Below are 72089 nucleotides of genomic sequence, written 5' to 3' on the forward strand. Positions count from 1 at the left end.
CCCCAGCCATTGTCAGCCACCGTTCCCGCCGGACGTATCCGCACCAGGACAAGTGACCGTACAATGAGCCAGGGCACTCTTGGAGGTTTTCCGACCCAGCACCCCAACCTAACCTTTTTTTTTTTTTTTTTTTTTTTTTTTTTTTTTTTACATGTGGAAAATGCTTCATGCAGAGACACACCCCCGGGGGAGGGTGTGAATACTGCCGGACTCCTACCGGCTAAAAACCACATGGCATTCCCTCGCCGCGCCTTTGTGTTGGGGACCCGGGTTCCCTTGCGTAGTCCACCGGGATCCCAACGGCGTTGGCCCGCACCGGCTCGCGGGCCCCGACTCAGTTTGGGGCGGGTACGAGATGTTGAATACCCACCCCCGTCTAGGGGAAGCGCGGGGGGATGCGCGCGCGACTTCCCAGGGCCATGTTGGTATGGGGTGGGACTGCCCCCGCAGTCGTCACCCCGGCCCTGTGGCGATGTAATTATCGCCGGAGAGGAGGGCGGGACTACCTGCCCGTTTCCATCTCCTCTCCCTCCACACTCACCCGGCCTGCTGGGTTCGGCAATTTCACCGGTTGCTTCTTACGCTTCTTAGGAGGAGTGCAGGCCTTGGACCCCACCCAATGGTCCGACGGCCGGCCCTGCGCTGAACACACAGCGCACTTTGGGTCGGCCGCGCACATCGCCGCCTTATGGCCTTCGTTTCCGCAGCGGTAACATAGACCGCTGCGGTCCTGCTCATGACTGCAGGATGCCCGCACATGTCCTTCCTCCAAGCAGCGGAAGCACCGAAGCGGCCTCTGCCGCAGGAGCTCTGCTTTCGCCGAAACCCAGCCTATACGAACTCGGCCGGCGACCGTCATCTTCTTAACTGCTTGCAATGGAGCTTTAACCCAGCAAGTGCCCACCCCAGATCTAGTACGTCGAACCTCTCCGACTCGCACTTGGTCCACCTGACAGCCACCCTCCCGGGCAACCGCAGCGACCACTTCCTCCGACGTAACACTGTCGTCCAGGCCCGATATCCGCATCTCCGCGGACTTTACGGGCCTGGAGATTTTGGCCATATTCTCCGGGATGAACTCCCGGAGCTTCGACGCCAGAACGTCGGCCTTCTCCGCGCCATCAGCACCTGGAACCTCTAGAACCTTACCGCCGGTGATCGCGGTGCGAAACCGCATATCTTCGATCCCCAATGCGCGGAGATCGATCCTTCTCTTGGCCTCCGCAAGGACATTCGCATACGCGACACCCTCCCTTTCCGCCTCCGGGTCCAACGTAATAATAACCGCCGCGGAGCGAGGCGGTTTCAGTTTAGAAGGCGAGGGTGCGCTCGTCTTCTTTGCCTTCTTCGAGGGGGCCGAACCGGCTTTCGTCACCGGAGGGTTGACAGCCACAGGCTGCCCTTCGGGAACACTGACGGTCTTGCCCCGTTTTCCTTTTACGACCGTCGCCCAGGAGGACGCGGTCGCCTGCACAGGCGGCTGAGCGGATGTTGTTGCTACCGACTCGGGCTGTCCAGAGGGCGCCGGTGTGACGGGCGTCTTCTTCGCCTTCTTTTTCTTGGCCCGACCCGTTTCTGACTGGGGAAGAGAACCCCGGTCGCCGACTCTAGGGGTGTCGGGCACATCTGACGCCATTGTTCCAGCCTCTGGCAAGGTTTGCGTGGAGACCGCAGACGCAGACGACACCTTCTCTGGAGGGGAGAGCAGAGATCATCTCTCTCACCTCCTTCATAAGCGTCCCTACCATTTGGCGGACGATTCCGCCGACGTCCCTCATTATTTGAGCGCGGAACGCGCTCGCCTCACTCCCTACGACAGGGACAACATCCGCCGAGATACCGGCATTGGCCGCTGGCTTGGCAGCTGGCTTGGCAGCACGAGCCTCGGCCAACTGCCGACGCAGGTACTCGACTTCCTGCTCAAGTCTCAGGTTCTTTGAGACCAGTGGAGAGACCGACGTCGGAAATAGATCCCCCTCCAAGGTGTCCACAACCTGTGTGATCCCGGCCAAACCCTCTTTCAGGGTCCTTATGGTGGTCCCTTTGAGATTTCCCGCCTTCTTGACGACATCGGTGAGAACATCCGCTTGCCGGTGGACGAGACACTTCGCCCTGCGGATTACCTCCTCGGCCACTTTATTCTTATTCTCGGCGGCGGCAGTGGCAGTGGCGCCAGATGCCGTCGGCCTATCCGACTCCGTCGGTATATCCGACGCTTCATCCCCAGAGGAGAAGAAGTCACTCTCATGATAATCCAAGGCCGTCGCTGGAGGCAATCCAGATTTGCCAGGGATCGCTCCGGTTCATCGTTCAAAGAATCGATAGCCGAACTGCCGCCGACATTCCTCCTTCTTTCTGCGAGAACTGGCTCTCGACCCCACTCTAGGGCTGCCGGACCTTTTGCGGACGGATTGGACATCGCCCTCATCCTCGACCGTGGAGTCTGTGTCGGACTCGCAATGTGTCTTTTACGCCAGGAGCGGAGACCAGACGTAGACGGCAACGGTTCCATCTCCATGCCTTCATCAATTGGGGTTGCACACGAGCTCGACCGCGAAGACCCGCAGTCGATCTCGCCCGCAACCGCCCTCAACAGCTGTGGCGAGTACGACGACGACCTAAGAGACCAACATCTTCGCCCAGTACAACGGAACACTCTTTCAGGAGTTCTAGCTTCCGACTTCTTTTTTACTTTCTACGCCCTTCTCAGGCACCAACTTCTCTCCGCCCTTCGCGGGCACCGACTTCTCACCGTCCTTCTCGGACACGACATCAATTTTGGGTTTTGTTTTTGATATATCCATACTTGTTCCCACGAGTATGGGGGAAAGGTTTCACACGCAGGGGAGCCCCTGCTTCTGCGTGCGGCCTACATACAACGGGGTGCGGCAGATACCCCGAGGTTGGTGCCCTTGCGGCCGATGATACTCCACCGACCCGCCCGCAGCACAGAACACGCTAACCGAACTTATGATGTCCGGTAGCGTGCACCGCACAACGAACTATGCATCGCCAGGCACCGAAGCTTACACAAGAGGATTTTTATAGAGGTTTACTCCTCGCGGCCCAGGCGGTTAAGCCAAGGCCCCCGTCCCCTCACTCGGGTGCGAAACATGACCACACCTCCGCGAGGGATTACGGTTTTTCGGCGGTGGCACTGAAACCAGCCCGGCTGCGCAACGAAGCACTCACCGGGCCCGCCGACCACTCCCACTACGAGAAGTCGCGGAACAAAACCCGCCCCCAACGAAAACACGACAAACCCCATAACTTGGGCTCGCCGCTCACCACCTCGTGTCGGAATATTAGCCGTCGGTAAGTGAGATCTCTAAATAGCGAGAAGTCACTTACCGCCGTTGCCCAGGATGCACCAGGCCCCAGCCATTGTCAGCCACCGTTCCCGCCGGACGTATCCGCACCAGGACAAGTGACCGTACAATGAGCCAGGGCACTCTTGGAGGTTTTCCGACCCAGCACCCCACCCCAACCTAACCTAACCTAACCTAACCTAACCTAACCTAACCTAACCTAACCTAACCTAACCTAACCTAACCTAACCTAACCTAACCTTTTTTTTTTTTTTTTTTAACGAGGGGAAAATCTTCAGAAAGAGACCCACCGCCAGCGGGATGACGATGGGTACTGTGGGATTCTTACCCACTAAAAACCCCCCGGTATTCCTCTCCGCGCCTTAGCACCGGTGGCCTGGGTGCGCTTCCGAAATCATCCACACCACCAGCGGCGCTGCCCCATCGGGCCTCTCGAGTGGAGCGCCGGGAATACGCAGCGCTCCGACTCTCGGATCTCCTGTCTCTTCTGGGCGCCGGATGATTCCCGCCATCCGCCGCCTGAGATCCACGTCAGAGCCGACGAACTTTATGTGTCCATCGACTCACCGCCCCCGCGGCCATCTCGTGCCGAAGCTCGAGCCTTCCGCGGTTGGCTGCACTTGGCCGTGCCACCCACCCTATGGTCCGCCTTTCTGCCGGCCGCGGCGCATACGCCGCATCTTGGAGATGGCGCCTCACAATTTGCGGACTTGTGGCCCGCCTGCCCACAGCGGAAGCATAGGACGCCTCCGCCGGTATCGACTCTCGCGGTGCACCGCTGTGCTACGTGCCCTAAGAGCAGGCAGCGGTAGCACCGCAAGGGGCGCGGATCCAGAGGTTGAACCCGCGCCATCACCCAGCCAATTTTAATCCGGCCCGCCTTGGCCAGTGTTCTGGCTGCACCTACTGGGCAGCGCACCCAGATAGTGCCGGCACCCGAAGGACTGCGACGGATCTCCCCCGTACTGACAGAGGCCTCGCCACAACCCCCTTCCCGCGCAACCGCGGCGACCACATCCGCTGGAACGACCGAGTCGTCAAGATCTCCGATGCGCAGTTCCGCCGTCTTCATCGGCCTCGAGATCTTGACTATTCCCTCCGGCAGAATTTCTGTCAGCCTGGTCGCCAACAGATCTGCCTTATCGCCTGAGTCGGCGCCTGGCACTTCCAAGATGCGCGCCTGTGTGACGCCCAGCCTATACCTGATCCCGGAGATGCCCATTTCTTGAGGCGACAGTTTTGTGGTTGCCTCCCTGAACACGTCCTTGTAGGTAAATCCTCTCTCCTCAGCCTCAGGCAGCAGGGTCAGGACTACTGCATGTGACTTAGGTTGACGGAATCGCCTCCGCCTTCCCTTCTTTTTCTTGCCGGCCAGTTGTTTGGCGGGCGCCGCCTCTTTAGGTGCCGTCTGTCTGGCGGGATCTGCCTGCGGCTTTGTTGCCTTGGGCCGCTTGCCCCGTCGAACCACCGTCGACCACCCCTCCGACATATTGCTTGTCGACGGTAAGGGAGCAGCGTCTGCACCCGTCTCAGTGGCTTTGGCCGGCTGTCTAGGCGGGCCTTTCCTCTTCGGATCCTCCTCGACATCCCGATTTGTGGGTGGCTGTGAGGCACTCTTGCGATTTTTCCGCTTACGCGGCGGCTTGGGTCCTCCGACCTGGCCCAGCCGTTCCTCGATGATGGCAAACCGGGCACTGAATATGTCACCGATTTGCCGAACAATCCTTGCCTCCATTCCCTCTTCTTCTGAAGGGACCGCACCCGGCTGTAAAGGGGCCGGGGCGGCAGGCGCTCTCTCCGCGGCCGCAGACGCTGAGGGTGGCTGTGTAGCCTTCTTGGCCTCCTCCAGCTCTTGCCTCAGACGACGAAGCTCGCGACGGTCCGCAACGTACTGCTCCGCAAGCTCTGCATTTTCCTTGCGCACTAGCTCTAGTTCGCGCTGGAGCTCACTGTAGGCCGAGGTGTTGGCCGACTGGTCGCCGCCCGATGACGAAAGTGCCATCCGCAACGCCTTCATCTCTTTGCGATCCTTGATCGCCTCCTCGAGCATGCCGTCCATTCTGACGCGCTGGTTCGCCATCTCCGTGGCCAGCCGAGCATTCTCCTTCCGGAGTTCGACGTACTCGGCTGAGGTGCCCCTCTCGAGCATCTTCTCAGTCACGATGCGGATCCCGGTCAGGGAGGACTTAATCTCTTTAATTATGGTTCCTTTTATGTTACCGCATTTCCGCACCGTTTCCGATATGTGGCTCACGTAGCCGTCCATCTCTGCCTCCAAGGGGTCGGTGAACTGACCCCCGGGCTGAGGGGGTTTCTTGAACTCCGAATGCACCGACATCCTGGAGGAGCCCGCCACTGCAGGGGCAACCTCACGTTCCAAATTCCGATTTTTGGCGGCAGCCAAGTCGGCTTTCGCCTTCGCCAATCCGGTGCCACGACCTTTTCCACTGGACGCCGAGAGAAGAGTCTTCTCCAGCTCGGACGTATTCGGGGGCACCGTGTTTCCGCCCTCGTATAACGAAACGCAGAATTGACTGCGCCGATTTGCACTCTTAGCTGATTTTTTAGCCGCGCTCGCCTTTTTGGCGGCCGACTGCGTGTCACATCCAGATCCTGTAGCCGACCCATCGTCGGTTTCGGATATTCGTCTCTTGCGCCTAGAACGGGGGCGCTCGAGTAGCCCACTCTCATCTCCACTGAAAAGACTTGCCATCGAGGTCGACCGCGATAACATGCTGTCGATCTCGCCGGCAAGACTGGCCAGTTCCTCATCCGTCGCCGGATCCACCTCCAGACTCCGACTGGCCCTGACTGGCACGACTGTAGTCGCCAGTCCCGCCTCCATTACTACCTCCTCCATTACAACATCTCCTACTCCACTCTGGCCTTCCGTTGCCCCCCCAGATACACGGGGCTGACCACCCCCGGCTGAACCGGTGCGGTGGTGGCGGATTCTCCGTCTCCCGACGGTACCGCCCTGGGGAATTCAGTTTTGCGACTGGCCATTCTCATGTTTTCCTTTTTTAACGGGGAAGGTCCCGTGAAAGGCGAAAGGAAATTGAAAATGAAAAATGATAGAAAAAACAAAACGACAGAAAGAAAACAGAAGATAGAAAAGACGACAGTAAAGACTCAAAACAAAAATAAAACAAACAAAACAAAAACGAAGAATAACAAAAGGAAGACGAAACAAAACGAAGAGCGAGTCAGGCAAGTCCGCAACACAAATAGTGCGTCACGAACTCGTCCCACCCGCGGCGTCGGAAGATTAGCCGTCAGTAAGTGAGATCTCTAAATAGCGAGAAGTCACTTACCGCCGTTGCCCAGGATGCACCAGGCCCCAGCCATTGTCAGCCACCGTTCCCGCCGGACGTATCCGCACCAGGACAAGTGACCGTACAATGAGCCAGGGCACTCTTGGAGGTTTTCCGACCCAGCACCCCAACCTAACCTAACCTAACCTAACCTAACCTAACCTAACCTAACCTAACCTAACCTAACCTAACCTAACCTAACCTAACCTAACCTAACCTAACCTAACCTAACCTAACCTAACCTAACCTAACCTAACCTAACCTAACCTAACCTAACCTAACCTAACCTAACCTAACCTAACCTAACCTGGCCTGGCCTGGCCTGGCCTGGCCTGGCCTAACCTAACCTGGCCTGGCCTGGCCTAACCTAACCTGGCCTGGCCTGGCCTGGCCTGGCCTGGCCTGGCCTGGCCTGGCCTGGCCTGGCCTGGCCTGGCCTGGCCTGGCCTGGCCTGGCCCTGGCCTGGCCTGGCCTGGCCTGGCCTGGCCTGGCCTGGCCTGGCCTGGCCTGGCCTGGCCTGGCCTGGCCTGGCCTGGCCTGGCCTGGCCTGGCCTGGCCTGGCCTGGCCTGGCCTGGCCTGGCCTGGCCTGGCCTGGCCTGGCCTGGCCTGGCCTGGCCTGGCCTGGCCTGGCCTGGCCTGGCCTGGCCTGGCCTGGCCTGGCCTGGCCTGGCCTGGCCTGGCCTGGCCTGGCCTGGCCTGGCCTGGCCCTGGCCTGGCCTAACCTAACCTAACCTAACCTAACCTAACCTAACCTAACCTAACCTAACCTGGCCTGGCCAACCTGGCCTAACCTAACCTAACCTAACCTAACCTAACCTAACCTAACCTAACCTAACCTAACCTAACCTAACCTAACCTAACCTAACCTAACCTAACCTAACCTAACCTAACCTAACCTAACCTAACCTAACCTAACCTAACCTAACCTAACCTAACCTAACCTAACCTAACCTATCCTAACCTAACCTAACCTAACCTAACCTAACCTAACCTAACCTAACCTAACCTAACCTAACCTAACCTAACCTAACCTAACCTAACCTAACCTAACCTAACCTAACCTAACCTAACCTAACCTAACCTAACCTAACCTAACCTAACCTAACCTAACCTAACCTAACCTAACCTAACCTAACCTAACCTAACCGCAGGTTATGTGTGGTCTTGGAAAGATATATTACGATGTGGAGTGAACATAATGATATCGCGTTGCAGATTGCTGATGGCGCCATCTGTTATGTAGCAGCGCAAAATTATCTGTGAGACCAGTGCGTTGTAGTACGCTCCATCTGTTATGGAGCACGCAAATTATCTACCAAAGAGTTGTAGAAGGCTCTATTGCAGTTATTATCTATAACTGCAATAGAGCCTTGTGAATCAATTTTTTTTTTTTTTTTTTTTTTTTTTTTTTTTTTTTTTTTTTTTTTATTTACATTGTCGCACTGGCGGTTGGCGTTTGGCACCATCTGTTACCAAACGCCACGCTAGTTATCCATAACTGAATTGCAGATGGCGCCATCTGTTATGGAGCACCGCAAGTAATGTATGAGAGAATTGTAGAGTTGTAGAAGGCTCTATTGCAGTTATTATCTATAACTGCAATAGAGCCTTGTGAATAAATTTTTTTTTTTTTTTTTTTTTTTTTTTTTTTTTTTTATTTACATTGTCGCACTGGCGGTTGGCGTTTGGCACCATCTGTTACGGAGCACGCTAGTTATCCATAACTGAATTGCAGATGGCGCCATCTGTTATGGAGCACCGCAAGTAATGTATGAGAGAATTGCAAGAAGACCTATGATGATGATGAGAATTGCAGATAGCGCGATGGTAATGTATATATTGCGTTGTCTTGTAATCGTCATTAATTAATTATAGACATTATTTGTCCACTGCTGGACAAATAATGTCTATTAGATGAAAAGATATGGCGTAGTTTTCCGAATGCTTTCCAGCCGAGTTGGATTCGTCGCGTTGGTTTACTTCGAATTGGAAATTGGGTTACCCTTTCGGACAACTTGTCTCAGGTACTCGTCATGTCGCGTGCAGAGAACCGACGGAGGAGTGCTATACTTGTGGAGCGGACCAGAACACGGCGGAGCAAAAGTTTGAAAAGTGCCCAGCGTATGCCTATGAGCGTTGTCTCGTCCGCGGTAGTTAGGAACCGATCTGTCGAAACCGATCTGTCGCTGCCCGCCGTGATTCGGCGGATGGTGAGCAGTGAGAAATCATGGAAAGTGGTGCTCGCCTTCTGCGACATGGCATCGGAAAGGGAGTGGGAAAGTGCAGGAGAGGCGCGCCCAGTTCCGCCTCTCCTCCTTGCCCACTGGGGCCGGGGAGATGCCTGTGGGAAGGTATTGCCCCAATGGCCCTGGGAGATGTATATGACCCATGTATATATGTGGTAGTCTTAGAATCACAATCTTTTAATTCACGTATAAAAGGCTTTGGTGGTTTGATGTATTCTTGTGTATTATATTAGCTCATGGAAGCAGCTGCTAAATTACCTATTCTAAAACTTAGTCTAATTATGTTGGAAGTATATCTTACGACTGATTTGTGAATCATCACATCAGCTTTTAACTAGTGTGTCCAGTGCTAAACATAAGCCTCCCCCTTAGGGTGATTTTGCCAGTAGTTGCCACGCTTGGCAGGCGTATCGGCAACTGCAGTTAGGCTTTAAAGATGTTTTAAAAGGGACGCTGCTGCCTGTCCCTCGCCCCCCCTTAGTAAATTATTTTTTTATTTTATTTTATTTTTTTTTTTTTTTTTTAAGAGGAAGAGGTGGCTTATTGGCTTAGTGGCCGGGACCACATGGCTTTGTGGATATTCAGATCAAACGACCGCCTTGTGACAAAACTAGAAATGTAAAGTATTATTATGTACGTATGATTACGTACGATTTGTCAAGTAGATACGGATAAATAATAGTTTTAAGGATAAAAAAAAAAAAAAAAAAAAAAAAAAAAAAAAAAAAAATTATAAAAAAAAAAAAATAAAAAAAAAAAAAAAAAAAAAAAAAAAAAAAAAAAAAAAAAAAAAAAAAAATAATGCACGAATTTCTTCATATAATTAATTTATTTATACAACTATAATATCATCGTAATATTTAATCAACCATTGTATTTACAAGTAGGATCCGGTAGAGAGTATAAAGATAGTCTCTACAAATAGAGAATAGGTATTTACAATATACATACATTTATTTATTTATTTGATCGACCGCCTGCCCAAAAGGCGAGTGTTCGAGTCGTAAAATCTTAACAGTAAACAATAATTCTTAACATCATGATTGCTATAAATCTTTCAACTTCCACCAACGTCCACGGAGCGCTCGTCGCACTTCCGAGTCATCACAGACCGATCGACAGTCGTAGACACTGCGCAGGTTTGCTTGGAGAGAATGAAACGTTCATTTGTTTTTGTATGTATTTATATGTACAATATTTCACTTATACAATTATACCATTTGAAGTCCTAATAATTTGTAAAACATAATAATTTAGTAAATTATTAAACAACCTCTTTTTTCGTGAGCAACGAAATGTATAACAACAATCGTATCACCGGTGTTTGAACGTCGTCGTCGTCGCTTACCAGTAACGATATCGACACATCATCACGTCCAATAACTTTGCGTAATGTACATAAAGAATAACGGACGCTGCAATGAATAGAGTTGTGCGACACGTGCAGTGTTACATCGGGCGCACTATGTACGTGTACGTGTACGTGTACGTGTACGTGTACGTGGCTAGCGGCGGGGCGGCGGGCCGCGCGCCAGCACCGCGGCGGCGCCGAGGAGCAGCAGCGCGCTCGGGCTGGCCGCCGCCGCCTGCTGCGACGCGTTCGTGTTGCGGCTGAGCGTCGCTGCCATCTTGTCACCTGCAACAAATATTAATAATTTAAGTCCTATAATATTCGTTGTATAGTTATACAGGAGGAGGTATGGGGGGGGGGGATGGTAAGCAATCTTTATCATTTAGTCATTTACCATCCTTCAAACCAAGTACTCGAAGGTGTTCGGGTTACCGAGTACTTATTCTGTTGGTAGTTAAGGAGAATAATAATAATAATATAATGCTGAAATGTAAATAAACATATGAGTAGTGTACGAGTACCGTAAAGAATCGACATATGTATTCGAATTCTGTATACAGAGTACTCGAGTATTTACAATGTATTCGAGTCAATACCCGGCACATTCCACTAGAATTATTCACGATGGTTTCCAAGGGAACTGCGTCAGTTAAAATCCATTACAATGCAATGGGTCAGTTAAAATCCATTACTAACAATCCCTTTCCCCTCAAGGGTAGGTGATAGGTAGCGAGTGGGTAGAGTGATACTGACTGCCCTCCGAGACGAAGACGTAGATGTGTGCGGGCTCGGTGTTGGCCGCGCAGCAGGTGTAGTTGCCGGAGTGCTGCGGGCCGGCGGCGCGGATGGCGAGCGTGGACTGCGTCTTGGGGCCGGGCTCGGTCACCACGGTGACGCCGCGCGCCGCGTCGTAGTTGATCATGCGCGCGTTGTGGTACCAGAACACGTACTGCGGCGGCACCGGGCTCTGCGCTCGACGCGGAACAACGCAACTCAAATATATAAAGATAAGAATTGACGGCGACATCGCGCAGGCAATACAAGCGCACACACATACATACAACATAACAAAAGAAGTATCTTCACTATAAAATGCCATTCATTCAATTAATATTACTAAAGGAAAATTTTAAGTGAAAGCAAACAATTTCTAGTTGTTAAAATTGAATAAACTATTAAGAATGTTTTCTGATGCGTAACTAGATGGCATTAGTAGATTTTTAGTCGTCACACTTTACAAATTGTACTCTAAAATAAATTTATCAAGTGTGAAACTTTATTAATAAATAAACAAAATGTCTTGTTATTGTACTCTCCCAAAGATGATAAACAAACATTTGTAAAGAAGAGATCACAAAACAATACGATTGTTTTATCCTTAAAAAAAAAAAAAAAAAAAAAAAAAAAAAAAAAAAAAAAAAAAAAAAAAAAAAAAAAGCAATTTGTAATGCTACCATTTACTAACCCATGACTCACTGCTAACCCACAGACTCACTGCCTAGAATAAGATTCGAAGATCCGGTAAAACATTTACGAGTGTGATGCTACTATCAGCATACCTTTTCAATGATGCAGACGAGGTTGATGGTGGAGCCGGCGTCGACGTGGTGCTCGTCGGCGCCGAGGATGAACGCCTCCGGGACCGCGATGTGCAGGTGCACCAGCCGCGACAGCGTGCCCGACCCCGTCGACACCTGCAAATGCCGCGCGCCACGCGACCATGCAATCATGTCTAGTATACGTATATAGCTTTAACGAGATCGTAAATATGTTCGCTAATTTCATACTGATCTTAAAATATTCCATTTGTAATCAAGAGAGTTTATTCCTCGATAGTTCCATATTAATTTATGTCATTATGATATATATCTTGTTAAATGTGTGTCACGTACCTGACACTCATAAGTGCCGTTGTCGCGCTTTTGCACGTATTTTATTTGCAGGATCCAGTCGTCGGAGCCTTCGCTGTGCAGCACCTGGCGACAGTTTTTGTAATTTGATTAGCAACAAGTATAGGACAACAGTTGGCAACATAAGTCAACTGTATATAGTAAGTGGTAGTTTACTTGAAAGCGCTCGTCGTTGGTGTACATGAGGACACCGGAGCTGATGATATGCCAGTCCCGACGACGCACCCACGACACCTGGAATAAGATATAAGTATATGTATTTATATAACTTACAATGCAATTGAAAATTTATAATTGTATAGTGAGTAATGTGAGTGAGAACGTAATACTGACTCCTCTTTCGCCGAGGTTGCGTACAGGGCAATGCAGGAAGGCGACGGCGCCTAGTTGCACCAGCACGTCCTCCTGGGTGTTGTTGATGGTGGGCTCGCGCAGGATGTGCAGCGCGTCCAGCGAGCCGTACCAGAGGTCGCGCCACGCCGGCACCTCCGCCATCTCGGCCATCTGCGCCACGTCCACCTCGTCCAGCACCATGTCGGCGGTGCCCGGCGGCCCGCCCGTGCCGCCCGTGCCGCCCGCCACTTCACTCGGCTCCACCGCCACTACTGACGATCTTCTGATGCGACGCAGGTGCTCTGTGCGCGCACAATTACAGCGGTCATTGGTCAATAAAGCGTAACTAGTAGTACTGATTACCGAGTAGCTGATTAATGCAGCAATGATTAGCCAGTGGAAAGCGACAAACGTCGCGTCGCCTATAAACAACATAGAATAAAGTAACATATATAACTAATATATGTATATATACTAAATTGAATATCATAGTATAGTTACAATGCGATTTCCATGTAAACACCGTACTCAAACGTGTAGAGTACACAGTTTATGTTTTACCAGACAGAGACTTTATACAAAAGTCGTCTGCTTTGTTACTGTTCCATTCGTATTTCCGCTATGAAGGGCAGGATTTGGCAATGAAGTTATAGGGTTGGCAATGAGGTTACAGAGACATAATACTTTAGTTTTCAGAAATGACAACGCATAAGAATATTATGTGTGCCCCAGTATACTTTATTATGTCCATAGTATTGTTCGTGTCTATAGACAACGGTTAAAATTACCATCAGGTGCGCCGTCAGCTTGTTTACTATTCTAATTTATATAAAAATATATATCTACATAAAAAAAAAAAAAAAAAAAAAAAAAAAAAAAAAAAAATAAATAAATAAATAAAGCGTACCATGGTAAGCGGCGACGTTTCCACCGCCGGCGGCGGCGGCGAGCGCGGCGACCAGCGCCAGCGTGAGGGCGGGCACCATCGCGCGTACAGCACTGCAGCCGGGCCTCACGTCGCCACTGCACCGCTGCACCACACGGGCGCCATTCGCATTACATTTGCAACCTGGAAACAAATTATACAATTAATTAACTATTTATATTAATATTGCCACTTGTATGGAGTATGTGTGCTCACGTTCAATGTATGATACAATTAACTTAAGCATCATTAGGTAAATATGCACGAAGGTCTCATTCAAAACGGATACAATTTTTTTTTTTTATAAGGTCTCTCTTGCATGAAGCTTTTTATATCATTACAATATTTTGTATTGAAAGTGATAAGCGTCGCCTACACGCATGTTCATGCGGCATCACTAATTGTTGTAAATTGACATCCATTTATTAAATTATATAATAATTTTGTAATGACTGGGTACATTGGTCTGTCACATTCAGGTTGGTATCGATATGTTTAACAAGTCATGCTCATTATAATGTCCATACGGGTGGCGCCCCGCGGTGGGCCGGAGCGTTGCCCTCCCTATAATATAGTTGAACACAACGATGGCTGCCCATCCGTCATATTCGTGAACGAGTGCTTCTAGCAGCGATTAGTCTGTTTTAGAATTCTTGTTTGTCTTTTATCATTATGAAGTTTATGATATAATCATTTCATTCATTCCATCCATCCATCCATTCCATTTCATATAGTCATTTTTTTTATAAACTCAACTTTTGTTTGAAAGAAAAGCAAGAACTCAATTTCTTGTCTGTTCTTCTCAACTGAAGTTGTATTCTGAACTGGAAGATAAAAATTGACCATTCAAAAATGTTTATAATTAAGTTTACTTTTGAGATATACTGAAGAATAAGGTAAAAAAAAAAAAAAAAAAAAAAAAAAAAAAAAAAATGACATCCATTTATTAAATTATATAATAATTTTGTAATGACTGGGTACATTGGTCTGTCACATTCAGGTTGGTATCGATATGTTTAACAAGTCATGCTCATTATAATGTCCATACGGGTGGCGCCCCGCGGTGGGCCGGAGCGTTGCCCTCCCTATAATATAGTTGAACACAACGATGGCTGCCCATCCGTCATATTCGTGAACGAGTGCTTCTAGCAGCGATTAGTCTGTTTTAGAATTCTTGTTTGTCTTTTATCATTATGAAGTTTATGATATAATCATTTCATTCATTCCATCCATCCATCCATTCCATTTCATATAGTCATTTTTTTTATAAACTCAACTTTTGTTTGAAAGAAAAGCAAGAACTCAATTTCTTGTCTGTTCTTCTCAACTGAAGTTGTATTCTGAACTGGAAGATAAAAATTGACCATTCAAAAATGTTTATAATTAAGTTTACTTTTGAGATATACTGAAGAATAAGGTAAAAAAAAAAAAAAAAAAAAATGACATCCATTTATTAAATTATATAATAATTTTGTAATGACTGGGTACATTGGTCTGTCACATTCAGGTTGGTATCGATATGTTTAACAAGTCATGCTCATTATAATGTCCATACGGGTGGCGCCCCGCGGTGGGCCGGAGCGTTGCCCTCCCTATAATATACACTCCTCGCAAAAATTAAGGGAACATAAAAATTTTTGAAATTTTTGGGTGATTTTCAACAGGCTGTATTTCAGTGAAAAATAATCGTACAGGAAATTTAAAAAAAAGGGTTTTGAAGCTTGAAAACTCTAGTTTTCAGATTTTTTGGTGAAAAAATTTTTTGAGCTCCGGTTTCCATGCAATTCTTAAACAAAGCTGAAAATATTTTTTTTCAAAATTTTCTAGGTTTCGTTTTTCACTCTATGGGCATGGAAAAATTTTTTCGAGCTACTCCATTATATAGGTCTCTTAGCGTGTTTATTCAGCTTCAAAAATCGCTTTGGATGGCTCAATTACGACCATTTGTCTCCGAGATATCGAACTTTGAATGCAAAAGCATCCTTTTCCATTCAACTGCTAATATCTCTGGAACTACTGGTCGCACAGCAAGCGGGCGCCGAGTTTCTTTATCTGCATAAAATTTCCAATTAAGCACAGTCAAGAGTTAGTGAAGAAAAAATTTTTTTCCACCTCTAACATTGAATTGAAAAAAGTGGAAAAAAGTGACTTTTTCTCCTTTTTTGGTTACTTGGCTGTATCTTCGCTAATATGGGCGGGAAAGCTAAGGTTTGAGGAAAATTTTACAGTCTATTGTTCCTTAAAGAACCCCCTAAATCCCTGGAGCGATCGGTTCAACGGTTTTCCCGGACCAATTGATTGAAATTTTGGAAAAAATAAGGGAACAAGGTTTTTGTCCCTTAAACTCACCCTAATCCATTAAAAAATCAATAATTTCATTTGTTTTTCACTTTTTACTCATTTTTTTGTTTTTTAAAAATTCATTATCAAAAAAAAATCGAAAAAAATCAAGAAAATTTTTAAGAAAAATTTTTTTTTGAAAAGTCGAAAAAAGTTTACAAAAAAATTTTTTTTTCGTTTTTAAGAAAATCAATGTTTTTGACAAAAACTTTGATTGATGATCGATTTACCGCCGGCATTAGCGTTACCCAAAGCATACCACGTGGAGAAACACACACACACACACACTTTAGAAAATGAGTTTGGAGTCATTAAATACTGCGGAGCTGACGAACCACGGGGTCTCATTTCTTCTAAAAATTACTTACACAACACTAACACACACACTCTTCAGAAAATGAGTTTGGAGTCACGAAATACTGCGGAGCTGACGAACCACAGGGTCTCATTTTTTCTGAAGAATCCCATATCATAAACACGTGCGTAAGCACAAAAGAAGCGTAAATCCGACCGTGCAACCTCCACGTGGTATGCTTTGGGTAACGCTAATGCCGGCGGTAAATCGATCATCAATCAAAGTTTTTGTCAAAAACTTTGATTTCCTTAAAAACGAAAAAAAAATTTTTTGTAAACTTTTTTCGACTTTTGAAAAAAAAAATTTTCTTAAAAATTTTCTTGATTTTTTTCGATTTTTTTTTGATAATGAATTTTTAAAAAACAAAAAATTGAGTAAAAAGTGAAAAACAAATGAAATTATTTATTTTTGAATGGATTAGGTTGAGTTTAAGGGACAAAAACCTTGTTCCCTTATTTTTTCCAAAATTTCAATCAATTGGTCCGGGAAAAACCGTTGAACCAATCGCTCCAGGGATTTAGGGGGTTCTTTAAGGAACAATAGACTGTAAAATTCTCCTCAAACCTTAGCTTTCCCGCCCATATTAGCGAAGATACAGCCAAGTAACCAAAAAAGGAGAAAAAGTCACTTTTTTCCACTTTTTTCAATTCAATGTTAGAGGTGGAAAAAAATTTTTTCTTCACTAACTCTTGACTGTGCTTAATTGGAAATTTTATGCAGATAAAGAAACTCGGCGCCCGCTTGCTGTGCGACCAGTAGTTCCAGAGATATTAGCAGTTGAATGGAAAAGGATGCTTTTGCATTCAAAGTTCGATATCTCGGAGACAAATGGTCGTAATTGAGCCATCCAAAGCGATTTTTGAAGCTGAATAAACACGCTAAGAGACCTATACAATGGAGTAGCTCGAAAAAATTTTTCCATGCCCATAGAGTGAAAAACGAAACCTAGAAAATTTAGAAAAAAATTATTTTCAGCTTTGTTTAAGAATTGCATGGAAACCGGAGCTCAAAAAATTTTTTCACCAAAAAATCTGAAAACTAGAGTTTTCAAGCTTCAAAACTCTTTTTTTAAATTTCCTGTACGATCATTTTTCACTGAAATGCAGCCTGTTGAAAATCACCCAAAAATTTCAAAAATTTTTATGTTCCCTTAATTTTTGCGAGGAGTGTAGTTGAACACAACGATGGCTGCCCATCCGTCATATTCGTGAACGAGTGCTTCTAGCAGCGATTAGTCTGTTTTAGAATTCTTGTTTGTCTTTTATCATTATGAAGTTTATGATATAATCATTTCATTCATTCCATCCATCCATCCATTCCATTTCATATAGTCATTTTTTTTATAAACTCAACTTTTGTTTGAAAGAAAAGCAAGAACTCAATTTCTTGTCTGTTCTTCTCAACTGAAGTTGTATTCTGAACTGGAAGATAAAAATTGACCATTCAAAAATGTTTATAATTAAGTTTACTTTTGAGATATACTGAAGAAGGTAAAAAAAAAAAAAAAAAAAAAAAAAAAAAAAAAAAAAAAAAAAAAAAAAAAAAAAAAAAAATGTTAGGAGTAAACTGTTAAGCCATTTAACATTAAACACACACAGTTTTAGCATGAAGATACATTGCACGAGGGGTGGCGGGGCGGTGGGGCGGCGGGGCGCGGGGACACGACATTAGCGTTTAGGAGATCTATGTATTTTTATGTGCGGTGACATGAAAGGGTTATCGTGAATAAGCAGCGAAGGACAGGGGCGGCGGGCGGCGGGCGGCGACGGGCGCGGCGGCCGGTGGACGGGACGCGACGCCGTAAACTTAATGCCTGTGATTGATTGCCTATACGCTGGCTGCGGTCGAGATTGATGTGTTTTTTACGAGGTGCCGTATACTTGTGCCGGTACCTGCCTCCTCGCGGCCGTTGACACCATATCGCTCCTCAGTCACCATAAAATATCTACTGTATAGTGTACTTTACAGTCATCAATATAGGGTGGAGACGATAGAGTGATATCTCTCGTTCATTCCTAATACAAGATAGTGTAAAATATTTAAATTTTATTGAAAATCGACTTTAGATATGTCACCTACCGACCACCACGCTGGGCTTGGGTCTTTCCCCACTGAGAACAATATTAGCGTACTATTGCATTGATGACCATGCGTGTGATGAACATGATTTTATTTCGTAGATTCCTTCTTTTGCACTAGTTCATTTAATAAGTTCACATAAAATAGAAACAATTATAGTAGTATAGCATATATATTGCATTTTTGCGTCGAGTACGAATTACATGGATATAGTATGCTATCCTCAAAAGATAGACATATGCCATCGGGACTTTTTTGTAGACTTATACAAGAGAAACAATCCCATCATACATTGTTTTGTTACATCGAACGGATTAGGCAGCCTTCTTAACGAAAGCTTCTAGACGGCTTCATTTTTTTTTTTTCGATATCTCCCACAATATACGTCATATTTCAAACAATTTACACAACTACGTTCTTTAAGAATGACTCTCTTGATAAGTGAAAATCGCATGAAAGTCCATTCAGTTGTTTTTGAAATCAGCGCGAATATATATAGACATAGAAAGTCTTGAAAAGAGTGAACGAGAAAATAACATTAATTAAAATAATAGAGAATAGAAGAGGCAAAATGCTGGGCCACCTTATATATAGTAGAAGGAAAAATAGAGGGCAAAAGAGGAAGAGGAAGACCGAGGAATAACTACATGGGACAGATAAAAGAAACACTAGGTGTCATGTCGTATAAGGAGGTCAAGGATATAGCCTGGGATAGAGCTGGCTGGAAGAAGATGCATGATTTAGTTGCACCGACAAGAGGAAACTTATAAATGATAAAAAAAAAAAAAAAAAAAAAAAAAAAAAAAAAAAAAAAAAAAAAAAAAAAAAAAAAAAAAAAAAAATTCGTTAATTATTAACAGTAGTTTTCCACACTATATTATTGGCAAATCTATGTCCTTGGAGTCAGCACGGACAATAGACGACTTTAAAAAAAAAAAAAAAAAAAAAAAAAAAAAAAAAAAAAAAAAAAAAAAATTTTTTTTCTCTCTTTTAAGGAACTAAAGCGGTATAAAACAAGAAAAAAAAAAAAAAAAAAAAAAAAAAAAAAAAAAAAAAAATTGGCGGCCCTCTCGATGGAAAGTAATAGCCGTCATCTAAAGACCTGAGCAGTACCATGGACGTCACTTAACAATGTGTCGCCTGTTGTAGTCCCAAACAGAGCTATTTGTGTAAGACAGTTACATACAGGCCAGGCTTGTCAGATTTACAAACTGAGCTTATTTTCAAATAATTTTAAAAGGAATAAGATATCTATTCAATACAGTCGTATGTTCTTTTTCTACTAACGTATAATATCTTTATTTGTTTAAAGGAACAACAACAACATATTGCATTATATCTTTATTTGTTTAAAGGAACAACAACAACATATTGCATTATAACACATATAACAAACATTGAATATAAAGCAATATTAATGCACATGCCTTTAAAAGGTATTCACAGCATTGGCTTTAACATAATTATACAGTATGAAATGAAGTAAATAATTTTAAGGAATTATATAATACTGGACCACAAATATTTTAAAAGTTTATATCTTAACCAATTGTACACCGTTTCAGATTACAATTTATTATTGGAGCCAACAGGATGTAGTTCCTGGTTGTTGGTAAATTAGCGTGTGGGATCCACATTAATATTGCCACGATAGAAATATTGAGTTTTTACGCAGAACAGTATCTTTAGCTAAGACGTCAGTTTATTTTTGGAACAAAATATTAAAATATATTTCGCAATGTTCGCAGGTATTGTGTTGTGTTGTGTACGTCTCAGGAAATCGACTGTGAGGCATTTGTATGTTTTATATATGCAGGAGGTTCTTTTGAAGGTGAAGTAGCAATGAATGTTACAAGAAAAGATAAACACGCCGTCATACACCCTGACAACGTCTTGAAGATTTCAATAACATCTTTTAACGAGTCATCACGTAAGAAAGAGAAAAAAAGGGTTCACTTTAATTGACTAAATTTGTAATATTCTCTTTTCTAGAAAAATATTTGATATAGGTAATAAAGAATAAGTACTGTACAAATCGCAAATCCGGCCCCACATGGAGTATTGCTGTCACTTATGGACTGGAGCATCTAAATACCAGCTTGAACCTTTCGACTCGTTGCAACGACGAGCTATGAGAATTGTCGATGATCCCAGGCTCACAAGCGGTATCGAACCCTTAAGTCTTAGGAGAGATTTTGCTTCACTCTGCGTGTTCTACCGCCTGTACAATGGATTGTGCTCAGAGGAATTGTTCAATATGATGCCCACAGCCACTTTTTACCATCCATCCTCATGTCCTACAACCTCAATGGTCGCGTACTGCGCGGTTTCAGAGATGTTTCCTCCCACGAACACTCAGGTTGTGGAATGAGCTCCCTGCCGATGTTTTCCCATATTCGTTCGTGTGGTCCCAGCATAGAATAGGCCACTTCTTCTTTTCCCCTGGGTGTCATAACAGGCACTAAGGAGAGCGAGGGATGGGCAGTAGCGTCTCTCTTAAAACATCTCCAAACCTAACTGCAGTTGTCAATCCGCCTGCCAAGCGTGGCAACTACTGGCAATACCCCCCAAGGGGAAGGCTTATGTTCAGCAGTGGATAGTTAAAAGCTGATATGATGAATCTAAGTTCAAAATATATCGCATACTCGTATATGTTTAGTAAGCACTGTTGACACACGTAATTTTTACTCACAATTTGCACTGTAAAATATCTAAGTAATAAGTAGCTTAACAGTCTTTTGGGTTTATCAAGTTTTCTCGAATTTTTAGATAATATTATTATAGGATTACTTTGGACAATATAATGTGTTTTATACACATACATACGAGGATTTTAAAGCAAAAAATAAGACATTTTAAATTTTTTTCTAGGCAAACTTCTACATAAGGCTACAAAGCTGTCTCTGTGGTCACATCAACTTGTTTTTTTTTTTACAATATAAGGTAAAGGCATTAATAACCGTTCCGTACATTTGTGTACCTAGCACTGTTTTCCAGAGTGGCTTCTAAGAAAAGATGCATATGTACTCTCATCTTTCAGTTCCACTTACATGATAGCGTGTGAACGTCCTATCAGATCCATCTTCCCTATCTCCTTAAATACGCCTATGGCTTCATATATGAATTTTTTTAATTCTTTATCAAAATTATTTAAAAAAAAAGGAAGTTTAAAATTCGCTCGTATTTTTGTTCGACACTCCATAACTCCGTCAGTTCTAAACCTATTTAGATTATTTTCAGATTTTTTTATCTAAAAAAATATACTTACAGATCGATCCCATAGAAATTTTGTCAAAATTGGTTCAGTTTTAGATTAAAAGAGAGGTATAGTACATTACTGTAGCGGCCGGCAAGAGAGTCATTGATGGACGAACGTGTGAATGTGGGCCGAGGGGAACCCGAGGCACACATATGTGAGTCCATCAATGCCTAGTTGCGGCCAAGGCTTGTATAGTACTTTTCTCAAATAATGCGCGGAAATTATTCAAATTCACGTTATGTTTCATTAAAATTGTGCATTTTAGCATTGAATAGATGACCCAAAGCGTTGTAAGCTTCACTTTCTTGGCGAGTTCGCCAAAATAAGCCAGAAAAACATTTTCGGATAAGGATTTCTATTTTCTTTCATTCTTCCATTGAACAAAATTTTCATAGATTTTCAAATATTTTTCTTTAGATTTTGGCGGCAACAAGTTTTGGCGGTTCAAGTTTACTACGGCTCTTGCTGCCTCTTGAATTTCAGGTGGCGTTAAAATAATTTCATTACACTCATTGTCTTCACTTGAATTCATTTTGTCAAATACAAAAGTATTTAAAACCAATGACGAAGTTGACGAACAGCTAATAACAATAGTTTTTTACGCGCCAAAGTATTATTTTTTTTCACTAAACAGCTTTCTATGTGCAAGCCAGTTCGAAATTTGAATTAAGCCTTTGATAAGTTACCTCTTTGATCGCCATGTTGCAGAGTAGAAGATCGTTCCATTTTTAAATTACACGACAAATATGATTTTACATAGTAATTTATTTGGCCGCTAAACACGACAGATATGGATTTTCATACAACTATTGCCGGCCGCTGCTCGACCAGTACCGCAAGTTCGATTTATCTCGAAGAAGGTTATCAAAATAATGCTCAAATTTCCAAGCATGTTTGAGAAAATACTCATAATAAAGATTTGTCACAATTGACGGCGTTTTTTTAGTAAGTAGTAGCAGTTCGTAATCTTTAATTATTAGACTAGTTGTTTCATGATTGCTATATTAACAGAAAACTGGCTGGTTTGCTTGCATTTTGAGTTTACAAACTATGGCAATTTTCGCATCTATTCGTCTAGTATAATAACTTAATTCCGTGAAGTTTGATTGTGGATACCGATGTTATCAAACTCGCAATCCAGTGTTCCGCAGAGATACGAGTAGCAGAGGCGAGAGACGGTCCGCCGCGCCGCCCATTACCGGCGCAATGAACTATTACTATTACTTTAGAATTAGTATCATCAATCATACGTTGAAGCTGAGAGTCCTCTCCGTGTCTATGTTCTATAAGTACAAATGCAACGACACTACTATAAGTACAGTCTCAATACTTTCCAAAAAAAAAAAAAAAAATTTTGTAAACGCGATGTACGAGTAACTCAAAACATATGTAAAAATAGTCTACTGTAAACAATCTTTTTTTTTCTCATATTACGCTACAATAAGTGGAGATATTTATAGTAATTATCCCTTATGCGAGGTATTTGAAAAGACAACAGCTCAGACACCTCAGGCATACGGGTTTAAGGTCTAGTCCCGTCGGCAAGTCTTTAAAAATGTAGAAACATCTCTATTCACCTACATTTACATGTATGATAAAAACATTAAAACTATTTTGGATTGTTGAAGACATTTCAAGTAAGTCTTTTCATTTTGATACCTCTTTCGGAATTGTGTGGCCGCTTTGATCTTTACTCAACTATGACGATACCAAACCGTAAGGGGTTTTTATCAATCTATACTTATGAAATCGTTTGTTCTGACTGACCGTCAATACACAGCCAAAACTTAAGCCAAAAATTAAGCTTAAGGCTGTTTGGAACAGGTTTATTTTATAACGTAATGCTTACGGAATTAGGAGAGGATTTCTGAAAGAGGACAGCGTGGACAGCAGTCAGTAATATATATTACTAATTGTTGTATAAATATATATTAGATACGTGGTCATATCGTGATGTTAAATAGCCTGTGAATGAAGAGCAATACAAACCGACATTACAAAAAAAAAAAAAATTTTTATAATTAAACTAACAGAGAAAGTGTTAAAAATATTTAAAAAAAAATACAAATATATAAAAAAGGCCGGCTGACCAAGTTGCCAACAACATAGCCTTTAATATGGCCTCAAGAAACGAACTATCAAATACAAAAAGAATTTTTCAATTCCGCCCGGTAGTTCAGCGATTAGCGCGTTCAAATAAACAAACTCCTGCGGTTTATGATACAATATAACTATATATACTAACAGTTTATAAATGTATACTAATATATTTATAAATTCTTCCACCGCAGCTGTGCTCATCCGATTTTGTCGAACTTATAGTGTCAACCAATTCGTCATTATTGTCTAGGTATCTCCGACGTGCCCTACATTTTATATGAACATAATAATGGTTTCTTATTTTGGCAATTTTATTTATTTTATTTCTTGTATTTTTTTATTTTTAAACAGTTTTATTTAGCTCGACCTGTACGGTATTTATTTATTTGGGTCAAAATTAGAAATTGGAATTTAAGCACCTTCCCGTTGTCAGATTGATCTGAAATTTGGTACACACATTTAATTTAGATGACAATACAATATAATAAAATCAATAACATTATAAATCTAAGATGGCCGCCGATACAAAATGGCGGATTACATATTTTTCCTTAACCCCCGCAATATGGGTATCAAATGAAAGGGCTATACTAGTAAAACACGATGATTATGTTAAAATTTAAAATTCAATATGGACGCCGTTCCCATATGGCGGACTAGGTACATATTTTTCCACAACCACCACAATATGGGTATCAAATAATAGGACTACACTGCAGAATACTGTCATTATGTCAAAATTTCAAATTCAAGATGGACGCTGTTACAAAATGGCGTATTAGGTGGGGGCATGATTAGTCGTATCGAGAACAGTTGCGTCTAAGATTGTGTGACGTTAGAGGGGCAGATAAAAAAAAAATAGGTAATTAGATACCTCGTTAGTAAGCGGTAGTTATACCACCCAAGTTAAGGTAATAGGTTAAAACGTGCCGAGGACTGTATGCCATTAGGGTGGATAAAAATGTAATGTCGTAAGCGCTTCCCCCTCAAGATTGGGCGCATCTTGTTGTATATTAAGCCTTGCCCCTTTACTGGACTGCGGGGGGGGGGGGGGGGGGTCGACCGTCAAAATGCCCCTTAATTGTGGGAACAACATGGTAACAATAAACAAAAAATACCAACAAATATAAATAAGACTGGAGGCTTACCATTAGTACTTGAAATATTTGTAGGTGCAAAAGTAATGTTGCGGCCCAACATTGACGTTACAAAAGGATTGGTAAATGACGCTATAGGCCACATTACAGAAATTTTTTGGTCTCAGTTCCGTCGAACCCAAATGTACGAAACAGATATATCATCAGTTTTAATTGACTTTGGCACAGACGGCATGCACGTTATTTACCTTAAAGCCATACAGTTTCCAGCAAAATTCAATTATGGTACGGCTGAAAAAAGGATGTTGCCCTTAGTTTGGTCATGAGCATTCACCGTCCATAAAATGCAGGGCAGCACCGTCGACCATGCAGTAGTATATTTGGGCTCAAAATGGTTTGAGGAAGGACAAGCGTACGTGGCTCTAAGTCGAGTCAAGTCTCTGGAAGGGCTATGTATTGAGGAATTAGATTGTACTAAATTATCAGGTAAGAAACCATGTAATAATGATGCACCGAATGAATTAAATAGAATGAGGAATATTCGGTAAACAATTTCACTACTAAAAACTAAAAACAAGAAAATAAAAATCGGTAAAAAAAAAAACTTTTAAGTTAAACGGTTTTATTTTATGTGCACTGAAAACTACAAAATAAATAAATAGTTACTTACCTATCAACCTACGTAGGTGATCTCGGTCATTAATATCTCTGATGGTAGTGGTTGTCATAGCATGAACTATGTCAGCGGCCGAAAGGCAGTTCATGAGAGAACACTGACACCAGGGTTTGCTTGGTAGGTAAACTAAGCAGCCCACACTATAACAAGTAGGTATTTTGACCTTCTAGTTCAGAAATATTTTAGTACTAGGCAGAATAGCTTTTAGGCATATTAGACTAAAATAAAAACGTGGGGCCCCTCTGAAATCATACCTATAGCAGAGCATATCTTATACTTTGGTAGATCATGAGCTCGGCGTTCGCTGGTGAAGCCGTAACGGCTGGTTATTGATGGTCAAAACCTCCAGTAACGATTATAGTAAGTCGATTCAGCGGACCCTGGACTCCGGAGCTATGAGGTTTCGGATGCGACCAGGATAAACCGCTAGGATGATGATGATGACGATTATAATAAGTCAATGCAATCCACACTTAGTATAGTAGAAAGTAATACAGAAATAGTTAATGGGCCCCACGTTTTTATTTTAGTCTAATATGCCTAAAAGCTATTCTGCCTAGTACTAAAATATTTCTGAACTACAAGGTCAAAATACCTACTTGTTATAGTGTGGGCTGCTTAGTTTACCTACCAAGCAAACCCTGGTGTCAGTGTTCTCTCATGAACTGCCTTTCGGCCGCTGACATAGTTCATGCTATGACAACCACTACCATCAGAGATATTAATGACCGAGATCACCTACGTAGGTTGATAGGTAAGTAACTATTTATTTATTTTGTAGTTTTCAGTGCACATAAAATAAAACCGTTTAACTTAAAAGTTTTTTTACCGATTTTTATTCCACCTTTAAATATACTCGTGCTAAATATTATTTTCTCCGTCGACGGGTTATAATTTTCTAAACTTTTTCTTGTTATTGTCACTTTTATGATACCCTTTGAAAATATTTCCTTATTTATGTTTCATCATTTGCTGTAACCTTCGATAAGTAAATTTGAGAACTATTTCAATTGTTACTTCGCAAACTAATGATGCAGTTGTGCTTGCTGAAGTAGGTATTGTTGTGACAGATGGACAAAGTAAGACGATAAGGGTTCGATTTGTACCGTTTAATTACGGATTTCTGAACAAAATTTGAAGGAGAGAAGATAGATAAGAAGATACGAACAAGCAAAGTTTAATGAAAGCTTATACAAAAATTATAGTGTTTTATACACTGGTAAACCGGACTCCAACGCAAGTGTGCAATTAAAATGTTCTTAATTGGGTTTAAGTTGATGTTGGACGACCGACATTGGAATTGTAACAATTTCTAGTAGATAACAAGTGCTATTGACAAATAAATCGTTTTCCATTACTTAATTTTTAATAAGTACGTATCGTAATAATAGCACCATCACAGTATAATTATATTTCATTATAAGTTACGTACTTTATATCTGTTCACGTCTTATTTGTTTAAAATATATATTTAAAAAAAAAAATAGTGAAAGAGAAGACTCATGATGTGAGTAGAAGGTGCCACTAATTAATGACTTGTACATAAAATTTCTTTTTTAATTAAGAGATAATATAAATAGATACTGGTTGAATTTAAAAAATATATATTAAAGTAAGTATAGGTAACATAATTATTGACTTGTAATTATGAATTATTAAATCAAGTCTATGTTTTGTTATAGTGCGAAGGTTAAAATAAATGTAGAAAAATATTTATAATTAAGTAAGAATAGAATAATAATTATAAATTAAAAGTATTACTTAATTATCAACAGTATGCGTATATATACTATTGTTATCGGAAACAAGTTTGAAGTACTCTAAAGACAATTACCTGCCCACGTATTATCATATCACATTCAGGAACTAGTGCAGGCAATTTAAATAAAGTTGAAAAAGTAGTTGGCAATCCATAGATTCATATGTTTCGGGTGTACACTAGGCACGGTTCACATAGCACAAGTTTAGCGCGAGCGGAGCCGGCAGCGGCCGCGGCGGTGTCGGCGCGAGGCGGCGCGGTGCGTGCCGGACACGGGGACGCGCGGCGGACGAAACGTACCGCGCGATGGTCGCTCCACTACTGAGCCGATGTCGCGCGACCGGCCGCGGAGACGCACGAAACTGAAACTCGCCGCGTAGACCGAGGGCCAAACTCGAATACAGCACTTTCTTTCAGATTACTCACAATAGAAGGTAAGTATTCGTGATCGGAGTTAAGTCAATTTGGTTATTATCTGGTGTTTATTGGCTTCCACGTTAAGTTTATGTCAAAGGATGGGCAGCAGCATCCCTGTTAAAACATGTTCAAAATCTAACTGCGAATACGAACTCGCCTGCCAAACGTGACAACTATTGGCAAAACCCCCTAAGGGTGAGGTTTATATTCAGTAGTGTACAGATACAGGCTGATATAATGATGATAATGATGACGTTACGTTTAAACCTGTCCAATAAGAATTAACCAAATTTAACCAAATTTCTGATCTTTATATACTAGAACACTTCATGCTATGGGAAACTAAGGTAAAGAACATCAGGGAACATAATCCAGAACACCGAGACCCGAATAAACTTATTCCTGATTTGAATCGACCGTTATCGAATCTGGGACTTCATTTAAGCAAAGGAATGTGTCTACCACTTGGTCTGAAGAAGGGGGGAGGAGGGAAGGCTGTTTAATTGAGATTTTGCTAAAAATATAGTTTATCTAGCGACTTACGGTCGCTTCTGGAAATTATCGTGGTTAATTCCAGGTGAATTCATCACGATGGGCTAAATGGCCTTTTTACCCCCATCTATCAACCCTTACTGATACTTACGCCAGCGTATGTTGTTAGCACTGGCTAGGTTATCATTACATTATCATGCATTACAAAAAAATAATATGTCACCCACGGCGGTCGTCGAAAGCGAATGTCGTGGACGCTGATGATTGAGCTAAATTATTGTAGCAAATTCCCTCTATATTTCAAGATTGTAATAGTTTAAATATAATTTTTTTTTTTTATAATTGAGTTTATTCATTGTAATGAGTTTAGACAAATAAAACATCGTCTACGCAGATTTTAATTCTGAATAAAAATAAATGCTGCGTACGTGGCTATACCTGCATTTGTCCTGCTGCGAAATAAATATGTAGCTATAGTTGGGTTGGTCGGTAATGTAATTTTTGTTCAACTTCAAGAAGGAAAAGGTTCTCAATTCGCCTACATTTTGTATATTGTATTACGTGATAGTATGGTCAACTTTATATACACTGAACTATATGATTCGTTTACAGAAAAAAACGAACTGCAATTCTCTCGTGTTGTAAATTACTTGTTATAAATATCGAAACTGTTCCCGTCCCCTGGCTCACTCCGACACCCTTATCGACTGTAACGCTGAAACGAAGGCAGCTGGGATGCGTGGCCGTGGCGGTGGGGGGGTGGGGGACGAGAGCCGGTGACGTCACAGCACCGCCCGGCGTTTAAAACAGAGCAACCACAGCGCGCCGCACGCCACCACGCCACCACGCCGCACGCGAGCCGCGCCGCGACACGCGCCTCTACTTACAACTAAGTTCTTTGGCGAAGCGAGCTCTACGTTGTTAATTTAATATTTTATTTCATATGAAAACCGACGCCAAATATTATCAGACACAGTTAGTAAGGGACAAACATACAGAAAATCATTTGAATTTAAAAAAAAAGCAATCTTCGAAACTGATTGTAAATTAGCAAAGATATAGCATAGAGAAAAACATATTTTTTTAAATATACTTCAGAAAAGTGTAGGTAAAGACTATTAACTTATGTTAAAAGTATATAGGCTTCATCGTTGAAGTGCATTTGACGATAAAATCCCTTATGCTCACGATTTGTTATTTAAGAAAATTATCTTTCTTTGCAAGAGTGCATTCGACTTTTCGGTATAATTATTTGCTTGCGTCGCGCGCGAGATTTCGCTTTTAAAGTTGAGATATGATAAATAAAATACAAGGCACTTATTTGTACTATAATGTTATTCTGCAGTGTTGTGGGTACGAGGGTCAACAATACGTGAGTGATGCGACATTTCTCTGTCATCGTTAGGTATGCCTACAAGCGCAGTGAACTGACTGCTTGGCTGCCGAATACTCGATTATCATTTGAAGTACCTTCAAGCACTACTTGGTAGTGTAGCGATTTAACATAGTTTAACTTTCCTATGGCCGCAGGTTCTATTTTTGCACAATACAAGTATTTGTATTTTTTTATGGTGAAAATGGAATGGTAACCCCGCCTGCGCTAACGGTATACGCTGGCGGAGCACCAGTGAAGGGTGATAGATGAGAATGAAAACAGGCCAGTTAGTCTATCACGATGAATTCATCAGGAATTAATTACAACTTAATTATATAACTTAACTATAATTAATTTCTAGAGGGAACCGCGTGGAGGTCGATCTGATTGGGTATATTGCTAGCAATGGGATTCTCAATCTACATTACTAATTATAATTCATTTGTTTGCCATTATAAGTTGTTTAAAAAAAATTACGAGTACAAATCATCGTATTGTCTTGGTCGCATATTCGATTCCAAACCAATATAAACAGACAGCTATTGGTAATCTGACTGGGTGTTTTCTATGTACAATATGTATCTATTAAAAAAAAATACTACGAATATTTATGTATTTATATCAATTGTCTACAAGTAGTACTAGTGCACAGTGTGTTTAGTTTGAGTCTACATGACGCTGCGTAATATTTAGTATAACCGATAGAATTATTGAATACTATTGACTATTAACAAAAGTAAATTGTTTTCATGCAACTTGAAGTAGCAAATATATTGACGGCCCATCTGATAGAAAGTGGTAACTGTCATATATAGACATGAATAGTACCGTGTACATAACGAGTATAACGTGTAGCGTATGATACTCCTTATACGTTGCCATTTTTGAGGACTAAACCTCTGTATCTTATATTTTCACTGCCATATCCCACCCTTCAAACGGAAACACAGCCATACAAATACAACTGTTTCACAGCTGAAACACGATTGAGATAGAGATACCCAAGCAGGTGACTTTTGTACAAAGTATCCCCTCTGGTGTATTTTCAACAATATAAAATATCAGTGTCATGACTTTTTTTCTTACAAATGAATTGATTGTTCAAAATAAAGCCTTAATCGTCTTATAATAAAACACAGATTGTTTACAATATTGTTTTCTCTCCAACTTAATTTCAATATCATAAAAATACGACTAAAAGGAGGCGTGTGCGCGGACGCTTGCTCCTGTGAAATACTCGTATATGTGATTGCAAGTTTTAAACTATATGTGCCCTGAAGAACTGTGTGTGCGTCTTTTGGAGGAAACAATAAAGAGTATGTATTTATCTACGAGCATATACGATTTGAGGAAGAACTGCCGATTTATCTAGAGAGAAGTCTCGAAGCTGATGCCAACTTAGTCCTCTTCGACTGACAGAATTTTTTCCTTATGAAACGCTTCCACTGTGGTGTTTTACCTTACATTTATTATTTTTATAATTGGCGTAGTAAATAAACCATTTAAATCTGTTCTTTTTATTATATTAGTATAGATATGTAAGAAATATTGCCAAAAAAAAAAAACGCGTAGCGGTCGAGAAACGGCCGTATCGATTTTTTTTTTACCACAAAGGTAGCAATCAAGCATACAGCCCGTCTTATGGTAAAGGGTCACTGTAGCTGATTGATATGAATAAATGTTACATTGTGGCTACAGGCAAAATTACCTTAAATATAGACGCGGATCTAGAGAGTAAGAAGATTATTGTACCTATATCAGTGTTTTGGATAAGGTTCTATCTTTCTTAAAGCGAAGTTTGTTTGTAAGACTTAATAGATATAATCCCGTCTTTGAACGTTTAAAATTAAAAACGATTTATATCCGTAACTGTACAATAGAGAATACGCTGCTGCTATACAACCGCGAATAAAATAAAGTTCGTTTTTAGTTCTGAAACTCAAGATTTTGAGAGTTTTAACATTTGCGAAACTAGAACAAATTCTGGCTTTCAGTTTGAAAGCTGTAATCATGGCTTCAAATACTACTAACTTCGAAAAATTATTGAATTCAAAACTGTTTTCAAAGACTTGGAAATGATTTAAAAGTTAACATTTTGCAAAGCAAATTTATTGCTTTCGTTAACATACGTTTTATTTATATTCGTTTTCGATTTATAGTTTACCTCACATGTAGTAGGAGAAATACTGTTTTTTCTTATTTGGTACACTTAGCTGAACTAGGTGTCCCGTCTTCGAACACCCGAAGTGAAGGGAGGAAAATAGAAGAAAATTGCATATAACGCATTCAGCTAGTTCATTACCGGCAATTCCTATGTGGCCCTTAACCCATATGAATTTGAAAATATTTGTCGAGTTGTAAATAGCCTGGTGTATTTTAATCGCTGTTAGTTTTCGGTTACTACATTTCGAAGTACCATAAGCGCCAAGCGACTATCCGATAGAATGGCTACTGTCGAATGATTTGCTTTTGATTTAAGACTTGTGGCGATTGCCATCAGCTCGGCTGTAGCAACTGCAATTAATCGGTATAATATTACCTTCTTAAGAACAGAATCACCATTAGGTTTTAGTGACTTTAGTTCTTTTGCGGTGATCTTAATTTCGGATTCTGTAATGCAAAGAACCTCAGAGCATAGCCCTTTTCATAACTTGCTGAATGATTTGAAGCTTTTACATACGGGTAACTGTGCAGGATCACGCTTCGGTTTCATGGCAACATGCATTGGTAAATGTAAATAGGACTCTATTTACATTTGCCAATGCATGTACTATACATGTACTGTTGGTGTGCCTTAATAAATAAATAAATAAATAAATTTGTTCCGAATAGTAAGTACTACGAGTACTACATTCGCGTGTTGCTGGATGATGGAGTTCCACTATAATTTGTGTCTTCAGTGCACATCTATATACTGTAGTTTATCTTTCCATTTATTGAGTAGGCCCCGAGTCCCATTACCTATTCAAGATGCAGATGATATCGGTACACGAACAAATAAGTTCGGTTCGGATCTATTTATTTTAGTATGGAATAGAGGAAATAAATAATAACGCGCGGTACCTAGAGGCGAGCATAAATAAAATATGGAATTCGCGGGCTCGCCGAGTCTCGCTCACATGAAACGCGTGCCCGCTAGAGAAGCGCCTTTATGAAATAGTGTCCTAGTTTTTTGCTATAATTACAACTGTAGTTGTCGACGAAAAGAGCTGTCACGAGGTGTTTAGGTGGCCGGAGCTGTACTAATCCCTCCTTTTGAATCCAAGGCGGGATCGCCGCCTTCCACTCCGTCTCTCGCTCGCTGCTTAGTGTTCTCGTTCGAGTTGGGGATTAACAACCTTCAGCGGAGATTACGGAATGGATTTACAGGTAAGCGGGCTTCCAACAGGATGTAGTGAATTATTTAGACAAGCGGCAGAGACGGACGATGCGATCGCTCCGAAGATGAGCGATGACGGGCTCAATCCAGCGTGACAGGGGGTTCGTTGGGTGAGCGAAATGAAGGGGCCACTCAGCGGGCCAACAGTGGCGAAGGACAGGAAGTGGTAGAACCGGCACGCATCAGCTTTAAACAATATAAAGTTTACTTTAACTTACTACATTTTAATGTCCTGTCTAATTTGACAAGTTCGTAGAAAGGATTCGGTGAAGTATATTACCAGTCATTGCACACAATTAACATGTTGCATTTATGTATAATAAATTTTGGAAATCCTATATATATATGCATGTTGCATATATATAGGGTTTTCAAAATTTCTCAATTGTGCATTGATTCAGGCAGTTTCTTCTTTAATATATTTATATATACATTTTATAAATTAATATGGATAACGACTCTAGCAAATATACATATAGAAGCAATAGAAACATTTCAGCGTCCTACACAACCCTGTAAACGTTACTTATGGATGAATATCTCATAAATCATAAATAAAACACTTTGTTTTATTTATGACAAATATATAAATTTCACAGAAAAAAAAACCGACGTTAGTTGTGGTGAAACCAATTATGTTGACGACTAAACTACTGAATCGACTTTGATAATTTTTTTATTGGACCAATCTGTAAGTATATACTTTCAGATAAAAAAGAATCGGTTTACAACTGACTGAGTCATGAGGTAACAAACATTAAAAAAAAAATACAAACGAATCGAGAACTTCCTTCTTTTTTGAAGTCGATTGAAAAGGAGTATACTTTTAAAAATATATTTATATCTATATTATTACCATATATATAAATATAAAAAGAATGTAATAAGGGGAGAGAGGCCGCGGCGCGGCGGGGCGCTGCATGTGCGAGTTGTGTAATGAAGAAAGTTTTATGGGGCCCGTCCACACCGCGGCCATATTGCGAACTGTGAGCGCGCGGCATCGCGGCACTCCGCCCGCGACCGCTGGCTCTAGGGCACTTTCACACGTGCGGGTCCATCATCTCTATATTACGCGCTGTTAATTCCTCAAATATTATTTTTTAGTTGAGTTTTGCTAATAATGGTTTTGCTATGATATCTTTTATATTGTTAAAAGCTAGCATCCCGTCAAGGCTTTTAATACCGTAATTCATACAATGGTTTAAAAGGCCCCTTGAATAAATTAAAATTAGGTCTGCCAATACGAAATTAAACTATATATTAAAATTATCCAGTAATCTGCGGATAGTTCACACCGTATTCCTTACATCGTGGTTGGAAATGTTCTTAAGAGCAAGATTTGGTCTGATTGGAACTGAATTATAGATTGATAATAAAATTACTAAAATCACTTTAAAATATAAAAAAGCCTAGGTTATAATGAGAACCTTATGGTTTTGATGTCGCTTGCAAATGGCGGTTGGGCGCTTTTCACCGTGGTTCGCAGCACCGGGGCAGTGTGAAACCGCGTGCACCCGACGCGCCGGCTCACGAGTCTCATTACGTCAAGCGGTGGCGGCGCGGCGGCGCACTGTCACTTGTCAGACGAGTAATCTCGCCCCTAATATTACTGTGACATGCTCCCAGCTCATAAGGTTCTAAGCACATGACGGACAACCTACGGGGTATCTGTGATCCGGTCTTTTTTGCTCGACTGATGAGAAAAGTTCGGTGTTATTCTTCGTATGCTTTACTTTGACAACCCATTAAATTTCCTCTGCTAGGTATGGATCACTACATGAGGAAGATATACTTGTTTATCATTACGACGTGTCTCGATAAGTGACTCCATTATAATTTTTTTCGAGTTTTCTTTTTTGGAACAACTATTATCACTACCTCAATTTACCAATGAATTAACGCTAATCATCAGGTGGGCTGTTTGTTTGTTTGCCACATAAATGGTATAAAAAAACCTATCCATATATGTCTGGAGGTATGACAGGACTTGATAGAATTTAGTCCTGTCTTCATAATGGTAATGATAAAGACTATATGGCGAACGCACTCGTAATATAAACCTAAACTTATAACTTGTTTGCCATTCTAAGTTTTATTAAAAAAAAAATTACAATACGACATGGTTTTTCTCCTTTGTCACATCACATACGTTTGACATGTTTTATATTTCAAGTTGTAGAACAAGATATAAATGTTCTATTGACTTACAAAACCGTAGCTGGACGACTGTCCTGCACGCACTATCCTGTAATTTATTATTTTTATAAATATTTTACATTACAAACAATGTTGGTCTTAGCAAAGAGTATGCCTAATATTGGATAATTCTATAAATCCTTTTACGTTAATTACTATATTATTTATATATGGAATAATTTTTTCTATTAATTTCTCAATTTATACACTAATTTTAATATTAGTAGTGTCAATGAGATTAGCCGCATGCATAGATTTACACCATGCCAATTACTATGTATACGTCCAATTTTATATTAATTAAGGTGTAACGATGTAATAAACAATCAAACTCAACATCCTCGTTTTTATCGATATCAAATATTTGAAGTATTTAAAATGAGCAAATAATGAAACATCGTTAATACTATCTGGTTACATAGTACTATATTTTTTACTATATAACTACATATTATATTTTACTAATACGTTTACATAAAAAAGAACATGATTGTTTCTTTTTATCACACAATAGTAAACAGCGACCCGTTATAATAGAGAATAATCTGCGACGACAATACCTCCTGTAATATTCTGTTCAGTGAAGGGAAGGAAAAGATACAATGTAGTTTACTTATTTGCAAATCTTGATATTACTCGATAAGACGCCGTTTTCCTACGTCGAGACGAACGGCTGGCAGGCTGTTGCCAATCCGCTATACAGTTTCAATGTCGGTGCTTATATTAAACACCATATTTTATCATTGAACCCGACCTTAGAGAGTTAATCCGTCTTATCACTAAGAATAATGACTTGAAATTAATTCGGGTCGGACTCCGGCAAGATGGCGGTCGTGTAGTGGTCTCAAGTATCGAGATCCGACGTGTGTATAATGAAAGACAATGTCGCTAGGTTCTTGTCGAAAATTACACGACGCGCGTAATTTACAATATACAAATGTTCAATGGAAAGGTACATACAGTTAGTATTTATACCGCTGCGTATGTTTCTTCGAGTACCTACCCGCATACCTATGCAACGAGATAAAATACGCGTAAAATTTATACCATCGTATTTTTTCCTGCAATTTGAAATGGCAAACAACGTAACGGCTCACCTGATTGAAAACGACGAGAACAGCATATCACAGTATACTGTAATAACTATATTAAATTAAGAGAAGTAAAGTAGCTTAAACCCAAGGAACGGGGAAGGGGAAGGGATTGTTAGTAATGCGCACTACCAGTCCCATTGCTAGCAATATACCCTATCAGTCAACTTGGTCCCTCCTGGAAATCATCGCGCTGAATTCCAGGCATAATCATCACGATGGGCTAATTGACCTGCCTTTTCATTCTAACCTATCATCCTTTACTAAGACTTCAGCGTAATCCATTAGCGCAGGCGATGTTACAATTCCATTATCATCCATTAAAAAAAAAAAGAAAACCCCAAGGAATGAAATAGGATTTGACGCCTCCTTTGGACGAAGTAGAGGTAAACTAATGAGGGAAGTTACAAATTCAATGGAGCATGCTTATTGATTAGCCACGCAAAATTAAATTTTACTAAGCGTATACACAACCTGCTAGTAATTTTATAATAATAATAATAACTTAGAGTCACCCATGCTTGGCTAAGGCCCGCATGGCTGAACAATTTATCCTCATAAAAAGGGAGATATTATATTATATTATATTATATATAGTAGTAATTTATAATAATAAAATCAATATTTATTTTATTCATATATATTATAATAGTTTATTAATTTAATAGCGTATATTCGTAAATACACTCACAGTTTCCTGCTCGGTTTGTGTTCACTACGCAATTAGTAGTCTGAATATGCATGTATTTACACATACTTCATTAGGAATGATATTGCTTAATATTCACTGTAAACAATAAATCATTAAAATCACAGTCCTGATCTTTTATATCGATGCTAACTGATATGACAGGCAAACTTTTTGTTCAACCTGCATAGCATTTAGCCAGAAACTGATGATATTTCTAAAAGAAGGGTGAACTCAGATCATCAATACTACTAGACGTCCGGGCGAAACGTCCACAACGAGCGAGCCAACATCGTCTCGCTTGAACAGTGAGTTCTTAATCTGAATTACTTTGCTTTTTATGGAATAAACAAAAGTGAGCTTTATTATCATGAGCTTTGACATCTCTTTGAATCAAAATTGCAGTCAGGCGGTGACCATGCACGTTTTTTTTTTGTTATAATTCGAGAGGTGTTTTTTTTTAACTGTAACAGTGTAATGATTGATAAGTGAAAGTCGGGTGTCGGACCCGATATATATAGATATTTATATTTAGAGTTAAGTGTTAATACGTTTAAATAGAAATTTAAAAGTTTCAACTGTGCCTTTAAATTGCTACAATTTTCAGGTCAAAGTAATGTAACATATAAAAATATAGTTTGACAAATTGCAGTTACAAATGGAACATTACTCTCTGGCTCAAATAGAGGAATATGGAGCCATTTTGGTCATAAATACTGTCGTAACTAGTGAGGTGTCATATTCACTTGCCTACTGATGTACTACCAAATAAGAATTTTATTATTCTTACAGGGGTTTCTGCTTTATGTAAAGAGAAATTTATAAGGGCCTAATATAAAGAGTTCGGAGGGAAATGGATTGTTAGTAATGGGGCCTAATTGACCTATTGCTAGCAATATACTCTATGAGGTCAACCTCTACGCGGTTTTCCCTGGAAACTATTATGGTTAATTCTTGTGGAATTCATCACGAAATGCTAACAGACCTGCTTTCTTTTACACCATTGAGGGTTGATAGGTAACCCTTATTGGTGTCCCGCCAGTATATACTGTTTGCGCAGACGGGGTTACCATTCTATTTAAGATTCCAGATTTTAACAAGAACTAACGACCACATTGGTAGTAGTACATATTGTCATGCCTGACAAGGCAATCCACGTGGTCCATCAAGAAAACTTTCATAAACCATCGTGGTTAATTTCTGATCAATTCGTCATGATCAGTGGTTTGATGTCATCGACACCTCTCATTCTTCACTAATATTCCATACGTGTATAGTTACAGCGCAAGCAAGGTTACTTTTACATTATCGTATGACAAAGTTTATAAAGTATCTAACATAAATATGAAAATAACGAAGATTACAGAGAATGTGTTTTATATAATGTTACAATATTCATAAGGAATGGCACGCTAGTGTCTCGGACCCCGGCACTGCTGCTAACTAGCATCTCCTGCTGCACGACGTTGGTTCGGAGCGAATGAGATCCTCGGCGAGGACGCCCCAGCCGGAGATGAGCCCGCACCGGCGACATTTTCTCAGATACCTGCATAACGCGATTTAGTTTCAACAGAGAACACGTTTAGTTAAGACACGAATATTACGGAATAGAGTTGAAATAAAATATTATACGGAGCTTGGGAAAATGCAAATACATTACCGGTGGTGGTAACGCAAATAACATTGTAAAGGTGGTTGAGTTGTTAATAAACTGTACTGTATCCTACATTAATACATAGGTATTTTAAGTTATAAGTTTTCCAAGTAGCAACAATATAGATATACTACAAGGCGTAGCACACAAAGCAACTAAAATAGGAGTTAACAAAAAAAAAAATACAAACAAACAAAACGAATGAGTATAAAAAAAAAAACAAAAAATATTAATCCTTATTTGTATTAATATCATAAGAATGTGAAAATAACTTTGTTTATTTATTTCCGCTTTGTACCTTAATCAGATATTATTAGATGTAAATTGCTTTTTACGAGTAACATGACCAAAAAACATACCTCGATCTCGAAGACAATGTCGCAGCAAATAAATTGTACACAATTTTAATTAATACACGAATCATCACCATAGCAGCCGTTACCTGTCCACTACTGAACACTATGGAGGATTTTGCCAGTAGTTGCCACGCTTGGCAGGCGCGTTGGCAACCGTAGTTAGACCTTGGTGGTGTTTTAAGACGGACGCCGCTGCCTCTCCCTCGATTATTAAGTTTCCTTAATTGCCTCTTATGACACCCACGAGAAATGAAGTACACAAGTAAATCCCACTCGAGCCTTAACGTTGTGTTCGTGATACTATAATCCCAGCGTCAATATTTCAAATATTACTGAATTAATAAAATACATAAATTATGTATTCAATTCATCAAAATACATTCTTTATACGTAGAATATAAATAGAAATTTATTATTTGACAAAAAACACAAAATTACAAACACAAGATACAATTTATATTGTATAATTATATTTCTTGTTTTAGAAATATAGTTTCTGGAGATGCTATATTTTGTTCTGTTTCAGTTAGTCTAATGCTAATAGCATTTCACGTAAAAGTGGTCGGATTATGTGTAGCGAATTTTCATAGTACAACAACTGAAATGGAGCCAACTTACAACACAGCTATAAAAAGTTAACAAAAAAATCCTCCCAGGGGAGCGAAATTATATTTTAATAACCCACACAGTAACTACTTTTTTGACTCTATATGATACACGTAATGAAAGAAAAGTGAGAAAAACAATGTATAAATTACGATAAAATCTTATAGTGTACATAAATAAGCAAATGGTATCGTAGTATGAACTATATAAATAAAAGTTTCAGTGAAAGCAGCGCCGGCCGTAGCGGGGGTGGTCGCATCAAGAGATAGATGTAACAGCACCGGGCGCCTCTATATAGGGCGATATCGAGCCGCATTTAATTGTTCATTGGAATATCGGAAAACGATACCGCGCCGGAGTCAATGAGCCGCCCGATAATGTGTCCGCACGACGCGTGCTCGTGCAGAATTTGCAGCCGCCGTGGGCGGGAAAACGGCGCGTCAGCTCGGCGGTCGCTTATGTACATGTTGAATGCTCGTATAATGAATACCGGTATTAATAAATGACCGTTCTCCCGCACGCTGTGGACACGGACAATAAATAACAAGTAGTGTGCGCTGCAGATCAATTCAAATGCAACTCAACTGAGAACGATGAATAAGTATTCCGCGTCGATTTGTACGAGTAGTAGCCCACAATTACAGGATAGTCATTTTCAATCATCACTTTTGTATTACGTATAATTTAAGGTTTTATTTAATAAAAATAGTGACTTCAAACATGACAAAGTAAATATGGGATCAACAGAATTCAAAATCTGTTCAAAATTGATGAACACATTGTGTAAGACACGCACAAAAAAATTTGTGGATATCGAATTGTTTTGGGCCAGGGTCACTAGACACCTGATCTATTTAATACTTGTACATGGTTTGGAATAAATTTTCATTTTTATGGTGTTATGAATATAGATTTAAGTAGTTAAGGTCACATCACTAATGGAAAGGCGCATTACTATTGTCGCGTCCTCTCTCATGATATGTCCTCACCATTTGTACTAATGTCGGTCTCTATAATTAAAACCAATAAATATTAAACAAGTCTCTATCATTTATTACCAGGTCAATACATATGGATTGCTTTGTACTTGGATCCTTGTAGCACTGGTTTGATAGCGAAAAGCGCGTCAGAAGTATGCATTCAAGCTGAATTATTTTTGACAAAGTTGCGTTGTCAATTCACACATTAGGTGCGGTTCGCAAATCAGCTGGGATTACAACACGTGTCTAGTTAGCGGTTCGTATGTCGAGTTCAGTATTTAATAATGCCGATGTGCGTCGAAATCAACAGTCGTTAATAATGTGAATCGTTACAACTCAGCACTCCAAGATTAATCCGTACTTATGACTCGAATATTTTTTTCTCTATTATTTAGGTAACAGGAACAAAACGACCAAAATCATTGCGATACTTCACTACATAATATAAAAGAAAGTCGCTGTCGCTGTCTGTCCTTCCTTATGTATGCTTAAATCTTTAAAACTACGCAACAGATTTTGAAGTGGATTTATTTAGTAGATAGAGTGATTCAAGAGGAAGGTTTATATGTATAATATATGCATAATATTGTAGAGAAACACTGAAAATTTTAAAGGTTTCTAATGTGATGTGATGTGATGTAATAAGCACTCGTGCGAAGCCGGGGCGGGTCGCTAGTATATGATAAGTACTGATATTATAGTTGAGTCATCGCAATATCTGTTACGAAGTATGAAACTGCACAGATTATGAGTTTTTCGGCGAAAAACTTATAATTATTAATAGATATGATAGAAATATGTAGTGTAAGTATTACAATTTTATACCCTTTACGTATATATGGGATTTATATATATACTTAAGTAGAAATATTTGTGCATTCAACCTTCTGACCGATATGCTATAAGGTTCAATAGCCAATGAAAATATCAGCGATGCCTCTGTCTGGGTGTCTTTTGCAGTCTCATTATTGAGTATTGGTACCTATGCAAATAAACGAGTAGGCTGGCAGACAAACAGCACAAATTTTCAGGAAAGTTCTACGTAATTCTATTGATTAGTTTGGAGTAAAAATGACAAGTAAATTACATGTAATTCACTAGATGCCGATCTGTTTCAGCCCATATCTGTACATTTACATACGAGTGTAATATATCTACTACACGTGCGTTTCCCCTACATCTTACACGCAACATGTGATTAATCCGTGTGCCATCTTTCACTCGGGTAAAATTCGATGGAAATTGAATTAACTCTTTTTTTGTTTCATGAAAAAAATAAAATGTACTGGGAAATCTGCGAAACAACGGGCTCGCTCGTTTATCATCCGCAATTTAGGTGCGCGCCGCGCGGCCGCCGCGCCGTGCCGCGCGCGGTGCCACGGTGCCGCCGCGCCTCGCGCCTTCATCCCTTTGCAGCCGCTCCACGCCGCGCCACGCCGCGCCACGCCGCGTCGGTATGCTACGATTTCTCACTTCATATCTGTGCGAAATATTTTAAATTTTTACACAAAACGAGATCGTGGAATGTACTAGTTGCTTATCTATAGTATAGAATTACCACAGATATAAAACATAGTATAAACTCAAAATTCTGCAATAAGAAATGATTGTTTTCTAAATTTGTCCGATTAATAACGGCTGCCTACTGAAAGCATGCTACTTATCTTGTTTATTAACAAATATTTTTCACTTCCATTTAATATAGCCACATACATTACTACATAGGAATTTGTAAGTAATCAAATAGTAAAATATGATACTTTAAGATACTGTATTACAAAGACTGTTTATATTATAATTACATTTATATTAAAAAACGTAGGTATCTTATCTTTCATTAAGATCAGATAAGCCGTTCCTTATAAACTCACACGCATACTTAGAGATGCTGCTTCTGCACAAACTTTAAGCTGAATTGGCATCGTTTTCCATTTCCATGACACTGACCAGATTTAACTAGCATTTGTCATAACAATATAAAAAACAATATAACAATATAAAAAAAATTGCATATATATTTACATATATATATGTAAACTTTTTTCTATATTATTTTAATATTGTTATTACTTGTAGCTTAAGTGTATGTATGTAAGTCTTTTATCAAATATTATGCTAAGATATTTTATATGACCACATTTGACCATATCAGTCTCTAGTCGTAAATGCTTGATGTTATGAGTCCTATTAGGTTTCTCTGTCTGATAAACGGTATAATAGTAGATAAATTGAGAATGATTGTAAATACGATTGTTGTATACTGTGTTATCCGTGGTACCTCAATAATAATTAATAGCCAATTCATATCTACAGGTTTCACGATTCATGATTACTACTTCGTTTGCCATCTCAACTTGCATAAAAATCTTTAATTTCAGATCAGCAATATTTAAAAGCTAGGCTCATGATATAGGGACGGGCGGACAATCAGACAACAGAGTGAGAACAATAGGCTTACGTTTAATCATTTTGGATGGGACTGAAAAGAGACAGTAACTAAATAACTATTTAAAAATAATGTTTCCTTTTTTCTAACGATATTGATATATATTAATATCATGATTTTGTCAACAGATCTTTAAATCTAGATAATAAACGTATAATGTATCGCCAATTACCAATTTATTCCATTCGTATCTTACTAAGAGGAGAATTTCGCTTCGTTACAATATCAAAGGAAGCGGCCGCGTCCTCGGCTATCGATTGCGGTGGAGGAGCCGCGCGGCACGGTGCGCCCGCCGTATCCACAATTTCCAATGAAGCACCAGCGATTCAATATTTACTCTACTTTTTCAACTCTGGCCGACGTCTGATATTTGTCTTTAAACGTTTTCCCTTTCGAGAGGAATGCAAATTGCGAAAATACACAGACTTCCGCAGGCCGCCCCGTCTTAATAGCCGTCATACAATGGCTCAGCGAACGTTAAACTTTTTAACGGACCGGGCGTCCCTTTGGAAGTGTTGAAAATTCTTTACAAATCCGAGCGCTGAGTAATCAGAAGGTAAAATATAAGCAACACAGTACAGCTTTGGGAGTTAAGTAAGTTGGCATAGATATTATTTTGTGGGCTACAGTATGTTCGAGGTGAATGGATTATTTAATAAAAACTTATCGGCGTTCCTTCGACCCGAAAATGGTATCTACCACGGGCGTAATTTAGAGGGCTTTAGGGAAATCACTGTGGCTCTCTGAAACGAAGGCAGGACAAGCAACCAAAATGAATATCAAAAATTAAACTTGAATATTCACTTACGTGTGAAAAAACTTTCAGCATTACAGCAAACGGTTAAGTTTGTTGATGACTCCTTGCGGATAAAACTATTTTCACAAATGGTCCATAAAATACTATAAACTGTTTGTAATAGTCATATGAGTAAAATAAATCTGATTCTAGTTGAAGTCTAGTCCAACCAGTCAGTCGAAGATCTGCAATAAGTTGCAGCTGCTATCTAGTCTTACTCACTCACTATCATAAGTTCATTTTTATGTCTGTTTGTTACCGAGAGATAATCCAACACAACACTGTGTTTATTCGAGCTGCTGATAGTTTTAGATTCACCTTAATTAAGCATTAGACCAGTGAATCGAACAATCCCTGTAGACTGACAGCTCAAGTTCTTTCTCCGTTTTAAATCTATCTTGTTCATAACGAAGTCCTTTAATTTTAACTTATTTTTTATTCTCAGACCCATCCATTGAAAAATAAATTAATTCAATATTAGATTTTCGGCAAACATGTAAATAAAATATTTAAAGAATGTAAACGTGCGAAGGACCCGTGACACACGGGTGGACGGACATCAGAGTGACAGCACCAGGGATTGGTTTGGCCCTCTGGGTTACGTAAAAATCTGATAGCAGAAAACATAGTGAAAATAATCTGAACTAATGTAGAGTTTATAAGCCATATTTGCTTTTAAAGTCGCATCTTAGTCCTTGAACATTTACATTTCTATGTAATTTTTAATGATCTTTCATTCAAAACAATGACCTGTGGAGCTTTTATGTTTTCACTCATTACAGATTTCATTAGAGAGCAGCGTGTTGATAGAGAACATGTTAACAATGATTTCCTTCAATATATTAGAATTATGTATGTATGAGGGTAAGTGGACGCGGCGCTGAGGCGGATTCGATTGAGACGTGTACGTCGGAAGCGCGATGACGCTCTATTGACAGCGGATGACACACGATCAATCAGTCGCCTCGAGCGGCGCGCCAGTGAGCGAGTGTTTAATGTATGGAGATGGCGAGACAGTGATGATGTTATTAAAATAAATTCTCACGGCCACGCGGTACGACGGTAACTATTATATTTATATTATTTACACGTGTAATATTTTCGTATTTAGTTATGCACCTTTCATTTTTTAAAAAGATATAATTTAATAAAACCAGCTATTTAAATTATAAGCTACAAGAGATGCACAAGTATCGCAACGGACCCTTATGTTTGCAAATCCCTATATAGGCAAAAATATTTCTTAGTACTGTTTATAAAATGAATAAACTACAAATAAAATATTATGTTTATCATAGCGAATATACATTAAATATACAAAATATTAGACAAAGACATGGCCGGCTCCACATGGAGCTATCACTTATGGGCGGGAGCTCCTAGATACCAGCTTGAACCCTTCGACTCAGTGCAACGACGAGCTATAAGAATTGTCGATAATCCCAGGCTTGCAAGCGGTATCGAACCCTGAAGTCTCTCTCTCTGCGTGTCTCACACTCTGCGTGTTCTACCGCTTGTACAATGGATTGTGCTCAAAGGAATTATTCAATATGATGCCCACGGCCACTTTCTATCATCGTACGGCTCGCCATCGACAGGGAGTTCACCGTCATACCCTACAACTTAAATAGTTGAGTACAACGCGGTTTTAGAGATGTTTTCTCCCACGAACACTCAGTTTATGGAATTAGCTGCCGAGGTTTTCCCAAGAGACTACAGCATGGGGTTCTTCAAAAGGGAGGTGAAGACGTTACTTCAGGGTCAATAATGCATCTGCGTATTGCAGGCGTTTATAGGCTATAGTAACTGCTTACCATCAGGTGGGTCGTATGCTTGTTTGCCACCTCAGTGACATAAAAAAAACAAAGACGCATCAATTGATTTTAAACTTTCGCTTTGTTGATACATATTTTAAATACACTATCGGGACAATCTGAACTTACCGAGATGCAATTATAGGTGAATAGTACCTCCCTACACATCCTATTTTTATTGCGGACGTTAACACGGCGTGGGGCAATCCACATCGAAACGTCGACAATAAAAATCAGGTACGTAGCTACCATTTTATTTCAATTGCTTCGCGTTGTCCCAGTACTGTATTTAAAATAAAAATATATCATCTTTAAACAATAAACGTTTTATATACCAATTAGTATCACTTTTAAGCTTTCACTTTAAAACTCATAAACTCAAAAGTGAAAAGATACATCTTGAGCTTTCGTATACCTTATTGAAGGTGATTATGTGACATTATCAACAATAATATGCTATCAGTCTCGTTAGTTCGGACACATCATGGTTGCGTTCATAACGAAATAACCTCACGTCACCCTCCATCTTCGAGCCCGATTTCGGAAGCCTTATATGGTTCGAATTGCACGAAATTGCAAGCCGAAGCGTCGAGATTACCGTTTATGGTAGACCCTCAGTAGATACCGGGAATGAGAAATAATTTGTTAGAACAATATTCAAAAAGTACAGTTTTGTTTATAATTACTTATGTTCGCATAATATCCGTACAGACATGGATTTACAATATAAAATCAAGTTTCTGTTAGGTTAAGTTAATGCTTGTCGCCCAAAGCTTGCGCAAATATCTAATTTCCTGTGTTATTGGATTAATTTTAAATGACAAATTAATAAATTGCTTTCAAGTTTTAAGGCAGACGGTTAATTATTGTAACTGTTGGAGATGAAGCGAAATCCTAATAAACACTTTGAAAGTACGGATAATTTGAGCGGAATGGAGCGTCTTCGAGGAACGAGCAAGGGCGCGTTTCGCGCGGCGCGGTCAGTGTATTTGGACACAGTCCCAGATTCATAAATCTTCCTTTTCCTTTCATTTAGGTACTTTTGTATATATATCTACGTCAGATATTATTACTTTAAATTATATAATATTTTAAATTTAGCTAGAAAATGCATGTACCTGATAGTGAAATAAAATATAATAAATCTCATAAAAAGAAAAAAAAAACATGTGTAAACGTATTGTAATAGTTAAATATTTTTATATGTATGTAAGTGTATATTTTAATTCAAATACTGCATTCAAGTTTCTCTTTTTATTTATTTCTCCAAAATTAACTGGACGACAATGTTTTAAGTTTAAGCATTAGTCTAACTGTACATTGTTTAATACGCAATAAATTATATATATATTTTTCTATTCTTTATACATTTAATTCTCCTATAATGCGGGCCATATTTCTTCCTACATCAGCTTCTAATTAATGAAGCTGTAAAAGAAAATTTCATCATCATCACATTAGCCGTTATCTGTTCACCGCTGAACATTGCCATTAGTTGCCAGGCGGGCTGACAACCACAGTTAGGGGGGAAAGGGATTATTGGCAATGGAGTTTAATAGTCCCATTGCTAGCAATTTGCCCTGTTAGGTCGAAATCCACGTGCTTTCCCCTGGAAATCATCGTGAACAATTTTTGTTTAATTTGTCACGAAGGGCTAACTGACCTGCTTCATCCTCACCTATCATCCTTCCCTGGTGCCCCGCCAGTGTATACGAATGATGGCGCGGGTGAGGTTACCGTTCCATTGTCACCCATTAAAAAAGAAAGACAACCACAGTTAAGCTATGGTGACATTATAAGAGAGACGCTGTTGTTCATCCTTCGACCAATAAATTAAGTCGCCTCTTACAACAGCTACGGGAAAAGAAGAGAAGGCCCATTCTATTTCGCAACTACAGAAAGTTATAAGGGATAGATTGACACAAATTATTGATATTCTTTCTATGTTGTTTATTACAATAGCATTTTTTTATAACGCTGCGCAAACGATACTCTACTTTTATATCAACTAGCATTTTATTTTCTTTGTTATTACAAAATGTTTGTTTTTTAAGGTTAAAGCCCTTTGCACAATAAAAGATAATATAACTCCTGGGAGAAATAAGAGTGAACATCTACAACTAAGTCTGCCGATACGAAACACAAAATATAAATTGCCAATCTGTTCGTAGGTATTTGTTCTCTGATCATTTTTATTATTATTTGCTAGTTTCAAATATTAAAATTTCTTATCTACTTCATATTATATATAGTACATATTATGTTGCTCAAAGTTCAGGTACAATTTATCTGCAACAAGATAACGTTATCGGTTTGTTTACAATGATAAACGAGAATAAAGTAAATGTGAAATTCATAACAAACATGTTAATATGTGCGTTAGTATTGCATTGTGAATGAAATAGTGCGCACGTATTCAACATGTTGCGGAAAGTGTTCGTGGTGGGGGTCGGTATGACGAAGTTTGCTAAGCCGGGCACCGTGGGCGACTATCCTGACTTTGCGAAGCAAGCAGTAGAGGAGGCGCTAACGGACGCCGGTATCGAGTATAATGTGATACAGCAGGCGGTGTGCGCATATGCCGCTGGAGATTCCACCAGCGGACAACGGGTGCTCTACCAGATCGGAATGACTGGCATTCCCATTTACAATGTCAACAATAATTGCTCCACAGGTTCTAGTGGACTATTTCTGGCTAAACAATTGATTGAAGGGGGAATCATAGATGTTGCGCTAGTACTAGGCTTTGAGAAAATGGCGTCGGGAGCGCTTAAAGGATCTCGGTTTCCCGATAGAGCTGCAGCTACTGGTGTGCATCAAGCCACAATGAGGGAATTGACAGAGGTAACGCCTGGTCCCCTAACACCGCAATATTTTGGTAACGCCGGTATAGAGCATATGAAGAAATATGGCACGACCGAGGTACATTTTGCTAAAATAGCAGCAAAAAATCATAGACACGGCGCAAAGAATCCGAGAGCCCAGAGTACAAGGGCATATACAGTTGAAGAAGTATTAAGTTCTAGAAAGATTTACGGACCACTCACCAAGCTGCAATGCTGCCCGACCAGTGATGGAGCGGGGGCCGCCATACTTATGTCCGAAGATGCAGTTATCCGCAACGAGCTCCAACACAAAGCTGTCGAAATAATTGGCATGGAAATGGCGACGGATACACCGAGTACTTTTCAAGAGAAGAGTTTTATGAAACTGGCTGGTTACGACATGACTCGTTTGGCTTCTTTACGCCTCTACGCAAAGACTGGCATTACTCCGAAGCAAATTGATGTAGTCGAGCTCCACGACTGTTTTTCTTGCAACGAACTGATCACTTATGAAAGTTTGCAATTATGTGGAGAAGGGGAAGCTGGTAAATTCATCGACTCGGGAGCCAATACTTATGGTGGTCAGGTGGTCGTGAACCCGAGTGGAGGATTAATTGCAAAAGGGCATCCGCTGGGAGCTACTGGTTTGGCGCAGTGTGCTGAGCTGTGTTGGCAGTTACGTGGGGAGGCTGGTGCTAGACAAGTAAGTACATAATTCATTAAAGCTAATAGCATGTCAATACATTACTCTTACAAAAATTATATTCAAATATTAATACATTTACTATTGTAATCTTTTGGAGGAAACAATAAAGAATATCTATCTATCTAACTAAATAAGAGCCACACTGTACTACTAGCTAGGATAATCGACTCTCACTAGATAAGACGTTTATTATTTAATTTTTATTAAAATAAATATTTTATGAAAATTTAGTCAATAAACGTTTGGAGGCTCGATTCAGAACATTCAGATCCGGATCAATATAGGAAAGTTCGTTTTCTGAATTACGTTAATAGAAAGTGAAACCCAATACCTTATTTACGCAAATCATCATGTAGGAAAAGGATTACGTATTGTAACAAAGAACTATAAATAACTTACAAATACAACAGACACACGTGTATAAATATAATGGGACGGATTTATAGCTGAGAGAAATCTTTACAAAGCAACCTCATGATAACGGATATAATTACGGGCTTGATAAGAATGTAGATAAAAAAATTCTACGAATCTCAAGCCATCAACGACATCAAATGGAATTAAACATGTTCTATTCTTATGTACCAAATAAATTTCTCTCAACCGAGTACTGACGAAAGGACGGTAATGTGTTTTAACTTTATTAGGTGAATACCATGTTTGTGTTATGTATTACTTATATTTAACACTCATTAAGTATGTTTGAATATGTATGAAATGGATCTTAGACAAAACAAAATAAGTATCTATAATTTGTTAAGTAGAAATATGTAAACACAGCTCTGCTTTATAATAGAAGGTAAAATTGAAGGAAGGAGGGGAAGAGGGAGGCAAGGCATAATTACATTAGGCAGATCTAGGAAGAAATTGGTGTCGTTTCGTATCAAGAGTTGAAGAGACTCGCTGAAAATCGTAGTAAGTGGCAAGAGCTCTACCGATAAGAGAGCAGCACTTAAATAGGATAGATAAAATCAAAATTATTGATTGATTTATTTATTTATTTAATTCTTTATTGTGCACACTAGTTTTGAGAATAAGACAGAGGTAATCAAAATACAAGGGCGAGCTTAACTCTGATAGAGTTTTCTTCCAGCAAATCCAAATATTGATATGGTAATATTTCGCAGTAATCAAACCAGCATTCCCCGTTAACTGTTAAGTGTACTGATAATAATGTTAATCAATATGTTTCAGGTGGAGGATGCCCGCATCGCGTTGCAGCATAACCTGGGGCTGGGGGGGGCAGTCGTGGTGGCGTTATATAGGAAAGGCTTCCCCAACCATACGATGCTTTCGAAGCTCTAAATGCCTCGAGTATACGAGTATTTTAGCAGAAAGAAAGAGAATTTCGTGTAATTGTTAGACAATATTAAAATTAGTTGTCGACCTGAGTTTTGTTGGCACTCGGATTGGTGGGTTTAACCCTGCTTCCATTTTTTTAATCGCACAATAATTAAGTATTAAAATATTTCTTTTTATATTTTAGTATATTTGTGTAATGATTTACATGTATACGTAAAAATTAATTAACCATTTCTCATATTTTTATAGTCATTAGAACTAAAAGTTAAATAAAGAATATTAATAAATAATTTTGTTTGGACAGTTAATCCGAAAAATTTACGTTTGTAACCATATTTAGTAATATTCAATTCAGACCATAATACCTATTATTTATTATTGCCTTAACTACGTTGATACGGTATTGCTAAATTTTTCTGTTAAAAAAATTGCAAAAAAATGAATCGATTTCTAATATTTCATTGACTAGTAACCGATTATTCAAAATGAACTAAAACATTTACATATTTATTTATTTACACTTTGTTGCACCTTTTAAAAATAAAAATACAGTGAATTTTAATGATAAATGACACAAAAGGCGGCCTTATCGCTAAGCAATATCTTCCAGACAACCTTTGGGTAGAGGACATTGAGAAAAAAGACTAAAGATAAGTGGCGCACTATTGTATTTATAGACACTAATATATACAAACATTACTTAAACATTACTTAAACATACTTAATAGCACACATACAACAGGAGAGAAAGAATGATGGAGCAATATGAAGAAAGAATGCAGGAAAATAGTAATATAGGAAAAGATAGTAGGACCTAATAGAGGTTTTGAAGCTAGTGAATGTTTGAACGCATCCAATAGAGGCAGGTAGTAAGATATATACATAGATAATGTAACAATATTTGCAACTACTTACATTTTTTTATACGACTTAGAATGGCAAACAAGCTGACGGCCCACCTGATGGAACGTGGTAACCGTCGCCTATACACATGAGCAGTACCATGCACATAACAGAGTATACTGTTTCGCCCATGATACCCCCCATGCGTTGCCATTCTTGAGGACTCAGTTGTTATTCCTCTGTATCCTGTAAATTCACGCCATATCCCACCCTTCAAACCGAAACACAGCCATGCAAACACAACTGTTTTACGGTTGAAACAAAAATTGGACAGAGGTACCCAAGCAAACGACTTTTGTACAAAGTCTCCCTCTGGTAGAAATGATTTACAAAGTTTCAAATATGTTTTTACCATGTAACCTTAAAGATCCAGTGACAGTTTAATAAGTATCGTATCGTGTAATTAATGTTTTAGTTCACTATTACAGTTGTTTTTATAGTCATTTAGAAATATTGAACATTGTTTTTAATTGGAAGGATAATTCGGGCGCTGCAAGATTTTGTCATGCCATAATCTAGCTAACACTTTTATCACCCACAGAGCATCACGAGATTCGACACTTTTGTGCAATTTGGGACGACCCAGTCTTAACTATTTCTACTATAACAACAGTACCTGCGTAATCTGAAAGGCAAGAAAGGCTCAGTAATTGATACAAGAGGCGTGATTTCCTAGTTCTTAGTGAATAGTTGAACGATCGACGGGTAGCGTGGGTGGCACAATATATTCTGTGACGTGTGTGGTGTTGGGCACGTCGTGTCCTGTGGCGGTGCTGTTCATATCATGTTGTCAAGTATCATAATATTAATGGCACTTGTTACTTCTCATCATGTGAACCGTCAACTACATCACCATTATTAAGTGTCTAATGAAAAAGATACCTTTATTATCACTGCATATAATATTTTAGTGATACATTTACAAAACTAGAATTTGGGCTTAATTAAACATTTTATAACTGATGATTCGGCCAATAAATATTATTTGGTTTCTAATTACTCGCATTACCTAGTACCTGTATTGAAAAATTATCTGAGGGCCGGTCAGATACAAGAATTGCTTCATCTTCACACTTAGTATCATAGTGGCTAATGATTGCTCTCCTCTTCAAAGTTCCCTGATATATAAGTTGTGTATAGACAGGCGACTATAACTGCGAGAGTGCTGGCACCTCTGTAGACAAGACATCGCGCCTGTTATGTCAGAGATAGCGCTGGCTATCTTGCAAGCCCAGTCACGCCGCACTGATCAATAACACAAATATAATAAATACTAATAATTGAAGATTGTATACATATAAGGATAATTTCTGAATACCTTACCTGCATATATTCTGGGTTGTGGATACCTACTTAATCGGTTCCAAAACTCTTTTAATTTTTTAATTTAGAAATATTTAGATACATAGATAAATACTCTTTATTGTTCCCACCAAAAGATTACAATAGTAAATTTTATATAAATCTAAACAATTTTAAGAAATAATCACAATGCGAAAACAATGGGCGACCTTATCGCTAAAATCGATCTCTTCCAGGCAACCTTTGGATGGAGAGGAGTAATTATAAACAGTTTGATCAGAGGCACGATGAAAGTCTATTATTTCTTAACATAGAGATATGTTATATTTACTACGCGGTTACCATCCCTCAATAACACAAAAGAAACATTGTATACAGAGTCATCGGCGGCGACATCTCTGTCTCATGTTTCGCCACCAAAACAATGATGCTTAAATGCTTGTTATCGGTTTTAAAGATGTGTTATAACCTAATATTTATATTAAAAGTAAATATTTAAAAGCATATAAATAAATGTGAAATGAAAGGGACTAGGAACGGCGTAGAAACATCAATGCATGAGCGGTGAATGTAACGGTGTCCTCATCGCTGTTCAAGGTATGATTGTGTTCATGAATTAATTATTAGAATAAATTAGAAATATTTAGAATTAATTATAAGGATAAATTAGAAACTTTTTTATTATCATAATATATGTGTATCGTAATTTAGTGATAAAATAAAGATAAAAGTATGTATGTCAGAGTGGGCAATTTTATTATCTGTTTAACAACTGCTTGCAATAATAAAACTGAGATAACAGTAGTCGTCTGGGGGCGTCTATAGCTGTTGGTTTACGACGCTGATTAAAAAAGACTTACTCGTACACATTTGCTAAATGTTAAACATTATGTACTTGCAAAATATTTTTGTAATTGTCAGCTTATTTAAACAACACTTGGCTGTGGACTAGAGATCGTAAAATCGAGTCCTAATCTAATTCACTGAATATTTTATTTATTCGATTACTATTATTTATTACTGGCATATTTTGTGAGGTTGGCAGTGTTGCCAACCTCAAAAAAGTAAAAAACAATAGTTTATCAATAAAAAAACAGGGGAAAACAGTAACGGTTAACTTTACTGTTTAAAGGCAGATTTCATACTTTACTCATGTAGTTAAAACAATAATTAATTTTCTTAGTTACCAGGACTCACATACATTGTTATAATAATAATCACAATATAATTAAAAAAGTCCAAGTAAAATTATTTTTCACGTTCATTCTCAATTGCCTCATCCTCAGTATTTTCATACTCATTTTCCTTTTTTAAATCTTACATATTTTTGTTAAATTTTTTCATGTCTCTTTCCGTGGCTTCAAATGAGTAGCAATCGGTTATTTCTAATTTAGTATATAATACCCCTTTAATAGTCGATATTCTGTTACGTGATTTGGTTTTCATAATATTTATAGCTGAAAATAAGCCTTTCACGGCGGCGCTGCTATGTGGTAGGCACAAAAGTTTCTTAACCAATTCACACAATATGTCAAATGTTTCCGGATAATATCGGCAATTTTATTTCGATCAAAAGATAAATTGTCATTTCTTAACATTTGCCATTTTTTATCTGGTTCCGATTTGCATAGTGTAATAGATGGAGCTGAATGTAATTGAAAAACAGTAAAAATTAAAACTGAAACATAAAACAGGGGCATCAATGTGAAAACAGCATATCTACTGTTAAAACAGTAGGGTTGGTAACACTGGATGTTGGGGAGAAGGGATTGTTAGTAATGGGGTCTAATGAACCCATTGATAGCAATATACTATCAGGTCGACCTCCACGTGGTTCAACAATGGTGGTGGTTGAACAATTCTTGTTGAATTCGTCACAATGGGCTAACTGACCTGCTTCATCCTCACCTATCATCCTTCACTGGTGCCCCGCCAGTGTATATCGAAAGCGCGGGCGGGGTTACCATTCCATTATCACCCATTAAAAAAAAAACACTGGTTGTTGGTGACCTTATTCATATTATAAAACGACGGCTTTCATTTTTTATCAGTTACACTATCAGTCTAGGCATTAAGTAGTACTGAAAATATAATTTTCTTTAAGGAATACGAATGATTAAAATTTGATAAAAGTATTGTATATATAAATATAATTGTTATATAAACGCTAAAGGTTGCATTACTCATAATAAAATTACGAGTATAAAAAACACGTTTCGTTCACGAGCACATTAGTGGTTAGATGTAATAGACGCAGTACGCACACATCTCTACCGACTTGAAAAAGCAGGACGTTCTCAACTAAACAAATTTTGTGTGTCAGTTCTGATCTAAAGGACTTTGTTGTGTATTAGTCTTAAAATTAGTATAATTTTGTAAAGATCAAAGGCAGTATTTTGTAGACACAACGTTATATTAATTATTTACTGACTTAGAAAATGACGCGGAGTGTGTACGTCGTCGGAGTTGGTGTGACAAAATTTGCAAAGCCGGGCACGATAGGAGACTATCCGGAATTCGGGAAGCAGGCGGTGCAGGAGGCGCTTGTGGATGCCGGCGTCGAGTATGCGGTGGTGCAGCAGGCGGTGTGCGCGTACATCGCCGGCGACTCCACCAGCGGGCAGCGCGTGCTGTACCAGGTCGGCATGACCGGCATCCCCATCTACAATATCAACAATGGCGGCGCCACGGGGGGCAGCGGGCTTTATCTCGCGAAACAACTCGTGGAAGGAGGCATTATTGATGTAGCCCTTGTACTGGGTTTTGAGAAAATGAGTTTCGGTGCACTAAAAACCGCTACCCTCACTGACAGGGCGTCGCCTTACGATATACACGTGGAAAAAGTTCTAGGTTTATTAAAAGACGCGCAACCTGGTGTACCGATGACCGCACTCGCTTTCGGCAACGCCGGAATAGAACACATGAAGAAATATGGAACTACTGAGTTACATTTTGCTAAAATAGCAGCTAAAAACTACAGGCATGCATCGAAAAATCCGAAAGCGTATAACTCCAGAGAATGTACAGTTGAAGAGATACTAAGTTCTAGGAAAATTCACGGACCGCTCACTAAACTCCAGTGCTGTCCGACGAACGATGGCGCATCGGCAGCTATTCTCATGTCCCACGATGCCGTCGTACGTTACGGTCTCCAACGCAAAGCGGTTGAAATAATTGGCATGGAAATGGCGACAGACACACCAGACGTATTTGAAAATCCAACTTTCATGAAAATAACAGGGACAGATATGACTCGGCTGGCGGCTACGCGACTTTACAAGAAGACAGGAATTTCTCCAAAGCAAATCGACGTAGTAGAGCTTCACGATTGCTTTTCTTGCAATGAGCTGATCTCGTACGAGCTCTTACAATTGTGTGAGGAGGGCCAAGGTGGTAAATTCGTCGATGCTGGAGCTAATACTTACGGTGGGCAAGTGGTGGTAAACCCAAGTGGAGGACTGATCGCTAAAGGGCATCCATTGTCAGCTACAGGTGTGGCGCAGTGCGCTGAACTCTGCTGGCAGTTGCGTGGAGAAGCCGGTGATAGACAAGTAAGTAGTAGTGACTCTTCTCTAGATATTTTTATACGACTAGCAAGGGCAAATAAACTACATAATCGTCGCTTTTAAATATGAATAGGGTATTATACAGTGCCGTCTACAGTATCACACAGTGCCGTCTACAGTATCACACAGTGCCGTCTACAGTATCACACAGTGCCGTCTACGGTATCCTTCATAAACTATGCTGTTATACTTCTGTATATAATAATTTCACAATTATATTTCACCTTTCAACCTAAATAGCCACGAAATCATATTTGATTAGTAGTAGAAACACGAGCGAGACAGAGCTAACAATGCACACAATTGTGTACATGTAGATATAAAATAAAGTACCACTCCTTCATACTTTTAAATTGTGAAATTAAATGTATTATATTTTTACTCTCTATCTACTAAAATGGTATATTGTTATTATTGCATGGTTGTGTTTCGGTTTAAAGGATGGGATATGGCAGTGAATTTACAAGGTACAGAGGAATAACATACTCCTCAGAAATGGCAATGTATGGGGTATCATGGGTGAAAGAGTATACTCTGTTATGCCCATGGTACTGCTTTTGTCTATAGGTGAGGGTTACCACTTTCGATCAGGTGGGCCGTCAGCTTGTTTGCCATTCTAAGTTGCATATAATAAAAATGTTACGGAGACCTAACACCTTGGTCTTTAGGAATAACAATGCATAAGGTGGACTGTTCGTGTCACAGTGTTGATGACACATCATAATATAATATAATGTCAGTCAATTGAGTATGGTCCCGGCATAGAATAGGCCACCCCTTCCTTTCCCGCGGATGACGTAAGAGTCGACCAAGGGAGAGCGAGGGATGGGCAGCAACGTCCCTCTTAAAAAGTGTCTAAAGCCTGACTGCGGTTGTCAATTACAAAACCTTTCAAGGGGGAGGTTTATGTTCTGCAGTAAACGGTAAAGGGCTGGTATGATGATGACGATGATGATGATGTATTATGCCTGTAATTCATTATTTTTAGTATACATTTTTATTTTATAACATAATTTTTTATACCACTGAGGTGGCAAACAAGCATACGGCCCACCTGATGGTAAGAGGTTACCGTAGCCTATGAACGCCTGCAATACCAGAGGTATTACGCGCGCGTTGCAGAAACCTCTTTACCCCCATTTTGATGAACTTTACTTATTATTACTTATTTTTTAGGCAACAGAACGTGCACGTTTTGACAAATCTATTCAGAATTTTCTACTTCCATAATGTAATTTGTACCGCTCTTATAAAGTTGATGTAAGGCAATTAATATTACAGTAATGATACTATGACATTACCATGAATATAATTATTGTGTTGGTACAGAAAAACCTCAATTATAATTAATTAAAGCGACACAAAGTCCAATAAGTTTTAATAACTTGACGGTGACCGTAACACCTGGTGCGGCCCCACGATGCACTGACATAATACACAATTATCAAAAGGTCACGACAATTGTAATAATTTAGATCACTTTATGTATAGTAACCGTACTGCTAATCAATGTAGGTAAATAACTTACGGATATACGGAAGGGCATACACGTAGTTGAAAATACACTGGAATTATTACATATTTCTTATAATAAACTGTGACTAAAGCGCCGTACTCGATCCTGAAGTTTCCGGATATTTAGTGATAACAATAAGTCCATTATTTTCCCGTCATCCAGTTGTATACATATGTGTTTAATCATTAAATGTTGAAGGGTCTTAAAAATTAAGCGCAAATTTCGCTTTTCCCTTGCTGTAGTTCACCATTCAGGAGTAGTAATACAACATTGTATGTCCCCCATCATCACAGCGGAAATAGCAGCCATATAGTATTTGATTGATATTCGAATACTGCATATACATACATATATAAGTAAATTATATTAGTAATATCTCACAACGTTTTCTGTTCCGGTGGGAACAACATACATTTACTTCAAAATTTCATATATGTACATAATTGTTCCAGGTGAAAGGTGCGCGGATCGGTTTGCAGCATAACCTGGGGCTGGGAGGTGCTGCTGTCGTGGCACTGTACCGGAAAGGCTTCGCCGACCACTCCGTGCAAGCCAAACTTTAACTGTCGCACTGGTCGACACTGTCACTTGTTGATACGGGTGGAGGAAACGGACATAGCAACAGGCAAATACAATTATTATTTGGCACACGAATAAAAAATATTATATAAAAATATAACTACTATGATCCAGGGGCGTTTTTTATGGCAGTCTATGGAGGAGGCCTCAGCAGTGGACAGATAATGGCTGAAACGATGATAATTACTACATATAGAATAGAACGGAATAGAGTAGAATAGAGTAGAGTAGAATAGAATAGAAATAATATTTATTCTAATAAATTTGTTTACAAGCTTTTTTAAATCATCAATTTTTCATGATTGAGCTACTGGGTTCCGGGTGTTGTTACCTACTGAGAAGAACTCGCAAGAAACTCGACAATTACTCTTTTCAAATCATTACATTTTACATTTGCATGGGCACTGTGACTGTTATAAGAATTATGACTTATTTATATGTATTATTAAATGGACATAAACGAGCAAATATGAGGCAATTCCCATAAGCAGCACCCGTTCACGAGTACGACCCATGAGCCAGCCATGTTTGCGATCAACCATATTTTAGGGAATTCAACGAAACTGAACTATCACGCCGCCACCAGTCGGAACCTTATAATAAGTATGACTAGCTCAATGACTAGCCATGTTACTACATTCATATATTCACATTATTGCACGTATTATATCTCTATATGTATTTAAAAAAGAATAGAGTATCATGACTCCAAACTATTTATAATTACTTTTCTCTATCCATAGGTTGCCTGAAAGTAATCGCTCTTAGCGATAAGGTCGCCCACTTTTTTTTATAATTATTTATTTTGAACAAAAACATCGATTACAATATTATTGAAAAACGATGTAGATAAATACATAGATACATAATGATTATTATTTTTTATTTGACTCTTTATTGCACTAGAAACATAAAAATATACAATGACAATTGAACATTTAAGTGAAATACAATAGCATAAAATATATACATAAGGGTACAAAAAGCGATTTTATCGCTTTGGGCAACGCCTATATCAGGGATGGCCGACTTGAGTAGACTCAAGATAGTGTTTACTGACGAAACCCTGTGCGATCTTCCAATTACATATTTCTTGAAATCACAAATGAAACAACATAGTTTAGTACACAATTATTAAGTATTTTTAATTTTATTAAGAGGGAAAACATAAAACTGAAAATAATTCTTTGTAACTACTTATTTATATTAGTGTGAGCATTGCGTCTGAGAATCTTCCGCTAGATTAGCAAAATATTATATTTTTTGCCTTGCCGCAATAAACTGGACTAATAACGCGTCCAGCTGTTCGTGTGGAAAGTACTATGGCATTCTCGTCATTGTTTATTTATTTATTTATTTATATTTATTAGCATGCCACGTGGTACTAATTGGTTATTATAATAAGTAAGTACATAAGACACGTGACACCCCGTAGCGGCACCGCATCGTAACATACAGAGAGAACCATCCACTTTTGATGACAGTTAAAATCACATATTATTATTTATTTTTATTAAGAAAAATGAATTCTTTTGTGGAAAAAATGATAGTTTTCTTCTTTTAAAAGATATTAATGCAAAAGATTTCAATTTTACCCCGTATGCATTACATGTTACATAAAGAAGCAAAATTGGTAATGTGGTCAGGGAGCGAGGCGGCGCGCGGGATATTTCCCGAGAGAACGCGCACTCTTATCAACTTCAATCTTAACAGCTTATTGAATATATATATATCTAGTCCTGCGACCCACTCCCCCCGCCGTCCTTTCGTCTGCACTTCACCACAGATCGTGGTTCAGAGTTGTCTTTCATTTTCGAAGTCAAAGACTCAAACTATCTACACCTAACTTATAAAACCTATTTTTATAAACAGAGCAGAGGCCAATCTCTGCGATTTACGATCTACATTTGCATATAATTAAATATGAGTGTGTTGATTTCTATTATTATTTAAGCCGTTGAACTTGTTCAATATAATAATAATTTATTGCACGAACCATTTATGTAACTTATTGTGATACAAAAAAAGAATAGTTTGATAAAAGGCTCTGAGCTCAAATTTCTGCAGTCAATCATAGCGTTGTGCCATAATGAAGAACTCGTACCTAGTACAAATTTATAAGGAGTTATGGAGTTCTGTTAAATTGAATGGAGTGATCTTGTTTAAGAATATTTAATGAAAACTGAACACACAAAGTATATAAATGCATAAACATTGTGTGTCCATTTTGTACAGTAGCAAATTCCATTTATATTTATGGCTGTGTGAACTGGATGGTGGGCTGCGTTGCGAGTGTGCCGAGTCGTGACGAGCGGTAGAGCTGTATGTGGCACGTCCCAAACTCAGTTTATTAAGGAGTTGTTCTCGTTTACATTCCAAATGAGCTATTCTCGTCCCAGACGCGACCGGCTTGATGCACGATAGCAATACAAGCAGGCGTCTCTTTGTTCTCACTGCACCATACTATGTTTAATTAAACTGATGCATTGCGGGCCGTGCTAGATTAAATGCAAAGAAAAACGTGACTACAATTTATAAAATTATGTTTAATTCTTAATGATTTTAAATTTATAATTGAGCTAGCTAACGCTATAAACATTGTCTTCCCCCCTACTGTCACCTACTAGATTGTTTTTATCTGAATAAAATGGCTTTTATAGGATAGCTCCTATCTCTCAAACTGGATCTAACAATATTTCATTAAAATCAGTTAAGTTGATTTGGAGATAGGTGTCAACAAACATCGGGATACTGAATTTTTATATATTAAGTCTAAGTATAGCTGGAACTTTATTTTTGTGACCGGGATACATTGATGATCAGGATAAAAAATTGGCTTATCATGTTTGTTTTATCCCGAATGCTACGTAAAAAAGTAAACAGGTATGTTTATTTTAAAAATTATTTAAACGTCAGGATTTCTAGTGTCAGTCGATAACTAAAATAACACTGGCTGTGTACTGCACTGCAAATAACAAATACAGCTACGGATACAGTTTATTTATGAAGCTCAGAGTTTTTGATTCTCTAAAATCGGCAAAGATTTAGAAATGAGCGGTTCTACAAAAAATAATACAAATAATTTTTATGCTATACTTCGGTATCCTGTAATTTCAAGGCCTTATCGCACTATACAAAGTGAAAGATAGTATATGAAAAGTGGTACAGCCATGCACAGCTGCTTGTCGGCAGACGCAAAAGTTTATTCCAGATATCGAGGCCCATCTTTGAGATAGTACAGGTGGGCTCAGTATTCAAACCATAGCAACAATGAGGTTTCATCAAATTATGTATTCCACTCCCAACTAACAATGGCAAATGATGGCCCAAGTGTTTATTTACCAAGTTTACGAAGCCCACGTAAAGTTTGTACACACCTACGAGTACCTCGGGCCCGTGCATAGTGAGCGCTAGTCGGCGCGGCGCGGCGCCGCGCTGCGACGTTCCGTGCCGCGGCATTTAATAGGGATTGTAATGGTTAATTAGGTGCGATACATTAAGATAATACTCCAAGTTAATAGCGGAATAGTTTGTGTAAGGAAGTTAGTTATGAGAATGTGCCCGCAGATACGGAAAGTACTGCAGTTGAATGTTAATTCCATTACCCTGTAAATATATACTAATTATAATATAGTGATTCGGCATTGATTAGACCATACATTAATAGATCAATCGATCAGGAACATACATTATACATATATTTGAACCTTTACAGGTTTGTATAAGGATTTTATTGTAGGTATGTAAAACTAGAAATAAGGAATTAAAGATTTCGCTTAATAGTATACTTCGGGAAAGCTTATGTCCAGCAATGGATTACAATAAGCTGATAATGATGATATAGAAGTCCCATTTAGAAGGTATGTGGATGTAAATTTTTATTTTCAAATTATACAAATTCAAATTTAACCCATAATCAATATCATTGAAGAATATTAGATAAAAAATTGTCACAATATTGTACACCGCTCTACCCGCTGACATTGATGCTTCTTTCCACTTTGAGTTTGCTGGAAGAAAACTCTCTTGGAGTTAAGCTCGTCTTTGTACATTTAATTACTCTGTCTCTGTCATATTTTAATAAATAACTGGTGTGTACAATAATGAATTAAATACGTAAATAATCTTTATAAAATACTTGATGTCGCGAGCAATAATTGAGCATTCAAGTCGCGCGGCGTGACGTGGCCGCCGCATGCCGAGCCTGCTGGCTCGCCGGCTCGCCTTCGATCAGCTAAGAATGTACTATTACATTTTTACATGTGAAATACCGCCCTTACTGGGTACTAATTCGGCAGCTATATTAAAACTTGATCAGCAGACTCCATTCTATTTATGTGTATATATATTATAAGACATTCATCAATTACGAGTGTGACTTTTGAATTGGCTGTACTTATAGTGGCTGGTCTGACATAATTGTAACTTGTCATGTACATAACATTTCATAATTGTAACTCGTCATTCATGCAGAATATCATAATCGCATATCATAAAAGGAAGGGCGAGGGGTGAGCAACAACGTCCCTCTTAAAACATCTCTAATGTCCGGAAACGGTTGTCAATCCGCCTGCCAAGTGTGGCAACTTCTGGCAAACCCCCTCAAGGAGGAGGCTTATGTCCAGCAGTGGACAGTTAAGGGCTGATATGTGAATGATTATGATGACCATAATTGCATCTAGCTATGTAGACGCCGAGCAATTTGCAGTGTGCCATAATCAAAACTCATCTATGTATATATTCAATACGTCATAATCGTAACTTGTCTGATAGCTGTTCTCTGATCGTTTATAATAAAACTAGATGACTCGGTAAACGTTGTTTTACCAAATACATTATTTCGAAAACTATACATGAAAATTTCTCGTACTACAATTATTATATTCGATTGCCATCTTGAAACCCTATTGCGCAATATAAAAATCGTGCTTAAAAAACAGGGGTTGATCGTAAAAGGGTGAAAATTTTTAAGTTGTATGTATTTTCAATGATAAATCTTTAAATAAAAATAAAAAAATAAAAAAAAATTTTTAGGGGTGGGTCACCCTTATCATTGAGGGGTATAAAAAATAGATGTTGGCCGATTCTCAGACCTACCGAATTTGCACACAAAATTTCATATAAAATTGGTAAAGCCGTTTCGGAGGAGTTTGGTAACAAATACCGTGACATGAGAATTTTATATATTAGATATTGCAAAATGTATTTTTTTAGTTTTATTATTTCTATTAACGAATAATATATCTGCTCACTTACTTTTTATTTTTTTTACATTTTGTAAAGGTTCTAAGTGTTTTTTCTCTACTCATTAAAAGGTTTTAAAAATTTTAATTAATTTCATTATAACATACCTACTATGTTTGTAATGTTCAATACACTGGTATACAGCTGTAAACCTTCCGCACATAAGTAATAACTTGCAAAGCAATTTGTTCATTAAACTAGTAGACACCATGTGTCGAATTCATAAAGTCCTTTGTGTGAATAGTTAAGATGTGTAGGCGCGCGGAAGGGTCGAGTCCAGTTCGTTATGTAGGCACTCGTATCGTAACACATACACATTGCAAATATCCACAAAATATGTAGCGCCCATACTATTAATATTACAGTAAAAGTCGTGAAGATATTTGGATATTTGTTACTTAGTCACGCTTATATAGATGAGCGGATTTCGCACACAAATAGGACATGTTCTAGATTAATACAGAGATTTTACCTTTACCTTTGCCGTATGGTCCCGGCAAGAAGGAAGGGGTGGCCTACCTCTGCCTTTCCCGTGGATGTCGTAAGAGGCGAATAAGGGAGGGCGAGGGATGGACAGCAGTTCTTCTCAGAACATCTCCAAAGTCTAACTACGGTTGCCAATCCGCCTGCCAAGCGTGACAAATACTGGTAAAACCCCTCAATTGGGAGGCTTATGTTCAGCAGTGGACAGTTAAAGGCTAAAGTGATGATATCCTTTACCCTAATTAATGTAAGCAAAGATGCGGGGTTCACAGGTACTTTTACGTAATTTTTTAGATAACACAATATTTTTGCAATCAATATAAAAATGTGAGACTTTAGTAGTTACCGAACCAGAAACTCGTCGACAAGAGATAAGGAAATGGGAGTTGGATTGGATTGATGTTACTGACACTAAACTGTCATATATTCAAACAAGGTTTTGGCAGGCAGAGTGGCTACCTAGAATGACCTGTCACTTACCTTATAAATAACGAAATTCTGTTCTGCAAGCCCAATGTGTCTGATGAGAAACAACAAGAGAACATCATCGTCCTTACCAAACGTCTTCATTATTTTTACATAATAATTTGATAGTTTTTAATAGGATGCAAGTGGCATCTATGTGGTAAGACATTTGAGATTGATTCTGTCATTATTTTTAAATTATTGATTTAAAAAAATCTCTCTTCAGTCGTACACTCTTGACAGAGTGGTCGTGGTTTTTATAATGATAGTGGATCATCGATGAGGCCCTCCTTTGCGATCGAGGTCCTTGCGATGTGTCTTCGTCTACTTCTGTTCATAGCCGAGCGAGAGCATTCCACAATAGACTGCTGTGTGGCCGTTTTGATGAGGTCAGTCCATCGCGTTGGTGATCTACCCCGAGATCGTTTGCCTTGTACCGACCCTTGGACAATTAGACGTAAAAAAAATACATGCAAGTATTTTCTGCTAAACATATTAAATGTAAAAAACAGATTGTTAATATATAAGTTGGCAGCTTGTAGGTCGTGTATTACGAGTACAGCGAGGGCGCTCGGATGAGCACGCGGTTTTCGATGCTGATTAATCGCATTGTGTTGGAGAGGACTGTCCTCAATTACACTATCAGTGTGTGAGGTCGGAACCGGCAGAGGGCGCTGGAGATAGTCGACAAGCGAGCTACGAGCTACGACGACTTATAATGTAATTCGCTTTGTGAATCGTCGCAACCGTTCGTCTGAATAAAGACACGATTTTGTCGTTACCTCATTGTCTGTCAGAAGATATATCAAATAATACCATATCATGCTATATATAACAAGAAAATGGCGTATTGGTGTAATTTCACAAGAATTACGTTTTAGTAATTCATGTGCTATGGAAACACGGTGCTATACAACTCCAAGTAGATACTTGTACTTACCTATTATCTTATAAAATTGTCATCATCATACCAGTCCACTGCTGAACATAAGCCTCTTGTTAAGGGTCTTACCAGTAGTTAGTTAGTAGTAGTTGTCACGATTGGCAGGTAGATTGGTAACCACAGTTAGGCTAGAGATGTTTAAAGGGACGTTGCCTCTTCCTTCCTCGCTTATCCTTAGTCGTTAGTAGTTACTCTTACGACACCTTCGAAGAAGGAAGGGGTGGCATTATAATTAACTATTCTTAAAGAAACTAAATTTATGAATCCGGCTGACCTGATAGGCATTATGGTATTAAAAACGTAATTTTTTTTTGCCTAAAAACATTATTGGGGCTATTAGCGTTATTACGTACATTAAAAAAATTGGCCAAATCAGAGCAGCCGCTCTCAAATGATGCACTTACCAACGAATGGCATTTAATTTATATAGATACAAGCTTTTATCCGCGACTTCTGCCACTTGTTCAATTATTGTTTGACTGAATTATAAAGAAGCCTATACATATTAAAAAATATTTCACCATCATCATCTTCCTATCCTTATCCCAATTATTATTTGTGGTCGGCGTAATATGGTTTTATCCATATTACAAAAAGACTTGTACGTTTTACGACCGGCCGCCTGCCTGAAACTTTCTTTGGGAATGCATTTGTTGGTGGTTTCTGCCATCTACAGTATGGAGGAAAGGATTGAGGAAAAAAGGAAGGGAACGTTGGAAATGTGTAAAGGAAATTAGCAAATGAGAAGAATAAGGGACTTATGTGGGAAAGGAAAGGGGGGAACACTGCGATTGCGGAAAGGACTGGGACACTACAGCGGCTCGGGAGGCCGGGATCGCATAGCCGAATTCCGTTATTCTATAATCGGACAGATTTCTAGAGAAGAACACTCCTGACGAATTAAAAAATATTTCATATTAAAAAAAAATATTATAGTAAAGATTTTAAAATATTTTACAAACATTTAAATTGCGTCAATAGTTGACCAGAGTAGTATATATATGTTTATATGTATACACAAGTATACAAAGTACCTACCGGTAAATAAAAAAAACAAACATCGAAAATATACTAATATTTTTAGACCATCTAAAGGTAGATTAAAGATGAGAGAAAAGGATCCCTGAATCCACATGTGGAGCACTCTTGTGGATATCATTTAATGGAAGGGAAACTTGTAATGTGCTTCTTGATTGAGTTATTGTTCGCCTAAAGTGTCGGACTCAAGTACGTAGATGCCGCACCTGCATGAATTTCCTGTGTAAATTTTTAATTCCGATTCAAATATCAATTTAACGTTTCTACATAAAGTTTGAGTGGTTAAAATGCCAGAGCAATCGTTCCTTTTTCGGTCTATGTCGATAAACGTTTATAATTTTTTTTATTCTTTTTTTTGTACACGAAAACAGGAAATCAGATACGTAATTTTATATAATTAACTTACAAAGGCGAATTAATTTTTTAACAGAGATATCTTCCAGCAAAATTTGAGGGATAAAGGAAATAGCTGTGAATAAATGAATAGCCACACGTGTATAAGTACATTTAAAGATAAGTAGATATTAAACAATCATAAAAACATATACATGAATGTAATATGTATCCCGAATTATATATATAATATTTATTAGATATACTACTTAGTTGAGATAAGAAATATAGTATATACTATGAATAAACTAAGATACGTAGATGAAATTAACAAAAGCAGTGTTAACGATGGTATTTATGAAAGAGTTGCAGCAAGATGGAGTTGGGTATTTAGATTTTGTAATATCAAAACAAGTAAGAAATATCAGTTAATAATCGACGGGTAGGCAGTAACGTCCTACTTAAAACATCACCAAAGCTTAACTGCAGTTGCCAACCCGCCTGTCAAGTATATTACGCGACTACTGGCAAAACTCCCCCTATGGGGAAAACCTATGTTGACGGCTGATTTAATCATAACTAACTACGACTAGCCTTTAAAATACACAGTCATTAAAAAATCTTGAATTAATAAATACCTCTTGCCATTCAGAAGTCAGTGCTTCAGATTGAAAGCTTTTACTTTTATGTCCAGGTTCATACCGCTTTCCTCTTTAGAGAAGTAACTTTTCTCAATTGCTCCAATTGGAATGTTCTAGGTTGTCACTAAATACTTACTAATGAATTAAAATACCTACTTAGAAGTTTAAAAAGAACATTTACATAGACAAAATTTTACATTTACAAAAGTGAAAGTCAGCGAATACAATGTCTTGAAAGCGCGCTACTTTAATTCCATTTTTTAATTCCAAATTTTTCTTTTCTACATTGAAGTAAATAGATATTGTTGTTGTAGATATTTATACATATATGTAACAAAATTGAATGAAAACAAATTTATAATAATAATAAGATACAACCATATAAATATTACATTTTCCATAAATAAAATATCAGGCTCAAGCAAGTATGCCTTGCCATACTCAAGGGTGATTTTATGCCTTCATCTCAGTCTTTAAACTGAAACAAGCGTTGCAAGCGCAGCTGGTTGGCGGTAGAAACACGAGTGGAGCAATTCCCATGCAGACGAGTCTTGTACAGAGCTCCCTTTGGTAATAAAATTTAAAAAATATTTGAAAAAATCTTACACAGATGTGCCTTCACCATTGAATATCAAAGATGTTGTCCTCGTTCCACATCTGTGACAGTTGGTAATCCAGAGCGCGACGTGTTGCGGGCGGCTCCGCTCCATTTACATTCATCCCGAGCGCTGCGATACATTCCGATTATACTTTGCGGTGGTACGATAGTATTTTCTATGTTATCTCCACTGTCTCAGCGTCTGATATCTCCCAGGTATACAGCGACGACGCTGTTATTTTACAAGTAGCGATTCTCATCTCATTGTCACAGCGCGTACGTAAGTTTAACAAAACCATTTTATTCAACTGTATCTATGACTGGCCGCCTTAATTTCCCGGTAACCATCACTAACGACTTTTTTTTTTAAATAAGCAGTGGATTTAAATTCGTATCTAAAATGGAGTAAAACTTTAAAATGCTTCATTACAACGTATTCATATTTTAAAGCATAGCATAGGACAGTCATATTTTGCCACATTCTACGTACGTCGGGATTTTACACAGTTTACTCGCTGCACTCGGAGTACCCAATAGTTCCTGTAACATTATATTTCTGAGTCATATTCTCTGAGTTATTGACATCACTCGTAGTTGTCAGGTTCAGCAACACGTGGATTGAACTGTGCTATAGATAAAACAGATATGCATTGTTCTGTGACGTTTATGATGTAACTGATTTGCTACTGCTAATAACATACGGAGAGATACATATATATCTAGTTTTAATTGTACTTTGATAAATATTTCAACATTAAGTCATATAAGGGAAGGCATTAATTAAGTAACTTTGTCATTAACGTATTTATGGTGCGGGACCACACGTCGTAAAGTTTGCGAAGTTTGTGCGTAATATAATATTACTAGTGGACGGATTTAGACCAAGCGTGCGAATCCTCGTTTTTTACTCAGGTTCCAATATTTTGTTTGTATTGAATACAGTTTTTAGAATATCACAAATAGGCGAATACAGTGTACAATGATCTCTGATTAGACGACTGGATAACTTTTGATGTGAAGGCAGTATATAATTAACCGCTGGTGATAATTGCCGATGGCAACTAGTAATAGTTTGCATTTGCTAATAATTTTACACGTTCTTTTATTCTAAACCTACCTGATTCTAACTTTTGCTCTACTCTAATCCATTTGTTAATTTGTTTTAAACATACCATTAATGTAAGTCAATCTTGTTATATGTTTTAGATGTTGTTCGGCCCTCTTTGTGCGTTTAGTCTAAATCCACCTGTGCAGGTGGTAGAGAGCGGACGCAGAGCGCGGCGCGGCGCAGCGCGGCGCGGCCAGTTCATTAAACTAAGCGACATGCAAGTAATTTGCCGTGTCGCGAACACGCCTGTAGCCTCCACCCATCGGTACACACCAACAACGCTTACTGCATGCCAATACGGATATAACCATCTGCTTGAAAGTATCAGGAATTGTAATAGTTTATCCTATTACAAAAAAATGCTCTTCAAGCTATTTCTGGATAAATGTTATTACTTAGTAAATGAGTTCTTAAATGATAAAATAATTATAAATGATAATTAGATGTGTTCACTTTGTGGTAGCCTTTATAGTTGTGTATGTTTTTAATGAATTTATATTATAATGAATTGGCATGATAAGTAGTATATAAATATACAAAAAGTGACTAAATATGATTAGAAATACGATTGCAATATGTATATGTTATTATAATGAAATTATTTTAATTTTTTGTATAATAACTTTTAATATTTGCACGCCTGCAGTGTGGCAGAATAAAATTAGAGTAATTTTCTTGTAATGTAACACCTATAAAAATGTTCATCCTCATATCCTACAGCCTCAACGGTTTCAGAGACGTTTCCTCCCACGAACATTCAGGTTATAGAATGAGCACCCTGCTGCAGTTTTCCCAAGAGCCTACAGCATGGGGTTCTTAAAAAGCGGGGTAAAGACGTTTCTTCAGGGTCGGCAACGCTGTAAACATATCCTATTAGATAAAAAAATTATTTTCCAAATCGGTTTAGAACTGACGGAGTTATAAGGTAAAAAACAAAAAAAAAATACAAAAGTATTGATACCACCTTCTTTTTTAAATTGGTTCAAAAGAGAATCAAGAATTAAAATAAAGAAGTGATAAAATTGTTCACAGTTAGGATCTTAACAAATTACTTTTAATTTGATATAAAAGATGTTACAATTGGATACGATAGGATATATACCTCAAGAAGGTAAAGGACCTTAAAATAAAAAAAATAAAAAAAAAACTATCTGCGTACATCAGTTTGAAGCAATAAAATAGTTATACCTAAGACATTCAAGTATGAAGCGAAAATACTTAGGTCCAGGAGGAGTACAGCCAATAAACGCTCTATTCAAAAAGTTTGAGTGAATTTCCGCGCGCCGCTCCCGCCGGCGAATGTATGTCGCACTCCTATCGGATATCCTCTTATAACAATAGCTATTTTCGTTGATTTTCCTATTGTATGGTAACCTTATTTAAATGTGAGGCACTCAGTTGTATAATTAAATTCTATTAGACGACTGCTGTATGCGTATGGAACGGTCCTGGGACGCTTGTATCCGTTGACTGCCTGCAATGTAATTGAAGACGTCGCACTATTTGCTCAAACAGAGGGAGACTTTGTACAAAAGTCGTTTGCTTGGGTGCCTCTGTCCCATTTGTGTTTCAAACGTGAAGCAGTTGTGTTTGCATGACTGTGTTTCAGTTTGAAGGGTGGGATATGGCAGTAAATTTACAGGGTACAGAGGAATAACACCTGAGTCCTCAGGAATGGCAACACATTTATTTATTTATTTATTCATTTAGGCACAGCAACAGTAATACAATTCACATTACATTGACTATAATAAGCTTTAGAACTAAGTAATTGTTTTAAAATTGTGCACCATTAATTGCTACGCACAGCGTTAGCTTATACTAGTTTCAATATTATATACAATAACAATAGAAAATGAGAACAATTATATATTAAACTCAGATACTTCTTTTGCCATTTTAAGAAAAGAATTTGAAACTATAAGCAAAAATGTCCAATTCATTACAATTATTGTACAGTTTGCACATGCGGAAGAGAGGATCATTAAAAGTTACATGGGGGATATCATGGGCGAAACAGTATACTCTGTTATGTCCATGGTACTGCTCATGTCTATAGGCGACGGTTACCATTTTCCATCAGGTGGGCCGTCAGCTTGTTTGCCATTCTATGTTGTATAAAAAAAAAAACAAATAAAAAACACGTCAATTGACGACTCTAAAAGGAGGTACTCAATTCGGTTATATTTTCATTTTTATGTCCGTTACCTCCGAACTTCGCCAGTTATAAATCGATTTGGAAAATTGTTTTGTTTGTCTGAAAGGATACACTTACAGATTGATCCTGTAGAAATTTTATCAAAATTTGTTTAGTAGTTTAGTTTTTAAATCAAAATAACTGGTTTTACTACGTTTGAAGTCGGTTTTTTTTTTTGTGGAACAGAATTTTAAATTATTTATTATTTACATATAAATGGCGCGACTCTATTGGTTTGTCTAACCAAGAAACGAACTCGGATCCTTGTTTATGTACAGCAGCATACCTATTTCTGCATTAAAAATACCTTTGAAATGACCTTTACAGTATATGTTGATTGAAGTTAAAAATGACGTGATATGGTTTTTTGCTACGCCCTCGTCTAGTAAGTCATATCTTACTCTAGGTAGGTAGTCTTTGTATATAACGAAGGTAGACTAAACTGTCGTGACACCATAAGAGTTTAGAAAGTTACGTCTATAACTAATTACTCCCTTTTACCTTCTTCCTTAATAATAAATATTTTTTCTCAAACATGCCTGGAAATGTGAGCATTATTTTGACAATCTTCTTCGAGATAAATTAAAATTGCCGTACTGGCCAGATACATGCGAGTAGCGGCCGGCAAAAATTATATGAAAATCCATATCTGTCGTGTTTTGCGGCCAGATAAATTACTATGTAAACTCATATCTGTCCTGTAATTTAAAAGTAGAATAACCTTTTACTTCGAAACATGGCTACCAAGGAGGTAACTAGGTAATAAAAGGTTTTATTTAAACTTCGAACTAGCTTGCAAATAGAAAGCTGTTTATTGAAAAAAACAAAGGAACATTATGTCGCGTGAAAAATTATTATTGTTCATTATTCGTCATTGAACTTAAAAAGTAAAATTGTGTTTTTGATTTCCGCGCATTGTTTGAGAAAAGTACTATACAAGCCTTGACCACAACTAGGCATTGATGGACTCACGTA

The 72089-nt window shown here is 38.8% G+C and overlaps 3 protein-coding genes across 3 annotated transcripts; 2 read left to right on the forward strand and 1 right to left on the reverse strand.

Annotated features, from left to right (window-relative positions):
* Positions 1–9703: 9703 nt before the first annotated feature.
* On the reverse strand, positions 9704–27408 carry LOC113521770 (zwei Ig domain protein zig-8-like). Its single transcript, XM_052899930.1, has 8 exons — positions 27151–27408; positions 13393–13554; positions 12486–12787; positions 12309–12386; positions 12135–12218; positions 11802–11936; positions 10996–11209; positions 9704–10527 (listed from the first exon to the last, which is right to left on the reverse strand). Exons 2-8 carry the CDS (start codon positions 13469–13471, stop codon positions 10397–10399), a joined length of 1023 nt encoding a protein of 340 aa, XP_052755890.1. The 5' UTR covers positions 13472–13554; positions 27151–27408; the 3' UTR covers positions 9704–10396.
* Positions 27409–47739: 20331 nt separating this feature from the next.
* LOC113521590 (sterol carrier protein 2-like) lies at positions 47740–50488 on the forward strand. Its single transcript, XM_026907166.3, has 2 exons — positions 47740–48893; positions 50091–50488. Exons 1-2 carry the CDS (start codon positions 47787–47789, stop codon positions 50199–50201), a joined length of 1218 nt encoding a protein of 405 aa, XP_026762967.2. The 5' UTR covers positions 47740–47786; the 3' UTR covers positions 50202–50488.
* Positions 50489–54405: 3917 nt separating this feature from the next.
* On the forward strand, positions 54406–58349 carry LOC113521591 (sterol carrier protein 2-like). The gene is made up of 2 exons (XM_031909868.2): positions 54406–55954; positions 57938–58349. Exons 1-2 carry the CDS (start codon positions 54842–54844, stop codon positions 58046–58048), a joined length of 1224 nt encoding a protein of 407 aa, XP_031765728.2. The 5' UTR covers positions 54406–54841; the 3' UTR covers positions 58049–58349.
* The last annotated feature ends 13740 nt before the right edge of the window (positions 58350–72089 follow it).

Source organism: Galleria mellonella, unplaced genomic scaffold, assembly GCF_026898425.1.
Source record: "Galleria mellonella isolate WM207_F2 unplaced genomic scaffold, CSIRO_AGI_GalMel_v1 utg63, whole genome shotgun sequence".
NCBI classification, from domain to species: Eukaryota; Metazoa; Arthropoda; class Insecta; order Lepidoptera; family Pyralidae; genus Galleria; species Galleria mellonella.

Bases quoted from the DNA above. Each gene is read 5' to 3' on its own strand.
- LOC113521770 (XM_052899930.1), bottom strand. From the start codon at position 13,471: ATGGTGCCCGCCCTCACGCTGGCGCTGGTCGCCGCGCTCGCCGCCGCC. The intron at 12,788-13,392 runs GTACGCTTTATT...GTGCGCGCACAG, and splicing joins AAACGTCGCCGCTTACCATG to AGCACCTGCGTCGCATCAGA. The intron at 12,219-12,308 runs GTAAACTACCAC...AACTGTCGCCAG, and splicing joins CCAACGACGAGCGCTTTCAA to GTGCTGCACAGCGAAGGCTC.
- LOC113521590 (XM_026907166.3), top strand. From the start codon at position 47,787: ATGTTGCGGAAAGTGTTCGTGGTGGGGGTCGGTATGACGAAGTTTGCT. The intron at 48,894-50,090 runs GTAAGTACATAA...AATATGTTTCAG, and splicing joins GGGAGGCTGGTGCTAGACAA to GTGGAGGATGCCCGCATCGC.
- LOC113521591 (XM_031909868.2), top strand. From the start codon at position 54,842: ATGACGCGGAGTGTGTACGTCGTCGGAGTTGGTGTGACAAAATTTGCA. The intron at 55,955-57,937 runs GTAAGTAGTAGT...TAATTGTTCCAG, and splicing joins GAGAAGCCGGTGATAGACAA to GTGAAAGGTGCGCGGATCGG.